Consider the following 72,089-nt stretch of genomic DNA (forward strand, 5'->3'; position numbering starts at 1 on the left):
TTTTTCTTAACACATTCGAATCAAAGCTTTCACGAACCAGTTGTAGATTTTGGAGTCGTTCAAGTTCCATCTTCTGTTTTTGTATCTCCGAAACCACCACAGTTAATGAAGTTTCACTTTCATTTCGGGTGGTGACCAACATCTTTGCAGTGATATTCCCAACGGTAGTTTGGGGCAGCTTTGGGACAAATTTGTTACGCATATTGACTGGAATAGATAAAAAAGATGGTTTAAAAGAAGATGATGTTAGGGTGCTTGCTGCTAATACAGTTTTGTAAATTAGAGAAATCAATACTTCTACCCGTGTAGGATTGTTTATAGATGGTGTAGATCCATCTTTGGCCAATGCAAGGACCTTGTTCTTGAGATCGCTTAATTTCGAGTTCGGGAACACGAATTTTCTCGTGATAGCATTAACACGCCTTTTATGCAAAACCGCAACTTCTGGTGGAAAAAAATTGGTGGTAGCTGGGTAATGAATGAAATGAGGATCAAGGAGCAGTACCTCTTTGTGATCAACGGAACCATGACGTGCCACTGAAGCCCAGTGACTAAGAAACGAGCCAAGAGTACAACCATCACCAACTCTGTGTGACAGAGACACTGCCACCGCCATTCCACCACACGCAAAGTGATTGACTTGAACCCCAACAACATACTCTCTATAAGGAGAGTGTTCCCAAAACATGCCATCAACATAAAGTTGGCCAACAATGTCATTATCTTCACTTGTATCCTGGGACATGCTCATTTGGCTACTGTATTTGGTTTCAACAAACACAACTCCCTCATCGTTACAATCGACGTAAGGGGTTGTTGGTGTGTGTATCCTGCCAGCAAACGGATAGTATCGTGTTAGGCTCTGTGACAATGATCGCTTCATCTTGTGAGCTTTCTCATGAGGAGTTAAACCGCAAATTTCGTTGTTTGGGTAGAAGAGAACTATTGGTATATAGATGGGTAATTGCAATTGATCAATCATGGAAAGATTATAAGTTTTGAGATGAGATGGGGTTCGAGATGATGGCTTGATTATTTCTCGAGAAATAATGTTGTGAGGTTGACTCCTACCGAATCCCGGGTTCTTCCCTATCATCATCGTCGTCGTCATCATCATCAATAACTTTTAACAAAGAGATTTATTGGTTTTAATCTAGTAGTTGCAAATTACGTGTAGTTAGCTAGCTACATATAGTGCCACCTTCGTACCTTGTTGAGTATTGAATACTAATAGAATCTAGTATTATATATTCATTGATCATCTCCACCACACGGGACTTTTACTTGCATCTTTAAATAAAAGTATAACAAAGGGTTATTGGTTTTCTATTCTAACCTTGAGAGAGAGAGGGGGGGGGGGTTATAAATAGTTTACTAAGAAGGATAAGAAGGCATAAAATTTGAAGGTAATAAGTTATGTGAGCCTGTCTGGGAATCTATGTAGCCTAAATACTAAATCATAGTAAACTATTTGGTATTTTGAAAACTACTAATCTCAACCAATAGATCCTAGATCAAAGGGCTTTGATCTTTTTTACTATTCCTAGAAAACTATCTTTTCTAATCTTAACTCACCCATATGTGTGTGTGCGTGCGCGCGCACATGTATGTTTGTATGTGTGCGTAGCTAGGAGGGAGAGAGAGAGATAGAGAGAGACTGAAAAGCATCCATGGGCCCATCACACCTCTCTTTATCGCCCTTCGTTTGGATTAAGCCCCAACCCTTTATCGCCCTTCCGTACCGCCCGGCTACCGCCTATTTAAAGCCCACATCATGTGGTCTCACTATTAAATATTTTTATTTGAATTGTGCAATCTTTTTATATTTATAATAAAGGTTAATTTAATGAAATAGATTTTTTTTTAAATAAAAGAAAAAAATGTTTTAGGGTAGTTAAGTTGAGTGCCTCATGTGTGATGTGTTTATGTGTATTAGAGTAGTTTAATATGAAATTGACATGACATTAAGAGATTGGTGAGTGTTAGGATAATCTAGTGGAGCATTCTTTCCCCCTAATTAAAGTTTTTAATTAACAACTCAAAAGTCATATTATGCAAAAATTGTTAATGAATTGGGTTTAAGCATTCTTTCCCCCTAATTAAAGTTTTTAATTAACAACTCAAAATTCATATTATGCAAAAATTGTTAATGAATTGGGTTTTTCTAAATATACACTAGTCTATTTTCTACCAACACCCTAATCTAGTAATATTAATTACACTTGACAACGAGACTTGAGTGAATTTAGTCTTGAACACTTAATTCTCTCTCTCTCCCTCTCTCTCTCTCTCTTCTTCTTTGTTATTATTTTTTAGAAAATTGGTTTTTATTGGTCCCAACTATTTTATTTTTGTCGGCGCTAGTCCCAACTTTTATTTTGGTTGCCAACGGTCCCAACTTTCACATATGTTTCTTTCACCAGTCCGCGACTAACGGAGTACTAACTCCGTTATGTCAATGCTAACGTGTCCATCAAACTTGTCAAAAACATATTACGTGGCAGCCAACGTGGATATTATGCCTGTTTATGTAGATTATACTTAAGCCATAATCTCTCTCCCAACTTTCATTCACTCTCAAGCCCTAATTCTCAAAATCCCCAAATTGATCACAGCTCAATAAGCATTATCCTTGATTATAAGAACTTCATCCGCCGGGTACTCCTAAACCCATTCTCCTTCAACTCAGCCTCTGTCATCGCATCCACCTCAATTGAACCAAAATCAGTGGTAATTGTGATCGGTTTGGTTCAGTTGTTGATTATGTGATCCATGGTTAAGCACGAGGCTCCGGGGTTGTTGTCGGATGCTACGGAGACTAGAAGGAGTGGTTTTGATGGGCGTTTGGTGATGGGGAAGATGCGAAGAGGGGTTTGGGATGTGGGTTTGGTGTATTGGTAGTGTGTGAGGTCAGGTGAGTGGGGGGTTGTTGATACGGTGAAGTTCAAAGAGTGAGCCATTGATGGTGGTTCATGGAAGAATAGTAGAGAGTTGAAGAAGACAACGAGCAAGTTGAGTACTACTTGTTGTTGGAGAGGTTAAGTTTGACAAGTAGGCAGCCATGTCATTTGTTTTTGACAAGTTGGATGGACACGTCAGCATTGACATAATGGAGTTAGTACTCCGTTAGTCGCGGACTGGTGGAAAAAACGTATGTGAAAGTTAGGATCGTTGCCAGCCAAAATAAAAGTTGGGACCAGCGCCGACAAAAATGAAATAGTTGTGACCAATAAAAACCATCATCATCATCATCATCATCGTACTCAGTATATCCCACCAATAGCAATGCTATGGTAGGGTCTGAGGAGGGTAAGATGTAGACAGCCTTACCTCTATCCCATAGGGATAGAGAGGCTGCTTCCGGTGAGACCCCCGGCTCGATAGTAGTTTTGCATCAAGCCTTGGACATAAGGCACATAGCACTCAATCATCGGGACACCGGCTGATCGGTGCATGTGCCCTTGTCTTTCGGCTATCAACGCCACCACATGATGCCTGATTAACCTTCCGCCACTTTTAACGTTATTTTCACGAGATTAGTAAAATAACGTCAAAATTAGTGCAATTTTACTTTTGTCCACCCGAGGGTTCACACATATATACATTATATGCGCGCACCGCAAGCAGGGCGTTGACCAATAAAAACCAATTTTCCTTATTTTTTTTTAAGTTTCTATAACTTAAAATTTAAATAAATTGATTTTATTATGTTAGCTTTTGACCACAGCTTAGCTTGGAAGCTAAGGAATTAAAGTTCATAACTTATATAATGTAAATTGAAGAGAGTCAGAAACCATAATATAAACCAAATTATTATTCTGACTTAAGATGCCATGGCGTTTCAATCAACCAAGCAGATTTGGGCAACATTGTCTGCAAGCTAGAGTTAGTTCCCTTTTATTTGTTATTTTTTTTAACAACTCTCATTAAAACGAAACAAAAATGATCCTGAGTCCCTGCTATCGAGAAGCTAGCAAGGACTGGGGGACAACCAGAACACAAGATTACAAAGCCAAACTATTCTAACGAGACGAATCTATATCCAAACATTTTGCTCTATTTTTTTATCCACAAAAAAAACTTAGAATCTTTATCTCGCGCTTCAGTGGCTCGTTCTTGAATATATGTTTGTTCCGAGCTCTCCACAAGCTCTATATCACCACCATCAATTGACTTCTCCAATTGCCTCGTGTGTTCATTCTCCGGGACCTAATTAAGAGAGTTCAAAATACCTTTTATCGAATTGACTTCGAAAGGGAGTCACACCATCTACTAGTGTTCCTCCAAATCACCATCGCAATATAGCAGTTAGAAAATAGATGATCTGTCGTCTCTCTAGTCATCAAACAACAATTACAAATGTTCGGTCCAAATATTATTAAATCTATGTCAAAATATTGTTAATAAAATATAAAATAAATAATATTTTTGAAAAATTAGCGTGTGCTAAAATCCTACGGTCCAATTCGGTTTTATACGATTTAAAATTTTTAATACCGTAAATCAAACCGTTCGTTACGGTTTAAAGTTTTGAAACCGATCGACCGAAGTTTAAAAGAAAAACCAACTGTGAAACCAAAGTAATGACCGGTTTGGGAGGTTTCACGGTTTTAAACCAAACGGTAAGCACCTTTATGCTTAACATGTTCTGCATCAGAAACTTGGAGCTAAACCACATCTATAATATTTTTGCCATTTCGAGAAAAATAATTACTTTATTTTTTGTGAATTATGATTAGTTATTATGTTGTAAATTTTGTTATTGTAGTTTATAAAGCTATATCATCGCTTCTTGTTATTATTATTTTTCTAACAACATAGCATTTGATTCTTTTGCAGTTAGTACTAACAAGAAAAAAAAGGATGACTAGACTATATCAAATAAAGATTAGGTTGATGTAATTAAAAAAGAAAAAAAAAAAAGAATAGTTAAATATATATAGGTTAATAATAATTAAAGAGTAATTCTATTATTTCTTTTCCTTTATTATTTACTAGGATGAGTGTTGTAGACTAGGGTGTCAAAAGCAACACTCATTTCCTTTACCGATTAGCCGCAACCATCTTCAACTATGGCATGCGACAATACACTCAAATGTGTGTTTAACTTGTAAGAATCACATTTGTGAAACATAGTCAAAATATTACACTAACTAATTTATAAGAATTGCTCAAATCAATTTACGCACTAATCGAACTAATACTTTACCCGTCCGGTGGACGGAAACATTAATGCGGGAATACGACAACTACATTAATTCAGTATCATGAATGAGCCAAAATGCCAGATGTTAATATATGTATTTTTGAAGAAAAATGCTGATGTGTATTAGTAAAAATCTGGTGAAGATGTGTATAGGTAACTATACAATCTGCAAATGTTCTTAACTAACATAAGTGTTAAACTTACATTACATAAACAGCCCCATAGTGTTAACTTGCATTACACTAATACATTCTTTAACTATAAGAAGGTCTAGCAGCCCCATAGTCAGTTACAACCTAGAATCCTAGATGCACAGAAACGTACATAAACAAAAATTAAACTGCAAACTTAGAGAACACAACATAGACACCACTTCAGCAACAAACTCCAACTCAAAGCCTCAGGTAACTCTGTTAACAAACCAGAAAATGAACCGGTTGACAGATGGAGCTCTGGAATCAAGCGACGAGTAACAGGACGTTCACCGTGAAACGTGAATTTGTTGATTTCGACTGTTAAACAGTTTATTAAAAAACTGTTAATTGACTTTAAAGGGCCCAGATCAAAAGTTAAAATACTTTAAACAGCCAGGCTTGATATTGAGTTTGTTACACTCTATTAATAAAAATTTAAAAAACGACTATAATTTGGAAAAATACGAAACAACATTGTGGCCAAAAGAACTAAAGAATTTTACTTAGCTTGTTTATTCGGTCTGTCAACACCATTGATTTTTTTAAGTTCTAACCCGTTACCGGGATAATTTAACCCCGTTAACAATAAAAAGAAAATTACCCGTTTCTGGGTTAAATTTTACTCGTTAATATAACCTTTTGACCCGTTCTTGGAAAACATGGTTTCGACACCTAACCCATTTATAATACAAACATTTACATATTACCAGGAAAATTTTGATCCTTTAATAACGAATATCATTATGGCTCTGAAGAAACACTAAGTGACCCCGGGCAGATTATGGATAATCTGGGGGCTAAGTAATGTTTCCCTCGAAGGTTAGGTCCAGCAGAGTAAGTTGTACTTCAGGGAACCTGCAAAACAGACACCGTAAGCTCGTCACTGAGAAGGGGGGGGGGTTCCTCCTTGTGACCACTCTCCGGCGTGAGAATCAGTCTATATTGCTCTTTAAATATAAAAGTATATGAATACTATTAGAGCAATTATCAAGTAAGTTATACGAGATAGTAGATGATGAAATGATAATACCATTTGCTGTCTTTTATAGCCGAAGGTGGGTTTCCAAGGGGTTTAGCCGGCCCAACACGCTACCAACTGTAACCTATGCACGTGCCCTGCCTGTGAGTGGTGGATAGGTAGCGGCTGACACAGAGCAGGCGTGCCGTGCACTCTTCGTCTTCTACCAACTGCAGGCTAGGCACGTGGTCTGGCAGGAGTTGGTGGGCAGGCGGCGGCTATTGGTCACAGTGCTGTGGCGTGCTGTCTGCCACGCTGCTGTCAGTGAGCTGTCGCATTCTTGGTCAGATCTTTTGTCTTTACCTCGTCAGGTATCACGCAAAAGATCCTCCATTATACGGACTGGCCCATTTTGGCGGGAGTTTTCCCCCTCCCGCCTTGGCTCATTCTTTCAGGTGACACTGTATTTGCGTTAAGCCTTATGCGTGTAGCCATGCTGTGCGGGTAGCCTTCCCTGATGGCTTGTATCCGCAACTGCGGGAACAGGCGGGTTACTTTACCATTGGGAGGCTTTCCCTGCGTATGCAGCTTGCATACTGCGCGTAGGCTTTTCTGAGCATGGTGGGTCCTGTGGGAGTAGATGGTCTTTGCGCAGACATCCCTGTTTAAGGTGAGTCATGCGGGACCAACTGAGCCCTGCTGGGACCTACCTCTTCAAGTCCCCCCAGTCCAATGTTCTTCTCACGAATGTCTAATAAAGTGAGGTGAACTTTTGGACTTAAGCAAAGGGTTTTGAAAAGGGGTTTTTGTAAGGTTTTCCATGGGGGTTCTTCCCGTGGAAGTCCTTGTCACTTGCAGAAATTCCCGAGTTTCCTGCTTGGTCTTTGGGTACGATGCGGGTAGGTCTGTAACCTCCTCGCAAGTCAGGAGCATTGAGTCTTAGTTGTGCGGATTCTCCCTGTGGTTCTGGTAGTTTTTGAACATAGTGATCAATTATGTTTAAACCACCAATTCCATCATGGAGCCTCAAACAACGTAGTTCTCGATGTTCCCGCTATGCGGGGATGTTATTTCCGTTTCCACAAGCATTGCCCAGAAGATCCTTCCTGGTTTCAATTCTCAGCGGGTGCTAGGTATGTGAAGGGTTTTGCCTTTACACTGTACCCGCATCCGTCTTACGGTTACTTTACTTCCAAGGTATTCCTGGCGTCCATTCCCTGCGGGTGCTAGGTATGTGAAGGGTTTTGCCTTTACACTGTACCCGTACCCGTCTTATGGTTTACTTGGTTGCCGAGGAATATTTTGGCTTCAATTCCCTGCGGGTGTTAGGTATGTGAAGGGTTTTGCCTTTACACTGTACCCACACCCGGCTTATGGTTACTTGTTTGCCAAGGTAAGGGGTATTTTCCCGCTTACTTTTTTGAACCTTAGTCTTCAAATTTTAAATTTTGAAATTTGAAGAGTTGGTGGATGGATAAGAACAACCCAGTACCTCAAACGTCGTGCTACGGTTACTTCTGGCTGTGTCAGAACGTGCCAGAAGTTATGGCGACATGACATTATGTGGTCATTCCAGTTGTTTTTTCAGGCGCGTGGGCACGGGATTTCGGGCGCGTAGCCGTGAAATCTCTGGCACACGTCCTTTTGACAGCTGTTGCCAGCTTGCTTTTGCCACGCGTCATAGTTTCATTGCACCTTTGATTTCTCTCTCTTCCGCATTAAATTCATCGCATTAATTGCGATTACTATATAAAGGGGGAGAGGGTTATTTGCAATTCACACTTTTCACTTTCATCTCTTCTTCTCAAGTAATTTCCTGCGAATTTTCCTCTTGTTCAGTAAAGTATTACTCTGAAATCTCTTCTTTCTTCCACCATGTCTTCTCATGATGCTGATGATCAGAAGACTGCTGGCGAATGCCAGTGTTCTCTTCCTGTCGATCTGTACCAGTATATCGTCAGGAAGTTCATGCTCGAGTCTCTCGAGCCTGAGTTTCCTGAACCCCACCATACTGTGTACGATGCCCCTAGTGGCAAGATCGGGGTTTATGCTGCATTCTTTGTCTACGGGAACCTTAGGTTTCCGTTGACAAAGTTTGTGTACCGTGTCTTGGAGAGGCACGGTGTGCACCTGACAGAGGTGCACCCCATGGCCATTGCCAAGGTCCGGCACTTTGAGTGGGTGTGCCGGATACTGGGCCTTGAGCCCCTCGTTGACCGCCTGATGACCTTCTATACTTGGAGGTGCATCCAGGGGTGGTACACTCTTACAACCCGTATCAAGGGTTTAAAGATTTGTACCACCGAGCGGAGTCTTCGCTCATGGAGAAGAGAGTTCTTCTTCATATCCGCTCGCGCCATCCCCATCGCCATGAAGTTCAAGAATGGCCAGGCGCTTCCGAACCTTCCCGCCCCCAACTACGAGGAGGCGGAATGGTTCTCGAAGATATCCCGGGTCCAGTCCCCGGTTTTCCGTTTTCCGGAGTCGGCGATGGTGATGCTGGGGATGAGCCGGGTGTGGAAGGCGGCGAATGCGGATAAGGTTCCGATCGTCCTCGAATATGGTTCGAACTCTGTCCCTTATGGTACGTCTTGTTTCTTTTTGTTGACTTCGATTTTTTCTAACTTTCTTGTTGATTTCAGAGGGGAACGATCTTCAGTCGCTCCTGAACCCGCGGGAGGAAGATGGTCCCGCGCGGATGGGTACTCGTGCTCTGGATGAGAACGAGTTGCCCATCTTAGAGCAGACCGCGGGTCGGTTCGTGGAGGTATACCCGCCGGGCCAAGAGATCCTGAGCCACCGACGGCCAGGTAAGCCTATCTTCTACCCTGAACCCCTCAATGCTGTGCCTGTTGCTGGAGTTGACATTTCTTCTTCTGAGGAATCCGCAGAAGGTCCTCCGCTGGTGCGGAAGAAAAAGGCTGCCGTCGGGAAAGGCAAGGAGAAGGTGGCCTCTACGGCCGACCCAGTAGTCCTATCTGACTCTGAGTCAGATAGTGCAGAGGTGGCGGGGAAGCCCGGTGGTGAGGAGACCACCGCTCCGGAGGCTATAGCTGTTACCTCCGGGGAGGCAGCGACGACGACGGTTACCGGCGTCAAGAGGCCGGCTCCATCGGGTTCGCCCCCGATCGTCCGTGTGTTCAAGCTCAAGAAACCCCGTAAGTACCACCATAATTCTTGTCTGGATTTGTTGTTTCAAATAAATTCTTCTAACACTTATTTGTGCAGGTGTGGATGTTGACGCATTCCAGGGTGGATTTGGAGCAAGTATTCCCCCGCCAATGACGGTAGGCTCGGTCAGCCTTCCTGAGGCGTCGACCCAGGCGTCTGAGCCTGCTTCCGCCGGTTCCAGCCTTCCTGAGGCTGTTCCAGCTGAGAAGATGTCTCCGCCGGCCGTGAGTGCAATTTTTACAGCATCTTTCACGGAGCCGGCGGTTACTGCTGCTGAGGAGGCGGCGCCAACAATGGCAACCACAGCGGCCGCCACTATGCCTGCGCCCCCGGCACCGACGGCCGGACCATCAGGTACGCGACGGGTTTCCCGCCGATCTATGCCACCTTCCCGTCTGCCTGACCTGTTGGATGGATTTCCTTTAGGTTCAGGTGATGGGTTTGGCGGCTATCGGCTTGTTATTGACCCTACAGGTACGTAGGGTTCTTTTTCCCTTGTATATTTTTATCATCTTTTCCTAACTGCCTTTGTTTCTTTTGCAGTGTCGGATTCCAATGAAGTGTATGTTCCAAGATGGAACATACGCCGAGGAACAACCCTTCGCACCCCTGTGGAGTGCGTGGACTGGGCTCGCCACGCTGCTCCTCATGGTGCGTTGGGGGAAGCCATGGCTAGCTACCAGGAGGGTAGGCTAACCAATGAGCTTCGGGTTCTCCAGGCCCGGATGCAGCCCCGCGTCGAGCTGCTTTGTCGTGAAAACGACAAGTTAAAAGCAGCTCGCGCCAAAGACGTATCTGAAGCGCGGGCTCTTCGGGAGGAGAACCGGCAGTTGGCCGCTGCCGCCGCCGAGAAGGAGAAGGCATTTAAGGCCCTCGAGGTTGAAGTCCAGGCGCGACTCGAGGCCCGCTCCAAGGCTGCCCAAGCTGTGAATGAACAGCTTCGGCTGGCCAAGGAGACTGCGCGAAACTCAACTGAGAGGGCTGCCAAGGCTGAAGCTGTTGCTGAACCGCTTCGCGAAGAGAATGAGCAGCTTAAATGCAAATTAAAGGCTCTTCAGCATGCTCATGACGCCTTGGCAATGGAAGATGCTAAGAAGCTGCAGGAGATCCTTGACCAGAGGGGGGTGCTTGACCGTACTGAAAGGAAACTCAAAAGCGTCGAAGAGGCTGCCGCCAAGGAAGTTCAACTTGCCAACCTTGATAAAAGCGGAGCCGAACGTGCTTACAAAGAAAGTCAAGCTACCCTCCAATGGCTGCTTCGAGAAGCGTTGCCTCAGGTATCTTTATCTTTTTCTTTACGCTTTCCGCTTATAATAAAAAAAATGTTCTAACTTGTAATTTTCTTTTGTAGGTTGTGCGTCGGGTCCTTTCAGAGACCTCTTACGACGATGCGATGAGCGCAGCCCTCAACGCTTCTCATGAGGATGGGGAGAAGACTGGCTTCCTGCTTGGTCTAGGGTTTGCTGAGAGAGGCTTTCCGCCCTCCAACTTCCCTTTATTCAATGTTAATACTGCAGCTGCTTATGACCAAGCAGTGAATCAGTACGCTGCCTTCCCGCATCCGGTGGTGGAGAAGGTGAATGAAGCTGCTGCTGCTGATGATGGGCTAAATATCCTTAAGACTTTCCTTGGACAGCCGCGCTCTGACGGTGCTGGTCCAAGCGGAGGTGGCCCGGAAGCCTGATCCTGATCCCTTCCCACTGCTAGGATAGACTTAGCTTTGTATAGATTTCTTTTAGGCGGGTGATTACCCGGCCACTGTTGTAATATATCATTGAAATATACGATTGGATTCTTTGCTTTATAAACTTATGACTTGCGTACTTAGTTTAAATTAGCAATTTTCCAAGTGTTTAGAATAAGTTAACCTGTGAACGTGGTTGATGACGGGTTAAAGTTTTGCTTCCTCTTTCGTGATTGTGCGGGTATAACCGTCACTTGCACTTGGTAGGATGGCTGAACTTTTACCTTCATCTGACCGCGTCTAGGTTTTTCCTATCCTTTTTTAAGTGTTCGTAAGTTAACCTTTTAACGTGGTAGATGGTAGGTTAAAGTTTTGCTTCCTTGTTTGTGATTGTGCGGGTAAGACCGTCACTTGCACTTCAAGGATGGCTAAACTTCTACCTATATCTGACCTGCGTGTAGGTTTTCCTTAGAACTTTCTAAGTGTTCATAAGTTAACCTTTTAACGTGGTAGATGGTAAGTTAAAGTTTTGCTTCCTTGTTTGTGATTGTGCGGGTAAGACCGTCACGTGCACTTCAAGGATGGCTAAACTTTACCTACATCTGACCTGCGTGTAGGTTTTCCTTAGAACTTAACATTTTAGCGTTGTGTTTATGCGGGTTTTGCCGCCTTCCACACGCAACTACTTCTTCCCGTAAGGGAAGTTCATAGGTTACAAGCTATCAATACATCATGAAAGGAGAATCATTTCCATTAGAAGTGGCTCTAGGCCTTATCTTTACAAGTTGGAATTGATCTACATATAACATTTGCGTAATTGAGCTCCATTCCATGTTCTAGGGATGGGAGTGCCATCGAGCCTTTCGAGCCGGTATGCGCCCTTTCCCAGAACTTCTTTGATAACGTATGGCCCTTCCCAAATCGGGGCTAACTTTCCTGGGCGTTGTTGGTTCGAAGCCTCGTTGTTACGCAGTATGTAGTCTCCTTTAATGAAGTTGCAGAGTTTTACCCGCGTGTTGTAGTATTTTTGCATTTGTCGTTTGTAATTTTCTTCACGCACGGCGGCTAAGTCTCTGCGCTCTTCGGTTAGCATAAGGTCTAACCGTCTTTCCGCATCGTTGTCTTCTGGTTGGATTAAGACCCTTGGTGAGGGTAAACCGATTTCGACCGGGATCATGGCTTCAGTGCCATAAGTGAGACTGAACGGGGTTTCTCCCGTACTGGTCTTCTTCAGCGTTCTGTTTGCCCAAAGGACGTGTGGAAGCTCGTCCACCCAACCGGCTCTATGTTCCAAGAGTCTTTTCTTTATGCCTTCGACGATGCTCTTGTTTGCTCTTTCCACCTCACCATTACCTTGCGGGTGTGCCACTGAGGTAAAGGTGTGGGTGATTTGAAGTTCTTTCAGCCACTGCTGTAGCTTCTTGTCAGCAAAGTTGGTGCCATTATCGCTTACCAAATTCTGTGGAAGTCCAAAACGACAAATAATAAATTCCCAAATAAATTTTTTGATATGCTTGGCGGTTGTTTGGGCTAAAGGTTTCGCTTCTATCCACTTGGTGAAGTAGTCAATGGCTACCACTAGGAACTGAACATTCCCAGCTGCTGTAGGAAATGGGCCTGTCACGTCAATGGCCCACTTCTGAAATGGCCACGAGGAAGTGACAGGAACAAGTTCATTTTTCGGGCGATGCGTGTTGGGTGCGTAAAGCTGGCAAGATCTGCATTTTCTGATGTATGCCAACGCGTCCATATGCATCCCCGGCCAAAAGTATCCCGCGTTGTTTAGCTTGGCTACCACAGCGCGGGGGCCTGCGTGTACTCCACAGATGCCTTCGTGAACCTCCCTTAGGAGGTAGTCAGCATCTTGGTTGTCCACGCATCTTAACAATGGGCCAAGAAAGTTACGTCTGTAAAGGGTGTCATTGATCAGCTGATAATTCAGTGCTTTACAGCGTAGTTTTCTTGCCTGTGACTTTGACTCTGGTAACGTTCCTGCTTCAAGGTATTTTATTATTGGGGTCATCCATGTTTCTGTACCGGTTTGGATGACACAAATTTCCTTGTGCGGGACTGATGGTGTTTCGAGGAGTTCAACGCGGATGTCCTTTCCCAAGTGGGTGAAGGCCAGTGATGCAAGCTTGCTTAACGCATCCGCGGATTTGTTTTCGCTGCGCTTGACGTGTATCACTTTACAATCATTAAAATCGCGCATGATGGCTTTGGCCTGGGCAAGGTACAGGGCCATTGTGTCGTTCACAGCCGTGTACGTCCCGTTTATTTGGTTTGCCACTAGCATGGAATCTACATGGGCTTCCAAATTTTTTACACCCATTTTACGCGCAATCCTCAATCCGGCCAGGAATGCTTCATATTCAGCTTCGTTATTTGTACTTGGAAAATCCAGCCGAATAGCATAAGTATATTCCTGGCCTGCTGGATTTGTTAATTTTAACCCTGCGCCTGAACCCTCGTTACTAGCTGCTCCATCAGTATAGAGTCGCCAGATCTCATCGATTTCATGTGCTGGGGAGGGTTGAACCTCCTCCTGGCACTCTTTCTCCCGTGAAGCGGGGACTTCTGCAATAAAATCGGCCAGGACCTGGCCTTTAATGGCTGGTCTCGGCTTGTATTGAATCGCATATTCTCCCAATTCAATTGCCCATTTGGCTAGACGTCCCGATAACTCGGGTTTGCCCAGAACATTTGAGAGTTTGAAGTTGGTGAGAATGGTGATTGGGTGACCCTGGAAATATCGTCTCAACCTGCGTGAAGCGTGTATAAGTGCCAAGACTAGTTTTTCCAGGGTAGAGTACCGGGTTTCCGCGTCTGCCAGCACGCGGCTAACATAATAGATTGGCATCTGGATCCCTTTTCGTTCTACAAGCAGGACTGCCCCGGTTGCTCTATCTGTTGCGGAGAGGTATAGGATTAACTCCTCCCCCGCTTGTGGTGCTGTGAGTGTTGGGAGTTCGATCAGGCGTGATCGAATCTCCTGAAAAGCTGCTTCCGCTTCTGGTGTCCAGCGGAAGTGCGTTTTCTTTAAACAATTTCTTAGCGTTGACACAAAAGGGAACGACCTATCCGCATGGTTTGCCAAAAAGCGGTTAAGCGCGACTAGTCGTCCGTTCAGTGTTTGAGCCTGTTTTATGGTGGTAGGTGATTCCATTTTGACAATGGCTTCGACCTTTTCAGGGTTCGCTCTGAAGCCATCTTTAGTAATAATGACTCCCAAGAACTTCCCTTCTTCCACCCCAAATGAACACTTGCTCGGGTTGAGCTTCATGTTTATCTTTCTGAGCGTGTTGAAAGTTTCTTCAATGTCTTTCAACATCGCCTCTGGCTCGGGGCTTTTGATGACCAAATCATCCATATAGACTTCCAAGTTTCTCCCAATTTGGGTGTGAAACTCTTTGTCCATTAGTCGTTGGTACGTGGACCCCGCGTTCTTAAGTCCGAATGGCATCATTTTATAACAAAATGTGCCATCGGGCGTCCGAAAGGCGGTTTTGTCCTGGTCATCTACAGCCATGTGGATTTGATGGTACCCCTTATACGCATCCAAGAAGCATTTAAGGCGAAATGGTGCCACCGAATCCACCTTGAGATCAATTTCTGGTAACGGATAACAATCTTTGGGGCATGCTTTATTCAAATCTGGTTTCGACACCTAACCCATTTATAATACAAACATTTACATATTACCAGGAAAATTTTGATCCTTTAATAACGAATATCATTATGGCTCGTAACCCATTAATAATACCAAACCTTCACATATTACCGGGATAATTAAAAAATATTAACTTTTACTCATTTATAAAACCCCAAGATTGCGACACATAACCCATTAATAATACCTTCTGACCCGTTCTTGAGAAACACGGTTTTGACACATAACCGGTTAATAATATCAAACCTTTACACGTTACTGGGATAACTACCGTTAATATAAAAAATATTCCCGTTTCCGGTTTAATTTTAACTCATATCTATAAACCTATTGACTCGTGAATACCAAATTTCTAACACGTCATCAGGATGATTTTGACCCGTTAATAATAGAAACTATATGTATTACCCATTTCCGGGTTAATTTTTACTTGTTAATGAAAACCTTTTGACATGATCTTGGAAAACACGGTTATACCCGTTAATAATACCAACCCTTTACACGTTATCGTGAAAGTTTGGCCCGTAAGTAAAGCATATTATTATGCCCTGTTACCAGGAAAAATTTGACCCGTTAACCAGCACGCTAATAAAAAATATTACCTTGGCTCCTTCAATAGCAGGCATCATACAAAAACTGAAACTGTGTGTAAATAGTCTTACAGAAACATCCAATATGTATCTCCTACCAATGTCTCCCATGCCTCCAACATTTTTGTCTGTGTAAATATATTTATATATCAAATCATATGTACAATGATACAGAATTAGTTACTAGCTCACCATCTTCCTCAAATTAAGTAAAAATAAATAAATAAAAATAGACTCATATGAATCCAGAATGTAAATGGCATACCTTCTTGGCATCTAGGTCGGGGTATCTCCTTCAGTTGCAATCCAATGATTCCATGTTCTTAAAACATTTTAACACCTTTAGATATACCAAAGCCACATAATGATAAACAAACAAAAATATGAACTATAACATGATAACAAAACAAACAGACAAACAAACAACACTTTTAAATTAAAAAAATCATAAAAATCCGTAATTTAGATACCCAAAAGCAACATTTTCATAGGAAAATGTTAATTATAATGAATCCAAGATTCCTTGAATTTGGGCAACATGAGTGGACTGATATGCGAAACATGAGCATTATCTACTAAATGAATGAGTGTCCAATCATTTCCAAAGGCTTGACCATCACCAACCAAACTAATCTCCTAACACATGCTTTGTTTTAGAAATTATAAAATGTGTTAACTATGCAAATGAAAACTGATCACGTTAAATAAAAGCTAATCACTTTTATTAACAATGAAACCATCCCTCTTTCTTTATTTTTATCTATATCTTTTTCATCGTGTTAACTCTTTAACATCAAGATGGTTTTCTAAGTAAAAAACACAAAATAAAAACTTTGTTGTGCCCCAGCACCAACACTACAACAGCCACCCTGCCCAATTACCAAGCCAGCACAACCACTCTGTTATAGCTATAACACATTTTTTATGTTAAGTTTTAAAAGAATGTTGATAGAAAAGTGAAGCATGAAAGTGATGAAACAACATGAATTGACTGATTGAATGACCTTGTTTGAATGACCAAGGAATAAAGCCCAGCTACCTAGGGTAACCCAATAGCAAAAGACGACCCAATGCACCCGTGATCGCAGACAATGCCCATAGCCCAAGCCCACCAGCGCTTGCCTGATTGATTAATATGGAAGATGAAATTGTAAGTTCCATTGTCATAAATAAAACGCTTCTATAACTGCATTTAAGTTCCCGTAAAATAAAATTCATACAATAAGCGTTTCAAAAGTTCATTGTCTAACTCGATCAGTTGTGGCTGCTGCTGATAACCAACTTGGGTTCACAAAGCTCTTGCACCAAGCCGCAAACACCAATACTCATGCCCATGGTGGGGCCCATATGATGAGAGTTTGCAACGCCTGCAGGGGGTAGCACAACTCCATAAGTAATATGAATTAAAGTAATATGAAACCGGACCAAATAACATATAGAATTAAGCAAGCAGACCCAAATACATATACAATTAAAGTAATATGAAACCGGACCATAAGGCGGGCTTCGAGCAAACGGATTTATTACCGGGTTAGCTAGAACACCATTCCTAGTCAGCAGACACCTAAACTGCAACCTGATCAATGGAGTCTCAGAGGTGTTGCTTATCGGTGCAGCTTCCTTTAACGTCTACAACCGCCCTATAATGCAAAAATAATAAATATTATTAAAAAAGAAAAAAAAGTGTAACAGACCACTCAGGCAAATGGAAACAATGATGATGAACTATAGGAGTGTAGCTGAGCTCAACTCATTTAACTAAGCATGGCCCGTTCAGTTCTTAATTTCTGAAGCGTGTTAACAACTTACATCCTGATTATATATATACATAACATAATTTAGTTTACTTAGTTTTATCATAATCATATATAACTATAACTATATTATTTAATATACTAATATTATCAAATATGAACTATAATATTTTTTAAAATAATAGGCTTGCATATAAATCTCACGCGCCGCGCATGGGCTCAGAATTGTTTAAGATATATGCAGCGGTCGTGGCGTGGGGACACATTGTTTGTTGAACATTTGAAGGGTCGTCTACTCGTCTTATACTCCTTTGTGACATCTAATTGGAAAAATGAAAAGAACCACTATAAAAATAAAAGTAGCCACTGTATTCATGAAAACATCCTGATTTTGGCAATGGGATGATATCAAAAATGAACAGTGAGAGTAATCAAAAATGCAAATGAATAAAGCTGGCTAAAAATGAATGAATTAAGATGTACTTAAACAATAAAAGTAGTACCTTGGCTCAAAGTACGAAGATTGTTGTGCTCTATGTTGAGCTTCTGGACATTGAAATGGGATTCGGCTGTTGGAGTAGACATTCTAAAAACAGGTATTGATAAAACAGGTATTACCTTGGCTCCTTCAACAACTACAGAAGGATTGTTCAATTGAATTGAAGGTTTGTGTAAAGTCGCCTGATTCAATTGAATGCAACCGACAGAAAAAATAACCGCAGGAATGAGAAATAGGCGATGTTGAAACCCTAGAAACAAATCTGTTGAATCCCTTCATCTTCCTCTGTAGATTTAAAAAAAAAATAGAAATTAAAGCAGCAAGTGAACGAACGTGGGAAGGGTTCCCGCCTAACACCCCGATGAACCGTCCTCCACCTCCCCTTTATGGAACATGCTATAAAAAAATAGTAACTGTTTTCGGACGGCTAATATTCAATTTTCTTATCCGACGGTTAATATTCAATCTTGGATTTTGATCCAATGGTCGGTTTCAAATCCAATCACTCGTAATTGAAATGATGCTCAAATTACTTATTTTGTACACGATATGGGTAATTTTTAACCATTCTTCTAGTACACATCCAATGAATACCTCCCTTAAACCATGATACCATCATCTATGAGCATCACACATGTTTTCTTTGTCTGCCCAAAATTGTGACTTGAATCAACATATGATTGCTAACTTCAATCCAAACACGAAAACATAGCATCCAAACAACTTTCTCATGAAACTCATACAACTCTTAATCACATAGCCCGAATTGTAATAATTTGGTAAAATTTAATCACATATCAATAGTTATATGATTAATCAATGAAGAAGTAGCGTATTGTTTAAATTAAAGCATTTAAGTAGCATGCCGTTTCAATTTGTCCTATGTCTAGGCAAATTTTATATCAAACAGCTAACTACAATGTTGAGAAACACCATGTCAAACTGGTATGATTGTCACTCATGAATAATAAAAACAATTCATGATTAGATGCATACATATACCCAATTGCATATTTCAAGAAATAACTAATAAATGTTAGTCAGCCATCCAATTTACATGGTGTTGCAAAAATCTCGACTAGGCGTCGATTAATCCCTGATTAATCGGATAGTCCTCGATCACTTTACTGATTAATTTTGAGCTAATCGGTCAATGGTCAAATCCGGCCAAAATCGACAGTTTCCAGTGAGATTCTGACCAAAATCAGCGGTTTCCGGCGAGATTCCGACCCAAATTAGCGGTTTTCGGCGAGATTTAATAAAAACCAGCGGTTTCCAGCTAGATTCAAGCCAACTTCCGGCCAAAATGTGTTCATGCATGTATAAAACTGAAAATTACGTATAAAAATGTGTGTTTGTATATATAAAATTGAAAATTATACATTAAAGTCCGATCCGATTAATCTCGATTAATTGCTAGTCCCTGCCCCACCGTCTGACTAGCGACTTGAGATTTTTACAACACTGAATTTGCACGACCAGCTTCTAACTAAAAACCGAACCTTTAATTTAACCATGAAAACCAAACGATTTGAATCTCAAACCACCCGACTTGCTTTAACTTGGATGGCCAGATCCGTTTCAACAAAATATATCTCAATATTATTATTATTATTATTATTATTATTATTTGACAAAACATCAAAACTAGTCCTTTATGTTTGTGCGTTTTTTCAATGGTTGTCCTTTCGCAAACTTAATAGCAGAAAACATCCTTTATGCTTAAAAACCATATCACGTTACGTACTTTGACCCTAACCCAGTTAAGTTTTTTCGTTAAAATCATTCATGTGCAAAGCACATGAGGGTAAGTTCGTCTTTCACTCCTTGAGGGAGTATTTGTGTAGATAACTCAAACTTTGAGCTAAAGTGAAAATATTTAAAGATAAATTTTCTCTCTCTCTCTCTCTCTCTCTCTCTCTCTCTCTCTCTCTAAAACCTGCACTTTATCCCTCTCTCCCTCTACACCATAACCAACTTCAGCCACCACAAATCATCTCCGGCAACCACCATACTCTCTCTCTAAATCATCTCCGGCAACCACCATACTCTCTCTCTAAATCATCTCCGGCCACCATATATCTGCAACCATCCACTTGCCACAACTATCAACACCATCGTTCACCACCACAGTTTCACCATCACCGCCTTCACCTACCAACCACTCCACCACTGTCAAAATCACCCTCCACCACCACCGCATCTGCCATAAGTAACCACTGCCACCATTGACGGATCTATAACTCGACCCAAGAACCCAAATCCACCAGACCTAATTAATCTACAACAACAATTTAACATAATCGGAGCAATCTTTACCGATAGAGAAGATAGAGAGGCGGTGGCGGTAGGTAATAAGGCTCAGATGTGGTGGTTGCGGTGGTAGGTGGTACTGGTGGCTAGGACGGCGGTAGGTAATAAGGATGCAATTTCGGGCCAAGACTAGGGTTCCGACTACAAGCATCAACTTTTTCCGGCGATAAACGGTAATTTCAAGACACAGTAATTTAGGGTAATGATAGAATGAGACCTACATAAGCATTCCAGGCAAACCAAGTACCATTTCGAGCACTCTAGCAACAAAATCAATTTTTCGGTGAATGGTATCTGGCGAGCTGATTTGATTCAGTGCCATCGTCTTTGATGTCGCTGCTTTCATCGGGCTAGACGGTGGTGAGGTGTGTGATGGCGGTGATGAAAATTGTAGACGCGGGTGACGGAGTTTGGCTGTCGGCTGTTTGGTTGGGGATGGTGTTTAGGTGATGGTAATCCGGTGGTCGTCGTGGGTTGTGGCGGTGGTGGTGTAGAGAGAGAGTGAAAGAAGATAAAAAGTGAAGAGAGAGAGAAATAAAGGATTATATTTTTAATACTGTTTTAATTTATTAGTGGAGTAAAATGACTAAAATACCCTCATATGCATTGCACATGAGGAGCTTTAACTGATAAATTTAACGTTCGTTAGTGAAAAGGACCAACCGCGCAACAAATTTTAAACATAAGGTATGTTTTCTGTTATTAAGTTTGCGAAATAACAACCATTCAAAAACCATATAAACATAAATGACTAGTTTTGATGTTTTGTCTTTTTATTATTATTATTATTATCATTAGCCAAGCTACCAACTATACAACTACTCAAAACAACAAACTAACTCAAACGTTCCACAATATTATCTTCACTACAAAACATAAAACACAAGCATCATGCTTATGATACCCTAAAAGTATCACAATATCAATGGCAGGAACATATCCACCGATCAAACACATTCAATCTCCATCATCATTAACTCTATCCTCTCATGTTTTCACCTCCAGGCTCTTACTCCTACTCACACTCCTCCCTATCTCTCTAGCAGCATTCGCATTTGTCATCCAATGGCGTGGCGAATTCGGCGATCCTGCGATCCGGTGGTCCGCTTTGAGTCGGGTTGAGTTTTCAGGCATGGATAGTGTTACCTCATCGGCTAAAGGTTACATCCGTTCGTCGTCGAGTTGTGTGGATGCTTTAGGACAAAGGCGGTCGGTTTCTTTTCCGTATTTTAGGGATTGGAGGTTTAGTTATGAATCTGATCTTGAACCCAAGGTATTGACTGTTTGCATGTGTTGATTGTGTTTTAGATTTGGAATTTGGATTGTTTGTCATGGGAATTCATGGTGTTTACGTACAATTTAGTGTGATGGTCATACGGCTCGTATGATATTGTTAGTGGTCATTTTGATGTTGTCAGTGGTCACATGGGTCGTATGATCATTAGAGTTTTAGATGTTGTATGGGTTGTTAGATGTCAACAGTATGATTTGACGGAAAAGGTCATACGGACGAGCCATATGATTCCATGGTCATATCTTTGTTGTTTGCATGGGCGTATGATCATTAGGGACATATGCTCATTAGGGCCGTATGATGTTAACGAACTGTATGATGTTAAATCATGTCTACACATCAGTCATACGTCCCTTATGGCCCTTATATGCAGGTTAAATCAGTCGGTTGTTGTCAGTCAAAGATGTCATACGGGCCGTTTGATTTTCCTGTTATACGACCTGTATGACCATTTTTCGTCTGGCATATGGCCTGTATGACCATTTTTCCGTATCATACACCCCATATGGCGCATGATTGATGTTTAGAAAGTGTGTTTTGTTCCTTTAAAGGCAGCATTTCATTTTTATTAAAAGGTAGAACATGTTGATTTATTAAACTACAGATATAATCAATTAAGATCACCATTTGAATGGCAGATATGCATAACTTCAAGCACTTCTGCGGGTTTAGAGCAAATATTACCATGGATATATTATCATAAAGTTATTGGTGTTACAAATTTCTTCTTGTTTGTGGAAGGAAATGCTGCAAGCCAACCCGTATCTAAAGTTCTTGAGTCTATTCCTGTGAGTCTTAGCTTTTTTCTATTTCCTTTTAGTCCCTTAACTTACAGATTTTCTAAACTCTAAAGAATGTAATTTTATAATTAACCTGTGGCCATTTTATTTCAGAATGTGAAGCTCATTCATAGAACAAAAGAACTTGAAGAACAACAAGCCAAGAGGTTGGCTTTGTTTCATTTATTTATGAATTTCTTTAGGGAAAACTTATAAAACAGTAATCCAGTTTCCCAAGTGTCCTATTAAAATATTCGATGCATACTTTTCAAAAAAATTTTTGTCTCTCTAAAGTCAGTCAACTTTAAATGTTCCAATCCTATAATCTTCTTTTTTTTTTCTAAATCTTAGATAATTTTTAAAAGCTATCACTTATTAGCTAGTAACCAAGATTCACATATGTTTTATTTATCTCAATTTTAAAATCCACAGTCGCATATGGAACGAGACATGGCTGTCAAACTTCTTCTACAAACCTTGCAACTATGAATTATTCGTCAAACAATCACTTAACATGGAAATGGCTATTGTTATGGCACAAGTATGATATTTTCTAATTTCTTTATGTTTAGGAAAAATTACACGAATTATTCTTGTGATATGTTCAGATTTCACTTTTGGCCCACAAGAATGAGAAAGTACATAGCCCATCCAAAGTTACGTATAAATATAACACAAATTGCCCCTAACATTGATGAAGGTTAACTCTTTTTTGTTAAATTATATAAAATGACTAAAATCCTCATTAATTAATATAAAGGTTATTTTGGTAGTTTTACATGAATTTAGTAGAAAAAGTTAATCTCCATCCATGACAGGGACCACTTGTGTTACGTTTATATATAAGTTTGGACCAGTGGTCTACTTTCTTATACTTGAGGAACAAATGTGAAATCTGAACATACCACAGGGACCATTTGTATAATTTGTTTCTTCTATTTATGTTCTTTAATCTATATCACTATGCATACAAACAACTCTTTGAAATCTTGATGTTGTCAATTGATTTCAAATATTTTTTTCAAGGAAGCTCATATAGAGTGGATTATTCATCTGGATACAGATGAGTTAGTTTATCCAGCTGGCGCTCGCGAATACTCTCTTAGAAATCTTTTATCAAACATCCCTGAACATGTTGATTTGGTTGTTTTTCCAAATTATGTAAGTTTCCGTGTGGCATTTTTTTTTTTGGGTACATTTTCTTTTTGAGTAAATTACACAAATGATCACATTGGACCATTCGTGTAATTTACTCAGTATTTTTTTTAATTCAAACTTTCATATTTCGTTTAGGAGAGTAGCATTGAACGAGACGATATACAAGAACCTTTTAGTGAGGTATTAGTCCATTATACATTTATATCTTATGATGAAAATAATTAAAGTTAAAGATACATGAAATGCCTGATCATGTATTGCTTTATGTAGGTTTCAATGTTCAAAAAGAACTTTGATCATCTTATGAGGGAAACATATTTTGGAAATTACAAAGAATCAACTCGTGGTAACCCAAATTACTTTTTAACTTATGGAAATGGAAAATCGGCTGCTCGTGTTCAACAACATTTGCGTCCAAACGGTGCACATAGATGGAATAATTATAAGAAAACTCCAAAGTATGAAATGTTCTCGTTTTTATAACAAATTGACTTTGAAGTGGTTATTTTGAGTAGGGTGTGTGAATTTCAGACACGATGGGTACCTAACACAAAATTCATTGGCTTGGACCGTCTGGTTTTGGTATAAGCGGGTTTGGGTCAGTTTCTAGTCGAACCCGAGAACCTGTTTAGCTAAATGGGTAGTCTTTGGGTCAACCCGGCGGGTTCATGGGTTGACCCGTTTAACCCTTTTAATTTTTTAAAATGTGTTTTATGTATTAAATTAAATTGTTTGGTATCATACCATCATTTAAAACTAAAAAGGAAATTGACAATAGATTTTATTATTAAAATGTAATTGTTTTATATAAATTTGTAACGTTTGTTGTAAAAATGTAAATTTAAAGTACTATAACATAAAAGAAAAATAAATCTAAATGAATTTGGGTCAAACGGGTCTTGTTCGCGTCAACCCGCCAAGAGGAAAATGATGGTTTTACCCCTTTCATGGCCCTGTTGTAAAGGAAAAGGACGGTTTTACCCCTGTGGTTGGGTAATTGTTTTAACCCGTTACTTGCCTCGCATATGTTGCCTCCTCTTAATCATCCTTAATTACTTATATTATTAGTAACTTACTTAAATATGTGTATTTAGAGAGATTAAACTTGATGATGCTGCGGTTCTGCATTACACCTACACGAAGTTTTCAGATTTGACATCAAGGCGTAATCGTTGCGGATGTAAGCCTACTAAAGAAGAGGTTAAAAGATGCTTCATGTTGGATTTTGACAGAGCTGTTAGTATTCATTTAAATTTTATTTTTAAAATATATTATATGCTATAAACTAATTCCTATGAGTGCTGCAGGCTTTTATTATTGCTTCAACTGCATCACAAGAGGAGATGCTGAAATGGTAAAAAATATTGGTTTATTTTTTCTTAATTATTTCAACTTATTAGGACTAGTTTCAGAATAGTTGTTGTTTGACTTTCTGAAGTCAAACCAAATTAGTTTCATGTGCGATGCGGTTTTTTTTTTTATTTTTGATGAGCATTCATAATTATATCAAAAGATATATTAAGTACAAGAGAAATGTAAAAAATGGTATTTTATATACAAATTACAAAATTAGCATTACGTTTGACTACTAGTCTGCTAGTTAAATGTCAAAAAACATCCTTATGGTCGAAAGTAGAAACTTAGTTAACATAATAATGTTTTTATCATCAGGTATCGCGAGCATGTTGTATGGACCGACAAAGATCTAATTAAGAAGCTCATGAAAAAGGGAATTTTAATTCGCATTTACGCTCCTATGGTAAATAAGTACAATTTCCAACATTCGCACACACATGAGGTGGTAAAATGGGCTGGTTGGGTAACATGTTAAAACAGGTAAATTTCAGTAAAGGGTTTAATTTTAAAGTAGCATGAAAGTATTTTCTCTCATTTTTCTTATAAATAATTAGTGTCAAATATGATTAAAGCATGTATTGTTTTATTAGTGAATAGTGATTGTTTATTCAAAAAATATGATTTATGAGACTTTATTTGTTAAAAAATTTGAACGAATTTCGGCCCGTTTGATCCAATTTATTTAAACTAACATTTTATCTAATTAACTTGTTAATAGGTTATTATACAAGGATTAAAGGAGGCTGGTGTTTTTAGTTCTTTAATTTCGGATGTACAAACAAGCCTATACAAGGACGCCTTATTGTCATCTAACGAGGTTACAAATAACTCATCGAATGCTGATGCAATGTCCGGTGTTACTTCTAGAAAAATTGGCAAGAAACAACCTCGGATGACAGTTAGAAATGTTTTACAAGCAACTGATACAGATCTACAGGCAATGCCACCACTCCCGGCCCCGGTCATGGAGAAAATACATAGTTACATATAACTTTATTTTTACACGAGAAATTATGGACACAAATTTTGTAGAAGTTACGGCGAAATAAAAATCTCTGATTATTAGGCAGCTGATTAAGTTTAAAAAGTTAATTAAATCATTTATATGAACATGTATGGACGATTGAAGGCTTAAATGATAAACTTAAACAGGGGATTCTAACCGCATTTTATCTAGAGGTGACATCTAGTTGGGTAAGAGGTCAAAATGGATCATCAATGTTTTTTGTGTATCATTTATATGTTAAAGACTAGTAACATCAAGTAGATGTTTTGCAAACAGTAGACACAAATTAAATGGCAAAGCCACAAATGGATGATGCCCACCTTTATATCTATCTGATTTTCATTTCAAGTTCTGTAAAAAGATATGTTTATCTTTCATAAAATACATGGATCAATTGAGTAAACAAGCAACCTTTGTTTAAAACAATGTGTTTCAAACCATGAAATCAACCAGTTGAGTTGGATGTATATGTTTTGTAGATTTGGTCATATGTATGAGAAATTACATTGAGGTTAACACATTTGGTCCTTGGTGCTAACATGTTTGGTCATCGGGTACGAATTCACAGAAATTAAACAAATTCTTAACGTCCGTTAATTAGTACCAATGGCAAAATGTGTTACCCGTCAATAAAGAGTGAAGACCAAAGTTACCTTATACATAGGACCATATCCATAAAATGCGCATACCGTATGAACTATCTGTGTAATTCTTTCTTCCTTTTTAGAAAAATAAAAACCATATTCTTTGGCAAAATAATAATTTGGAAATTAATTTCATTCTCTGCTGACCACTAAAACTAAAATGATGAAAAATTCCAAAATGTTTCCAATTACAATGTACCATCTAATCAATTAATAGCTTATTATGGCTTCATTCTTACAATTGGTAAATACTAAATGATCATAAAAAGGTAATTTGTTTTTGGAAGATTCTTTGGCCAGGAGTTAGCAATGCTAAAGGGTCATAAGTCAATTTCCTTCTTATAAAATCTTCCCATTTGCTACCAAAATGTTTTTTCCACTCTTCTTGTGTGTTGTAATGTGGCAAATACTGTTTGGTTTCGAGGTTCGCGGTTTCACATACGTCTAGTATTCTTTTGTTTTGGCTTAAAATGTATTCTAAGCTACCTGTTCCGGCTGAAGATGGCATTGCTGATGATAGAAATGCCACTAGGTAGAACACATTCTCCTTTGGTGTCACCATTGATGTTTTAGTGTTCCATCTACAAAACAAGTACACACAAAACACCAAAATGAAGGTCATGTAACAATCTAACATAAAGAGTAACCAACTTTTGTCAAATTTCTATATAAGATAACTTTTAAAATTTTAAGAAGTCAAAGTTTCAACACTTTGAAATGGGTGTATACAAAAATCAAGGGTGTGTCTAAACGTACCCCTATCTACTAAACGTACCCTCCCTATATGATAGAGATAATAACATTTTTTAAACTTCCCTCGTTTGTGAGCTCTAAAAAATTTGTTAACATAGAAATTTAATCAATTTGGGCTACCATTTTACGCAGTTAGCCTTACTCGTTTCAATGACAACGAGTAGGAAAAAAAGTGATACACATGTTTCAACGGCATCAAGTAGAAAGAAGTGATATCACACCTTGACTTATCAACCGGGTAAATGAGTATAGGTCCATTGCTGGTATCTGTTAAAATTTTCCCAAAAACTTCATCCGCAAATTTTCCGATTTTGCTTTTGGGAATAAGAAGATTCAACCATGGATGAGGGACATCCCATAACCCCTTTTCTTGAAGCTTCATCTCAGAAACATGCACTCTATCCAGAAACTCTATATAAGACACTTCTGATATAAAGAGTGTGGATTCAATATAATTCAACTTTGATAACAAGTTTTCAACTTTCTGTATACAAACAAACATATATCATAGTTAGTGTTATTGTTAGAAGTCGCTATTTCGACCCAATAATATGTCAATAAGTTTGACACGGATTATATTTTGTTTGTTACTGGCAAAAAATGGTTGGCTTATAAGCGAACAGGTTAAATAGATTTGAATGCGTTGAAAACTAATTTATAAAGCCTCATAAATGATTTTTGTTCAATATAGATCATAACTCATAAGGAGGATGGGTTAAACTTCAAATATTCTTAGATGTCACATTAATTTAGATATCATTTATAATAAAGTACCTATTTATAGAAAAGAGTAAAGTGCAGTTTTCGTCTATGTGGTTTGTCCAAATATGCTGTTTTAGTCCAATAGTTTCAAATTGCGATTTTCTTCCCTGTGGTTTCATCTTGCAATTAAAACCGACCCCACTAACACCGTTAAGTTTGGTCGTTAAATCCATCAGCGTGCTATTCATGTGAGGGACAGTTTTGTTCTTTTTCTCCCAAATACACCCAGCCCCCTCACATGAGGGGGCTTGTGAATTAAGGCTGGGGTTTATTTGGGGAGAAAATGGATAAAACTACCTCTCACATGAATGGCACGTTGATGGATTTAACGGTCAGACCTAACGGGGTTAGTGGGGTCAGGTTTAATTGCAAGTGAAATGAAACCACAGGGACGAAAATCACATATTTAAAACTATTAGACTAAAACCGCATATTTGAACAAACCAAATGGACAAAACTGCATTACTCTATAGAAAAATTTAAAATTTTGGACAAAGTGTTCATCATGACCTAACCAACACGACTAGATGTTTTGACCTGTTACCAAACCCGTCTAGCCAGCTAATTTTCATATATTGTCATCTTTCTTTAGTTTTTTTATATCATCACCTGATCAATGGTACCCATATCCCCTTGCTTAAAATACTTAGCAACTTCCAGGCAGAAAAGTGTTTTCCCTTCAGAAACAAACTGGCTAGCTTGAACAGGATCTTTACTTTTAAAAGACGATCTCCAATTATTAAGGAGACCGGTTCGGTTAATCAAAACAAACCCTTCTACGTAATCAAATGAATTGTTGGATGATATTAGTTGTTCTTGATCTTTTGTAAATGTAGTGAAATCTGTATAAAGAACTTTCATCCATTTCACCTGATCAAATCAAGATATTTGAATAAAGACTAAAAACATTTATGTTAAGAACTTAAGATGATCATGAAAGGAAATTACTAATCGTTTTACCATTGTCGGTGCTGGTTCAAGTGAAATATGAGCTCGTGTAATGATCCCAAATTGCCCAAGTCCTCCAAGAACACCATAGAAAAGATCAGAATTTTTGCTTTCTGTACATGTAACTACTTCTCCTGTCCCTGTAATTTCATTTTATTTTTTGCAACAAAAGAAAAAGGAATATCACTTTATCAAGTTTTAACCAATTAAAAGTTTACAAGTAATTATTTAAAAAAAAATCACATGCTTGCACTTTTTTTTCAAATAAGAAATCAAGTATGAGTGTTTTTTAAGAAATTCATCTTTAATTTGTAAAATTTGATCATCGGTAAGAGCAAAGCCTTTAAATCTTGGCTTCAAGTCCATCGATGACAAAAATTAAAAAGAAATTCATCGTTAAAAAACAAAGAATCTTTAATTTACTATCGTACCCCACGAGTCTTTATCAAATTCCCATTTGTTCCAAAAACCATACTTGTACTTTCATATGATCAGTTGGTCACTCAAGTAAAGTATATAATATGCCAATGTTGATAGTTTGTCATATATCTTTCCAAACTTATTATTATTATTTGGTTGTATAAAGTCTGAAGCATCTTTGTATCAAAATCTTTATAAATTTTTACTGACACATAGTTATAACTTTTTATGTAAGTACCTGTAACAACTTGTAGCTGGTAGACATTATTAATCTGAGGTCCATGTTGGAAAGCTTGTCCACTAATTCCCGCGTTAGATAAAGTACCACCAACGGTTAGATGAAGATAATCAGTCCATGATTTCGGTGCAAACCCGTGTTTTAAACTCTCATGCAAGATATTAATCCAAAGTTCACCTCCTGAAACATCAACAAAAGGCGTTTTCGTGTTCCCCTTAATATGAAAATGCATTTCTTGAGATTTCCCTAGTGATTCCATGTTTATGACCACCCCTTGATGAGTTTGGGCTTGGCCTTCAAGTGAGTGACCATGACCACGCGGTGCAATTGTTAACCGCGATGTTGGTCCCATTTGGAATATGTAGTTTACGAGATTTGAGATATCGGAAACTGATTTAGGGTATAGAATAGCTTTAGGGAGGAAACTATATTGGTTGCCAAAATCTTTGGATGCATGGTGGATGTTGTGGAAACTAAGATGACCATCAAGTTTTAGATTTTTCAATAATGAATTAATCTTTGTGTGGTGTGGAAGATATGATGTAGAAGAGATTTTGTTTTTATGAAAGTTGCATCCCAATATGAGTGCTATAAGAATCTTGATAACAAGATTTGTATGTTTAAGCATGTTAGTGTATGGTAGGTTGGCGACGACGATGATGGTGGTGGAGATAAAGAGAGGGAGGTTGTTGGGATTATGTTAAGATAGGAGATGGTGTTTAGAATCAATGAGGAAACAAGATGTATTTGTGAGCTATATAAAGAGGATTGAGATAAGAAGCATGGTGCACTTGCCAAAGTTGTATTTCCACTCATAGTAATTCACCATGCAACCTAACAAGTTTGGACCCGAACTAACGATGGGTTTAACTCAACGGGTAAAATTACAATACATGTTTTAAGACACATGTTTAAATGTCGCGTATGTTATGTTCGTTTGAACGCTATGGTCATGTCGGGTAAATTTTGTTGGAAAAGGTTGTGTTAGTTATTGAAACCAAACTTCTCACATGATAGATGTATAAAAGTGTTCTTGTATTGACAAGTAATTGCAAAAGGTTTGGCAAATCCATACTTCACATATCTTTTAGTTGGCAACTTTGTGAAAACTTTTCCTATTATCATGTGTTTTCTATGGACAATATGTATTTTGACTCGCTTCCTTTTGCTTAATAATACCCAACCGTTTAAAAATTTATGGCTATTAGGTCACATATGATTGCATCGTTAATGATCTTTATTTCATATAAATATATATAGAACACATATGATTGCACTAATTTTGACGTTATTTTACTAATTTTGTGAAAATAACGTTAAAAGTGATGGAAGGTTAATCAGGCATCATGTGGTGGCGTTGATAGCCGAAAGACAAGGGTACATGCACCAATCAGCCGGCGTCCCGATGATTGAGTGCTATGTGCCTTATGTAATATGTCCAAGGCTTGATGCAAAACTACTATCGAGCCGGGGGTCTCACCGGAAGCAGCCTCTCTATCCCCATAGGGTAGAGGTAAGGCTGTCTACACCTTACCCTCCTCAGACCCTACCATAGCTTTGCTATTGGTGGGATATACTGAGTACGATGATGATGATGATGATGATGATGATGATATAGTATTTTATAATATGTGTTTCCTTAATTTTTCTTAGAGAGAACCGCCATTTTGGTCCTTGTGGTTTGTTTGTTTTAACTATTTTGGTTCAATTTTCAAACCTTTAACAATTTTAGTCATTAAAGTTTCATTTTTAACGATTTTAGTCCAATTAATAAACCTCATCCATCTTCTTTGTTAAAACAAGGGGCATTTTTGTGCATAGACTACAATTAGATCAGGGTCAAAATTTGGTGTTTCGTGTATATTTTTGTGCAGGCACCATATTTTGCTTCACCGAATCCGACTTTAAGACTGACTCGTTTACAAATGGATATTGTTCGGGTTTCCAGTGAAGCGGGTCGGGTTTAAACAAGTTGGGTTTCTGGTTGGTTTATAAGGTGGATAACTAATGCCCACATAAGTTTGATTTGCTAAAAGTCAATGTTTTTTGGAATTGGTTGGCCCTTTTAGTCAACAGAATCAAAGGAAACAGTTGGGTTTCTGGTTGGTTTTCGGGTCTACTACGGGCCGGTAGCTGCTGAACATTTTACGGGCCATGTTTGAAATGGTTGTCGGTCTATCTTTAGTTTTATTTTCAACATATAAAGGTCTTGTACCTAGGGATGTAAACGAACCGGGCGTCCGGACGTCCGTTCGGCAAGAAATTCGTTTATATTCGTTGTAGCAAAGTTTTTTTACTCAATAATATAAACTCGGTTCTTCAGCCCCACAAGTTATCTTTGAACTCAAAAAACTCAAAGGCGGTTTTATGCCATTTGGAAGCCGCTATAAACGAGTCACAATACCAAGATTTTGAAAACTGCGTGTTTGAAAAGAACGGGAGCCCGAAGCTTTTAGACCCGGAACAAGAACGTGAAGCACGATTCTCGTCTTTTTGTGCGCTTAGAAACTTGAGTTGGAATGAGGTTTTAAGAAAGGGGACAAAGTATTACAGTGAGGAGTTTAGTAGGTTTTGTGATCAGAAAATGAGTGGAATAGTTACATCATTGAACTGGAATCGACCCTGGCCCGAACAGTTGTTGCAAACGTTTTTCGTTGCAGCTAAGTGCATATGGTTGTCGCATTTGTTGGCGTTTTCGTTTAGTCCCGCACTCATGATTTTGAGGGTGGAGGAAAACAGAAGCTTTGATGGTGGATTTATGGAGGATGTGTTTGTGGATAGAAAACGGGCTCAGAACCCGAACCGAGTGAAGGTTATGGTGATGCCCGGGTTCGACATGCATGATAGGATTTTAAGGTGCAAGGTTCTCTGCAAGTATAAAACTGCCGGTTGAAGTGACAAACAGTAATGTTAAATGTTAATTTGTCCATCTTTTGTTTAGTTTTTGTTGATGTGTTTATATTGATTGTGTTGTACCAAGAGCTGAATGTGTTGACCTTAGATGCTAATTCTAATGTCGAGTTTGATCAGGATTATATGAAACGTAAATTGTAGTAAAATCCTAGACCATGTGAACTGAGCGCTCACGGTCAAATTGGGTAGCGTTTTATCTTAAAACGGTTCAAAACTATAATTTTAACTAATAGGTGAATGTGTAACACTCAAATAATATGTGAACTCATGGATCCATTGCTTCTTGATAGAATTAGGGATGGAGGTTATAGGCATGGTTTCTTTGAGGGTTATAAATAATATGTTTATATTAAATAAAAAGTATAAAACGGGAACTTAGATGGACAAAAATGCCCCTTGTTTTAACAAAGAAAATGGATGTGGTTTATTAATTGGACTAAAATCGTTAAAAATGAACCAAAATAGTTAAAACAAACAAACCATAAGGACCAAAATGACGGTTCACTCCTTTCTTAATCCGTCAATAAAAAATGAACGTAGGTGCTAAAATATTTGAAACAGGTTTTATTCATAGAATTTGATATCTCAATGCAAATACGCATTCAATTAGAATCTAAATATACTATTAAAGCAATATGATTTTTTCACATGACATCATTTTTGGACTTCCAAATAGGATGACATGCAGACGTGCAGTTTCTAATTTTATCATCTCTTCTTCTAAGCACAACCCTCGAACCCAAGACCTCATGTTTAAAACTAAATATACTTACCAACTCCACATAAATGGTTATTGTTTTGGATTTCTTGACTTTAATTCACTTATAAATTTATATTGAATACTAGCAAATTATTAAGCATTTAAGTTAATATCGAATGTTGTATTAAAAGTGATTTTTAGAGATTTATGTATTATAAAATTTTGTTTTGTTATTATTTATATCTTATTAATCTATAAGCTATGTTATCATGTATATTATTAAATTTAATTTTTTGTTATTTTTAACCATCAAATTTAACCCTTTTTTTTAACCACTAGTATATCACACATGCTCTATTTTAGTTCATAAATAAGTTATAAACCACAATAATGTCATCATCAAAGAAACTATTCACTCTTTAAAAAGTTTATAAAAATTCACATAATTTTACTAAAAACGAAATTTTTTATATCAAAAAAATCTTTTTAAGTTATTATAAAAATGAATAGAAGAATATTCTAGAAGGAATGTTCCTTTTTTTAACGGCTAACAAACATAGAATGCTATGTACTCCATACGGGGTGATCCAATGGCAAAAGGCCAATATGCCACCGCCAGCTGACCCAACCCAGTCATACGGAGCCCTTAAGCACCTCCAAGTGATCTCTAATTTCAGGGAAAACCCACCGCCCGAAGGCCCACTTGTGGTAAACCCGGATGCCCTCAGGATCGAACTGAAAATCACAAAGATCTCAGTCTTCTTTTATTAAGCCACTCATATCCTCAAAATGTTGTAAGTGGAAATTGAACTTGTGTCTCCATTGAGAAACCCAAGCTCCCTTACCACCACACCATATTGAATGGATAGAAGAAATATTTCTTAATAAGAAGAATTTAAAATGTAAAAAAAAAAAAATGGTTGATTTCGATTTATTTTTGTAACGAAAAATACCTTACATTTCTTGCAAATTACACTCTTTTTTTATTTCGTCAAATGTCACTTTTAGCATCTACAATATATTCTCTATATTAGACCTTATGTGTCCCCAAAGGAACGTGGAGGTTGTTGTTGAGGCGATGATAATGAACAATGAAAAATAAAGTATTCGCTGACATCGAAATACATATGTTTAAGCATATTTATTGACAATACAAGATATTAAATATTTTGAAAGTAGAAAAGATATATAATTGATTAATTAAAGAGAAAATTAAAAGAAATATAATTCCTTTAAAAAAATTGATGCGTAGGTTTAAAAGCACAATAACATCACATATATATACAAACTAGGCTATTGACCCGTGTACGACACAGGTAAAAATATAGAAATCGTCTAACAAACAGATATAGTTTTAAATGGCAAGAAAATCTATACTATATTTTTTGGGACGACAACATGATATTTATTACGTACGTAACTTAAATACACAAATCAATGTAATGTAAAATCATAGAAACAAGAAAAAAAACCTATAAAACATATATATTCCACAAATAAATATTGTAATAAATATTGCAAACACATAATATAGAACTTAAGGACTTAAAATAAGAAATTATATTGTCAAAAAGATAACTGAAACTTATCATGTCGGTCGTTCTTACGAAGAATCATGTCGAAAAATACGCACACGTTATATAAAAATTATAATGTAACTGGATTTAGGCAAATTGGCTAAGTATTTATAAGTTATAATTTTATCATAATAGTTTCAAATAATTACCTTTTTAGCCTCTCAACTTTTATTACAAACTTTGGTTTATTAGACTATTGGCATAAAGCATTTTACACTTATATTTTTTTTACCCATCAACTTTAGTTCATGTATTTACTTTTTGGCATATCAACTTTGGTAATGAAACTTTTGCCACAAAACTTTTATCATAACGAATCGAACCGATATCAACCAACTACTCGTCATGTGCCCGTCGCAAAGCGTGATAGCTTTCGAACATGTAACGCATTTAACCCGCTCCGCTACAACACATGAGGTAGAAATACTTGTTCACATTTATAGTATGTTGTATCCTTTTATGTAAGCTTTAACTTGAAGCTAATAACATAACAAAATAAATTTAAAATATGCGTTATTGTATTAAAGAGTTATAAATAAATTGTTATCGTTCGAAATGCTACTCAGTGGTTTTTTTGGCGTCCACACTGCACTTTTAGAAAAGAAAACACTAATATATAACATTGAAGGGTAAATAAAGAATTTTAAAATGACTAACCGTTTGAATTACTCCTCTTAGTGTAAGAAGTTGATTGATTGAACAAAATTACACTTTTTTTTTTGTTGAAGACATCAATAATATAATATAACAAGGTTACCATATAAAAATGGGAGCACCATAAATGTTGACAAAAAAAAACGCATATAGTGTGCTGTCTAATTTTGTTGATTTAATTAAGGTTTTTAATTTAATACATAAAACGTAACATTTAGAAAAACGGGACAACAAAGAGTGTTAAGTTTAGTAACAATTGTGGATTATCTATTGGATGCTCATAATGTAATTGTATAAACATGGAAATTATAAACATTATCCAGAAAACATTAATAACATACCTTAGTGTACTAGATACGAAAAATAACGGTTAACTTCAAACGGCATAGAGGATTATAAAATCGTTAATGTAAAAGTTTCTAACCCATCAACATTGTGTGTTGAATGTATATGAACAAAATGTGTAGAGTTAAACAGCAATGTTTTAAAAACCGGTTTTTTACTTGTACCGGATTTTGCTAAAAAATGGTACAATCGGTTTAACCGGGTTGTACCGGGAGGTTCAATCGAGGTGAATATTTGCCTTGTTATTTAATATAAATGTAACTTCAACTCAAAAAATAACCAAAATTACGTGATTTTATAATAAAAAAAATCGAAAATTTAATCCAATAAAAAATATAATTCAAAAGTGCTCTATTTGAAACCAAAAAAAAGAAAAAGAATATCCAAAATCTCAATAGATATTCATAATTTTTATTAAAATAATAACATGAATTAAGAGTCATAAATAAACCATTATTAACCATCACGTACACATGCAAAATTATTAGACCAGAAAGGCCGAATGGGAATCGTCTTTACTCATATCAGTTATAATCGCTGGATTAAAAGATTTTTTTTTAAATATGGGCCATAAATTGTGAAAAGGCTCTTGGGCTAAAACCGGTTTAATGGTTTAAACCGGTATTTTAGGAATACCGGCCGGTTGGAAGTTTTAGTAAACCGTCCAAAAATACCGGGTCCCCGTACAAAATCTGGTTAACCGGTTCAACCGGCCGGTTCGAACCGGTTTTTAAAACATTGTTAAACAGTATTCACTTCTCCATACATAAATTAGGAGTTACTATTTTATTTAATACCATAGTCATTAACATTAATATATGAGTTGAATGCTTACTTTTGAATAATATAATTTACTTTTGAATTATTTAATTATCAAGAAAATTTGAAAAGCCTTATTATGTTTAGAAATTATAGTGATGGACCAATAGGTAGATGCCATTTGTTTACAAAGTCTATTACTTTAATAGTATAGGTAGATAGATACCTAAACTCTACGATGTATATTTAAAAAAATAAAAAAATAGAAAATCCAAAACTAAAATAATTACAGCATTTCCTCATTGAAAAATGCAACTATGTTATGACCGGAGACTAAAATGGTTATAGAGTCTAAGCCTCGAGTCATAATTTGTTAAAAGTTTCTCTTTTTGGACTAAAATAGTTAAAGAAGAACAAACCACAGGGACCTAACGGTAATTTGCTCTTCGTTAACGTAATTACTGTAACGCCCCTAACACGACTTTTAACGTGAAAAATATAAGAGAGATTAATGTGGAAGATATAAACAACATTGAAAATGAAAATATAAGTGTTATTAGAATAGTTATCAGTATAATAAAAATTATACACTACAGCAAATATATCATGGTATAAATCTTTACTTTAGTTCAAAACTATATCGTAATAATAATTACTCTGTTGTAACTGTAATTACTTAAACCATTTTTACACTATGGATGAGTTTTTTGGGAAACCATAAAACAATATGAATAAGAAACCATACGTTTTACATGTAAAAGATTCATAAAAATTATTTTTACTTTAAAAAAATCATTTTTACGTAGCCTTTTTCGGAGCATTTTCATATACATACATTGTAAAAGCCATTTTGTTAATAATTCAATAAAATTAAAAATTTTTAATTAAAAACAAAAATGAGTTCTCTATACGAGAGCAACTTATAAATGTGTTCATATGCAAAAGTTTTAATAATAAAAATAAAAAACGAAATCTTTACATGTAAAAACGTATTTTTATAAGTTTTTTAAATATAAAACTAATGGATTTTTATTTTCCAACGAACGTCTCTCTCTCTCTCCTATAGTGTGTGTGCTCGCACATTTTCGATATGTAATTATTGTTTTTGTTTGTTGGTTTCTAAGGTCTTATTTTTTTTAACGATTAACAAAATAGAGAATTGTTTATTTGCTTTGTACGGGATGACTCGATGGTAAAAGACCGCCGTCAACTGACCCTACCTGGTCATACGGAGCCTTTAAGCGCCTCCAAGTTATCTCCGGTTTTGGGAAAAACCCACCCGCCCAAAGGTCCACTTATGGTAAACCTGGTCACCCTTAGGATTAAACCGAAGATCATAAATATCCCGGTCTTCCTTCATTGAGCCACTTATGTCCACCTCAAAATATTGTCTGTAAGGATCGAATATGGGTACGTCTCTATTAAAAAATTCTTGTTTTCTACCACTATACCATGTTAGAAAGAACCTTCTAACGTCTCACCAATGGCGGAGCCACATTGTGGCCACCAGGTTCGGCCGAACCCGGTCTTTTTTCGGTTTTATATATAACCTAAAGTGTCGAATCAACAAGCGAACTCATTCGTATTCGGCGAGCGAACCCAGTGTCATTTTAATATATATATATACATATATATATATATATGTATGTATGTATGTATGTATGTATTCGAACCCATTAGTTATGAAAATTTTAGTGCGTGTGTGTGTGTTGTAAAATATGAAAACTTAAAAAATTGCTAACAAACATTATAAATGAGCCAATAGTAACCCATATATAGATTATCAAAAAAAGGGTCCAAATTATTCGTAAAATTGCTCAATAAACTCACCCCAATTAACATTTTTAAACAGAATACCCAAGTAAAAATTAAATAAAAGAACAAGTATAACATCATCGCCTCAGCGACCGATAAATTATGTTTCTATCGATCAGACGACCATCGCCTCATCGCCTTCGCCGGTTCACCTCAAGGCTTCAGTCATCGTCTTACCTACCGGACATCAACCAAACGACAACAACGGCGGTCAACCCGACTCTTTCTTTACTTGCTTCAAGACTTCAATCGATCCAGATCTCACGACGAATCTATCCTTGATTTTGCATAATCAGATGGATGACGACTATGTATTATGTCTGCATTTGTTCTATTGAAAATGAGTTCTTTTTCAAAGTCACGATTGAAAATGTTGCGAATCGTTTTCAAAACATGAAAATATATAGGGAACAATTATACCATTTATTTTTTTATTAAATATGATTTTATATTTTAATGAATGTTCATGATTTACATTTCTTATTATTGTGATATTGCAGTTTATTTAGCTCACCGAATGATCGACCCGACGCATTTGAGTCTGAAAACTTTGACAAAGAAAAAAAAATTAAGCACTGAAATATGACGAACCTATTAAAAAATTTTCTGTCGTCACCGTGTCTCGCTAATTTTGTAAATGAATGTTAGTGGTTCAAAAAAGAAATATATTAAAGTCTTTATGAAAGATCCTAGCAATAGCCACGAGTTTCCATGTCACGTGGGTTTCTTTGTGGAGAGTGAAAGACGGAAGGCAGCCCCTACATGATTCACTATTCTCTTATAACCTTTTCCCTGTGTGTCCAATTTTATGGTCAAATCCATCTTTTATTTTCATTTTTATTAAATTTAATTATTATCTATTTCATCTTTATGCTCTCAATGTCGAACAAGATTGACCATGAATGCAGAAAAAGATAGAATGGGACCAATCAAAAGGGAAAACAGATCTTGATTGCAGACTTTTTATCTCTGTTCACGTGTTTTTTATGTTATCCTGAAGTATATGAGCATAGCTTGATATAAGGTAACAAATTAAGGCTAGACACGTGTTTTGTTGGTCACCTGTTTTGATGATAAACAGTCTGAAACCAATAATATTGTCGTTTTTTATGATATTATTCATCCTGACGTTGATGGGTTGGCTATTTGATGTAACACACCACTAAGGGAATTAGTGGAAGAAGATGATATGATCCACAAGCTTTCGGGATCTTTTGCTATAATTTGTCAAAAGGGGTTTGGTTTTGCGAAGTGTGAATTGTTAGTTGTAACTTGTAAGGACATATTTCATATTTGAATGCAATTATAGTTGGTGAAGAAACACTAAGTGACCCAGGGCAGATTACGGATAATCTGGGGGTTAAGTAATGTTTCCCACGAGGATGAGGTCCAGCAGAGAAGGTTGTTCTTCAGGTGACCTGCAAAACAGACACCGTAAGCTCGTCACTGAGAAGGGGGGGTTCCTCCTTGTGACCACCCTCCGGCGTGAGAATCAGACTAGATTGCTCTGAATATAAGTGTATATTAAGAGATTGCTAGATAAGATAATGAGATATCAGATGATGTCCTTACCATTCCAAGGTGTTGGAGTATTTATAGCCGAAGGTAGGTTTCCTAGAAGGTACAGCCGGCTGAATAGTATTCCTGTTCTACCAACAGTGGGCTACGCACAAGCCATGCTGGTTGGTGGATAGGCTGCGGCCGACAGTGACAAGGTCGGCTGTATACTGTTCCTTTACTGCCGGCTATGCACTGTTCCACCAACTGTAGGCTGCGCACGTCCCACAGTAAGGGTTGGTGAGTAGGCAGCGGCTAATAGTGACAAACAGTACTATAGGGTGCTCCTCCTCGTACTGTTGTCGGTGAGCTGTCACCCTGTGATTGGTTCATGGGCGTCTCTGGTCAGATCGTCTGTTTTGCCCATACCTTGGTAGGTATAGTACAAAAGATCTTCCAGAAGCATACGGACTGGCTCATTTGGGCGGGAGTATTCCCGCCTTGCTCATTCCTTCAGGTGACTACTGAAGTAGCAAGAGTTAGTGCCTTGTGCGTGTAGCCTTGCTATCAGTGCGGGTAGCCTTCCCTGATGGCTTGTATCCGCAACTGCGGGAACAAGCGGGGTACTTCACCATTGGGAGGCTATCCCTGCGGGTACAGCTGGCGTACTGCGTGTAAGGTCTTCTCTGAGCATGGTGGGTCCTGCGGAAGCAGTTGGTCGTTGCGCAGACGTCCCTGTTCAAGGTGAGTCTTACGGGTCCAACTGGGCTCTGCTGGGACCTACCTCTTCAAGTCCCCCCAGTCCAATGTTCTTCTCATGAATTATTAATAAGTGAGGTGAACTTTTGGACTAGCAAGGGGTTTTGAAAAGGGTTTTTAGTTTTAAGGTTTTCCGTGGGGATTCTTCCCGCGGTTTTCCTAATGTCACGCAGAAATTCCCGACTTTTCTGCTTGATCTTTGGGTATGAAGCGGGTAGGTCTGTAACCTCCTCGCAAGTCAGGAGCGTTGAGTCCCACTTGTGTGGATTCTCCATGGGGTTTTGGTAGTTTTCAACATAGTGATCAATTATGTTAAAACCACCAATTCCATCTTGGAGTTTCAAACAATATAGTTCTCGACGTTCCCGCCATGCGGGGATGTTATTCCCGTTTCCGCAAGCATGGCCCAGAAGATCCTTCCTGGTTTGAATTCCCTGCGGAGTGCTAAGTATGTGAAGGGTTTTGCCTTGACACTGTACCCGCACTCGTCTTACGGTTACTTTACTTCCAAGGTATTCCTGGCGTCAATTCCCTGCGGGTGCTAAGTATGTGAAGGGTTTTGCCTTAACACTTTATTCGCACCTGTCTTATAGTTACTTGGTTGCCAAGGTAAGGGGTATTTTCCCGCTTTTGAATCTTTTTGAAATTTTGAAATTCGAAGAGTTGGTGAAAGGATAAGAACAGTCCAAACTATTGAAACGTCGTCCGACGGTTTCTTCTGACAGTGTCAGGACGTGCAGGAAGTTATGGCGACGTGACAGTATATGGTCATTCCAGGCGCTTTTTCAGGCGCGTGGGCGCGAATTTTCGGGCGCGTGGCCGCGAAATTACTGGCACGCGTCCTTTCAACAGCTGTTGCCAGCTTGCTTTTTTGCCACGTGTCATAGTTTCATTGCACCTTCGATTTCTCTCTCTTCCGCATTAAATTCACCGCATTAATTGCGATTAGTATATAAAGGGGGAGAGGGTCCTTTGTAATCCACACTTTCACTTTTCTCTTCATCTTCAAAACGATTTTCGGCGAATACTCACCTTTTCAGTCGAGCATTCTCTTGAAATCGTTCTCTTTTTCATACCTGCAAGATGTCTTCTGCTTACGATCTTGAGGGTACAGCCCAGGAGGCTGGGGTGCACGCCGAGCACCCGTCATCCACGTCCGACAAGGATGACAAGAGTACTGCTGGCGAGTGCCAGTGTGCTCTGCCTGTCGATCTATATCAGTACATCGTCAGGAAGTTCATGCTCGAGTCTCTCGAGCCTGAGTTTCCTGAACCTCATCAGACGGTGTATGATGCCCCCAGAGGCAAGATCGGGGTATATGCCGCATTCTTTGTCTATGGGAATCTTAGGTTCCCATTGACAAAGTTTGTGTACCGTGTCTTGGAGAGGCACGGTGTACACCTGACCGAGGTTCACCCTATGGCGATCGCGAAGATTCGCCACTTCGAGTGGGTGTGCCGGATTCTGGGCGTTGAGCCCTTTGTCGACCGCCTAATGACCTTCTATTCTTGGAGGTGCATCCAGGGGTGGTATACTCTGATAACCCGTATAAAGGGTTTGAAGATTTGCGCAACCGAGCGCAGTCTTCGTTCGTGGAAGCGGGAGTTCTTTTTTATCTCCGCTCGCGCCATCCCCCTTGCCATGAAGTTCAAGAATGGGCAAGCACTCCCCAGCCTTCACGCCTCCAACTATCAGGAGGCGGAATGGTTCTCGAAGATATCCCGAGTCCAATCTCCGGTTTACCGCTTTGCGGAGTCCGGGATGGTGATGCTCGGGATGAGCCGGGTGTGGAAGGATGCGGATGCGCAAAAGATCCCGATCGTCCTTGAATACGGTTTGAACTCTGTCCCTTACGGTACGGTCTGTCTTCTTTGTTTATATTTGTTTGTCTTCTAACTGTTTTCTTTTATTTCAGAGGGGAACGACTTGCAGTCGCTCCTGTATCCGCGGGAGGCTGATAGTCCCGCTCGGATGGGTACTCGTGCTCTAGATGAGAACGAGTTGCCCATCCTTGCACAGACGGCGGATCGGTTCGTGGAGGTCTACCCGCCAGGCCACGAGATCCTGAGCGCCAGGCGGCCAGGTAAGGCGTTATTCAACCCTCGACCCCTCAATGTTGAAACCTCTGCTGGAATTCCTCTAATCCTATGTTCTGATGAGGAATCCGCAGATGGTCCTTCGTTGGTGCGGAAGAAGAAGGCTGCCGGCGGGAAGGGGAAGGCGAAGGTGGCCTCCGCTGCCGATCCGGTGCCTCGGTCTGATTCAGAGACCGAGAGCGAGGAGGTGGCGGGGAACCCCGGTGGTGATAAGACCACTGCTCCGGAGGCTGCGACGACTGTCACCTCCGGAGAGCCCAGGAAGACAACGGTGAGCGGCGTGAAGAGGCCGGCTCCATCGGGTTCATCCCCACCTGTCCGCACTTTCAGGCTCAAGAAAACCCGTAAGTACAAACTTTATTTTTAACTTCATAGCATTCCATCATTAATACTTATCATCTTTGTGCAGGCGTGGATGCTACCGCATTCCAGGGTGAAGCGGGGAGGAGTACCTCCGCACCCATGACGGTAGGCTTGGTCAGCCTACCTGAGGCGACGACCCAGGCGGCTACGCCTGCGCCTGCTTCCGCTGGTTCAGTTGCTCACTCCGTTGAGCCAACTGTTCCAGCCGTGATGACATCACCGCCGGCTGTCAGTGCCATATTTACCGCATCTTTCACTGAGCCGGCGGTTACTTATGCTGCGGACTCCGCAGCGGCGACCGCGGCGGCCTTCACCATGCCTCCTCCGTCATCGGCAACGACGGCCGATCCTTCAGGTATGCATGGGGCTTCTCGCCAACCTCTGTCTCCTTCCCATCTACCTGACCTCTTGGACGGATTTCCCTTGGGTTCAGGTGATGGGTTTGGCGGCTATCGGCCTGTTATTGACCCTACATGTGCGTAGGGTTCTTTTGGCCTATTTTTTTTTTATATATCATCTTTTCCTAACTGCTTTTTGTTTTTTGCAGTGTCGGATTCCAATGAAGTGTATGTTCCACGATGGAACATCCGCCGAGGAACAACCCTTCGCACACCTGTGGAATGCGTGGAGTGGGCTCGTCACGCAGCTCCTAGTGGTGCGTTGGGGGAAGCCATGGCTAGCTACCAGGAGGGTAGGCTAACCAATGAGCTTCGGGTTCTCCTGGCCCGGATGCAGCCGCGCGTCGAGCTGCTTTGTCGTAAAAACGACAAGTTAAAAGCAGCTCGAATCCAAGAAGTAGCTCAGGCGCGGGCTGTCCGGGAGGAGAATAGGAGGCTCTCCGCGGCTGCTGCGGAGAAGGAGAAGGCGTTCAAGGCCCTTGAAGTTGAAGTTCAGGCCCGTCTTGAGGCCCGTTCCAAGGCTGCCCAAGCTGTTAACGAACAGCTTCGGCTGGCTAAGGAAACTGCTAGGAACGCAACTGAAAGGGCCACCAAGGCTGAAGCTGTTGCTGAGCCTCTACGCCTCGAGAATGAGGAACTTAAAGCTAAACTAGAGGCGCTCCAACAGGCTCATGATGCCTTGGCGATGGAAGACGCGAAGAAGCTTCAAGAGATCCTGGACCAGAGGGGGGTGCTTGACCAGACTGAGCGGAAGCTAAAGGGCGTTGAAGAGGCTGCGGCTAAAGAAGTGTTGCTTGCCAACCTCAACCAAAGTGAAGCCGAACGCGCCCGTACCCAAGCTCAAGCTGCCGTCCAGGAAGCTCTGGTTACCAAGGAATGGCTTCTTCGAGAAGCGTTGTCTCAGGTAAGCTTAACTTCATAATGTCTTTACGCTTTTCTTTGTAAATAGAAAAGGTTTTGATACTTGTATTTTTTCTTTTTTGTAGGTTGTGCATCGGGTCTTCACAGAGACGTCTTATGACGATGCTATGAGCACAGCCCTCAACGCTTCTCATGAGGATGGGGAAAAGGCCGGCTTCCTGCTTGGTCTAGGGTTTGTTGAGAAAGGCATCCCGCCTTCCAACTTCCCTTTGTATGATGTGGATACTGAAGCTGTTTATGACCAAGCAGTGAATCAGTATGCCGCCTTCCCGCATCCGGTGGTGGAGAAGGTAAACGAAGTCGCTGCTGCTGATGATGGGCTAGCTATTCTTAAAGCTTTCCTTGAACCGCCAAGCTCTACTGATGGTGCGGGTCCAAGTGGAAGTGGTCCTGAAGCATGATCCTGAAGATCCCTTTCCACCATTAGCATAGATTTTTGTTTTTTTGTATAGCTTCTTTTGTATGCGGGTGTGCACCCAGCAATCTTTGTAATATTTGAATTTTGATGGAATAAAGATTGTGTTAATTCCTTGCCTTGTTTATTTTACACATGTTTTGATTTATCTTAGCAATTTCTTTAGTACTTAGATAAGTTAACTTTTTAACGTGGCAGATTATAAGTTTGTTTCGCTTCCTCTTTCATGATTGTGCGGGTATGACCGTCACTTACACTTAGTAGGATGGCTTAACTTTACTTATATCTGACCTGCGTGGAAGTTTTCCTCATCTTTTCCTTTGAAATTTTCTAAGTGTTCAGAATAAGTTAACCTTTAAACGTGGTAGATAATAGGTTGAAGTTTTGCCTTCTTGTTCGTGATTGTGCGGGTAAGACCATCACTTGCACTTAGTAGGATGGCTAAACTTTGCCTACATCTGACCTGCGTGGAGGTTTTCCTTAAAACTTGAAATTTTTACCGTTTTGTGTTTATGCGGGTTTTGCCGCCTTCCACACGTAACGACTTACTTCTTCCCCTATTTATGCGGTGAATACCGGCACATCAGTGTGGGAAGTTCATAAGTATAAAGGTAAGGCTATCAACACATTGTGAAAGGAGAATCATTTCCATTAGAAGTGGCTCTAGGCCTTTTCTTTACAAGTTTGGAATTGATCTACATATAACATTTGCGTAATTGAGCTCCATTCCATGTTCATGGGATGGGAGTGCCATCGAGCCTTTCGAGCCGGTATGCGCCCTTTCCCAGAACTTCTTTGATAATGTATGGCCATTCCCAGACCGGGGCCAGTTTTCCTGGGCGTTGTTGGTTCGAAGCCTCGTTGTTACGCAGTATGTAGTCTCCTACATTGAAGTTGCAGAGTTTTACCCGCGTGTTGTAGTACTTTTGCATTTGTCGCTTGTAGTTCTCTTCACGCACTGCGGCTAAGTCTCTGCGTTCCTCGGTTAGCATAAGGTCTAACCGTCTTTCCGCATCATTGTCTTCTGGCTGAATCAAGACCCTTGGTGAGGGTAAACCAATTTCGACCGGGACCATGGCTTCAGTGCCATAAGTGAGACTGAACGGGGTTTCTCCCGTACTGGCCTTTTTCAGCGTTCTGTTTGCCCAAAGGACGTGCGGAAGCTCGTCCACCCAGCCGGATCTGTGTTCCAAGAGTCTTTTCTTTATGCCTTCGACGATGCTCTTATTTGCTCTTTCCACCTCACCATTACCTTGCGGGTGTGCCACTGAGGTAAAGATGTGGGTGATTTGAAGTTCTTTCAGCCACTGTTGTAGCTTCTTGTCAGCAAAGTTGGTGCCGTTATCGCTCACCAAATTCTGTGGAAGTCGAAAACGACAAATAATAAATTCCCAAATAATTTTTTTGATATTTTTCGCGGTTGTTTGGGCTAAGGGTTTTGCTTCTATCCATTTGGTGAAGTAGTCGATGGCTACCACTAGGAACTGAACATTTCCTGCTGCTGTAGGAAATGGGCCTGTCACATCGATGGCCCACTTCTGAAATGGCCATGAAGAGGTGACTGGAACAAGTTCATTCTTCGGGCGGTGCGTGTTGGGTGCGTAGAGCTGACAAGACCTGCATTTTCTGATGTATGCCAGCGCATCCGTATGCATCCCCGGCCAAAAGTATCCCGCGTTGTTTAGCTTAGCTACAACAGCGCGTGGACCTGCGTGTACTCCACAGATGCCTTCGTGTACTTCCCTTAGGAGGTAGTCAGCATCTTGGTTGTCCACGCATCTTAAGAGTGGGCCAAGAAAGTTACGTCTGTAAAGGATGTCATCGATGAGTTGATAATTCAGTGCTTTACAGCGTAGTTTTCTTGCCTGTGTTTTTGACTCTGGTAGTGTACCTGCCGCGAGGTATTTTATTATTGGTGTCATCCACGTTTCTGTGCCGGTTTGGATGACACAAATTTCCTTGTGCGGGACCGAAGGTGCCTCGAGGAGTTCAATGCGGATGTCCTTTCCCAAGTGGGTGAAGGCTAATGATGCAAGCTTGCTTAACGCATCCGCAGATTTGTTTTCACTACGCTTAACGTGTATGACTTTGCAATCGTTAAAATCGCGCATAAGGGTTTTTGCTTGTGCGAGGTACAGGGCCATTGTGTCGTTCACGGCCGTGTACGTCCCGTTGATTTGATTGGCTACTAACATGGAATCCACGTGGGCTTCCAAGTGTTTCACTCCCATCTTACGCGCAATTCTCAGCCTAGCCAAGAATGCTTCATACTCGGCTTCGTTATTCGTACTTGGAAAATCCAGTCGAATAGGTAAGTGTATTCTTGGCCTGCTGGGTTGGTTAGTTTCAGCCCTGCGCCTGAACCCTCGTTACTGGCTGCTCCATCAGTGTAGAGTCGCCAGACATCATTGATGTCCTGTGCTGGAGAGGGTTGAGCCTCTTCCTGGCACTCTTTTTCCCGCGATGCAGGCACTTCCGCAATAAAGTCGGCCAAAACCTGGCCTTTTATGGCTGGTCTTGGCTTATACTTTATCGCGTATTCCCTCAACTCAATTGCCCATTTGACTAGGCGTCCCGATAACTCGGGTTTGCGTAGAACGTTTGCAAGTTTGAAGTTGGAGAGAACGGTGATTGGGTGACCCTGGAAATATCGTCTTAACCTGCGTGAAGCGTGTATAAGTGCTAAGACTAATTTTTCGAGGGTAGAGTACCGGGTTTCTACGTCTGTTAGGATACAGCTGACATAATAGATTGGCATCTGGATGCCTTTTCGCTCTACTAGCAGGACTGCCCCGGTTGCTCTATCTGTTGCGGAAAGGTATAGGATTAACTCTTCTCCCGCTTTTGGTGCTGTGAGCGTTGGGAGTTCGATCAAGCATGACCGAATCTCCTGAAAAGCTGCTTCCGCTTCTGGTGTCCAGCGGAAGTGCGTTTTCTTTAAACAGTTTCTCAACGTTGACACGAAAGGAAACGACTTATCCGCGTGGTTTGCCAAAAAGCGATTAAGTGCCACTAGTCGTCCATTCAGTGTCTGAGCCTGTTTGATGGTAGTAGGTGATTCCATTTTGATAATGGCTTCGACCTTTTCAGGGTTCGCTCTGAAGCCATCTTTAGTGACGATGACCCCCAAGAACTTCCCTTCTTCCATTCCAAAGGCACACTTGCTCGGGTTGAGTTTCATGTTTATCTTCCTAAGCGTGTTGAAAGTTTCTTCGATGTCTTTCAACATCGCTTCTGCGTCAGGGCTTTTGATGACCAAGTCATCCATGTAGACTTCCAAGTTCCTCCCTATTTGGGCATGAAACTGGTTGTCCATCAGGCGTTGGTATGTGGACCCGGCATTCTTAAGTCCAAATGGCATCATTTGGTAACAAAATGTGCCATCGGGCGTCCGAAAAGCGGTTTTGTCCTGATCATCAACGGCCATGTGGATTTGATGGTACCCCTTATACGCATCCAGGAAGCATTTAAGGCGAAACGGTGCTAACGAATCCACCTTAAGATCAATTTCGGGTAACGGATAACAATCTTTGGGGCATGCTTTGTTTAAATCCTTGAAATCTATGCACATGCGCCATTGTTTGTTATTCTTCGGTACCATAACGGGATTTGCAACCCATGTTTGATATCTGCTAACGCGTACGATGCCTGCGTCAAGGAGTTCCTTGACTTGGGTTCTACACGCGTTAGTTTGTTCTGGCCCCATTACTCTGCGCTTTTGTACGACTGGCGTAACAGCCGAATCGCACTTAAGCTTATGCTCTGCCTTACTTCGGGGTACACCAGTCATGTCAGCTGGTGTCCACGCGAAGATGTCAGCGTTTTTCTGTAATAAGCGTTTGAGTAAGGTGCGTGTGGGATCAACAACTGTTGGGCCAATAGTAACGGCCTGGTCAGGGTATTTGCCGTTGAAGGCCCATCTTTCCGGTTCGGTGATGGTTGGTTTAGCCATCTTTGGTTTGGGTTTAGATGAGACAGATGCGATGCATACCTGGGGAATGCCGGTGATCATCGCTACACCCTCAGCTGTTGGCCATCCCATCATGCCGTGGACTGAGGATACCACGGCGTTGAATCTTGCCATCCCGTCTCTTCCGAAGAGAATGTCGTATGTGTGGTGTGGCTTCCTCATCACGACAAAATCCACGTCTTCCGTGCGTGAGTGATTCCCTTCCGTAAGAGTGACAGGGAAAGATAGGATACCCAGGGGGGTGTTTGTGCTGCCGTCGAACCCTTCCATCGAGGCGTAGATTGTTTCCAGGCGTTCCTTGTCTTCATCTAGCTTGTCGAAGAACTGCCTGTACATCACCGTTGACGAGGCGCCGTTGTCAGCAAGAGTGCGAGAAGTGATGTAGTGCCCCAGCTGGCTTTTGATGACGATAGAGCCTTCTTTGCTGGGTCCTCCTGGCACTCGCGGGAAGCGCACCTCAGCTTCCTTCCACGCGCATGGTTCTGTCGCTCGCCTTTTTCTTCCTCTGATCTTACCATGAACCATGTTGATGCTGATGTCAACGGGCTTTCGTCCGTTGCCTCTGTACCGGTTATCATTCCTTCCTCCCTTCTTAATTGATGCCACAAGGTGTGCAAGTCTTCCATCCTTGACGAATGTTTCAACAATATCCTTCAAGGATGTACACTCTTCCGTACTATGACCTTTTGTCCCGTGGAAGTCACAGGATTTGCTCTGATCCGCATTAGGTCGCTGCCGGATTATTGGAGCTTTTGGCCATGGTAGTTTTTCGGTGGCAAATATCTCCGTGACGCTTTTGGTGAGTGGCGTCCACCGGTGTTTTCGGCTTGAAGGGTGTGTATTATCTCTTCCGCCAACAAGAGGGTGAGAGCTGGATGAGGTGTCAAAGTTTACCCTTGACTGCCAAATACCTAGCTTCCTCTTTTTGTTCTGCCGGGCGATCCGAACGTTGTTTTCTCTAGTCCTTTGCGTGTAGAGGTGTGTACTCTGGGGAAGATCCCTTCCCAGTTGCTTCTCCGTCTCGGCAAAGCACTTGGCCGCCGTCATGATGGCATCCCATGTGGATGGCATGCCGTCCTTACCCGTCAATGTGCGGATAAGCTCTGGGTATTCGGCGCCCTGAATGAAAGCGGCGCGAACAAGATCTTCACTTATGTTGCCCAGACTTAGCTTTTTGGAGTTGAAGCGAGTGATGAAGTCTAGTAAAGATTCATCCTCCTCTCTAACGCAGTTGAGGATCGTCCACTGTTCTTCAGTATATTTCCTTTGTTGGCTGAAGTGTTGGCTGAACTTGTTCTGAAAGTCCGCCCAATCATAGATGTGGTGGGCCGGTAAACGATCGAACCATGCCCTGGCCGCTCCAACCAGAGTCATCTGGAACATATAACACCACGTGGGTTCCGTCCAGTTACTGACGGTTGCCCCCGTAATGAATCTGTTCAAGTGGTCGTCTGGGTCGGATAGACCATCATAAGTGCCGATGTTGGACATTTGTTTGACACTTCTCGGGGCGATTGCTTCCGCAATGTCCCTTGCAAACTTAGACTTTCCTGCATTTGCAGCAGTTGGTCTAAAGGTTTTGGAGAAGTCACGCGGGTTTCTCTCCGCATTCGTTGGTTTAAAGGTTTCTCCAAAATTCCTTGTCAGTTGGAAGTCCGTTTCCTTACGCTTCCCTTTTGCCTTATGGCGAGGGTTTGCGTCGGTATCGGATTCTTCCCGCTTATCGTCTGAGTACTCGCACTCACTGTTCATATTGAGATGTTGGCGAGTACTGCCGAATTCGTCAGCCTGTTGAAGTGAACGCAAGCGTTCATCCAACTCAGCTTGGAACTCTTTCTGACGTGCTTCGGCCCACGCCTTAACTTGATCTAGTTTTTGGCGAGGGACCTTCGTCCGTTTCTCCAACTGGGCATCAGTGAACCCAAGTGAAATATTGTTTACTGCACTTGTCCCGGCTTGGGTAACCGGGATAGTGTTCGTAAAATTTGTATAACCGCCGGTGTTCCCAGTTGCTGGGGTTGTGGTCACCGGGGTTTCTTGGTCACTTACTGGCCTTGGGACCGGAGTAACGTTAACCATTTCTTCAGAAATTTTGAAAAAACTAAGAATTAGTTCTAGCTTTTATGCACGAATGGCGCCAATGAAGAAACACTAAGTGACCCAGGGCAGATTACGGATAATCTGGGGGTTAAGTAATGTTTCCCACGAGGATGAGGTCCAGCAGAGAAGGTTGTTCTTCAGGTGACCTGCAAAACAGACACCGTAAGCTCGTCACTGAGAAGGGGGGGGGTTCCTCCTTGTGACCACCCTCCGGCGTGAGAATCAGACTAGATTGCTCTGAATATAAGTGTATATTAAGAGATTGCTAGATAAGATAATGAGATATCAGATGATGTCCTTACCATTCCAAGGTGTTGGAGTATTTATAGCCGAAGGTAGGTTTCCTAGAAGGTACAGCCGGCTGAATAGTATTCCTGTTCTACCAACAGTGGGCTACGCACAAGCCATGCTGGTTGGTGGATAGGCTGCTGCCGACAGTGACAAGGTCGGCTGTATACTGTTCCTTTACTGCCGGCTATGCACTGTTCCACCAACTGTAGGCTGCGCACGTCCCACAGTAAGGGTTGGTGAGTAGGCAGCGGCTAATAGTGACAAACAGTACTAGAGGGTGCTCCTCCTCGTACTGTTGTCGGTGAGCTGTCACCCTGTGATTGGTTCATGGGCGTCTCTGGTCAGATCGTCTGTTTTGCCCATACCTTGGTAGGTATAGTACAAAAGATCTTCCAGAAGCATACGGACTGGCTCATTTGGGCGGGAGTATTCCCGCCTTGCTCATTCCTTCAGGTGACTACTGAAGTAGCAAGAGTTAGTGCCTTGTGCGTGTAGCCTTGCTATCAGTGCGGGTAGCCTTCCCTGATGGCTTGTATCTGCAACTGCAGGAACAAGCGGGGTACTTCACCATTGGGAGGCTTTCCCTGCGGGTACAGCTGGCGTACTGCGCGTAAGGTCTTCTCTGAGCATGGTGGGTCCTGCGGAAGCAGTTGGTCGTTGCGCAGACGTCCCTGTTCAAGGTGAGTCTTGCGGGTCCAACTGGGCTCTGCTGGGACCTACCTCTTCAGTTGGTTAGTTTGACAAGAAATATATTAGTTTTAGGAAGTAAAGCTAGAAAATGCAAAGTTTCCCAATTTAAGCAATAATGCAATGATAAAAATGGAATATAAGAATGGCCAAAGATTGGCTTGAAACAAGTTGAAAGTATGTTTAAAAGAGAGAAGAATTAGACCTAGGACTATTAAGGGATTAATTGGATATTAGTGGTATTTCTACTTCGATAAAAACAAGTAGTTAAGGTTAAATATAGTTGGTCTGGTCTATGATCGCTTGCAAAGTTTCTGTAGATGATAAAATCTTTTGGCTCAACACTTTAGGAGGGTGTGGTTGTTGCAAAACCAGGGGAAAGGTTTGATCAAAAGCCAAATCCTAGTTAAAGCTATCATCATCACCTACAGTTCGTTAACAACTGGTGGAGGGTTTGGTTCTTCAACACGAATGTGAAATAAATTAAGTGAAGATGATTGTTATGTCAATTTGCCATGAGCAAAAAAATGAAGATGAAAATGCAAGTTACGTATTTATGGGCGTTGAAAAATAGTCGTTGGAATATATAATCAGATAATGTAACTTTTATTTTTAATTTAATTTTTACTTTTATTATTATTATTATTATTATTATTATTTTAATTTTGTTAATTTTAATTTTCTTTTATTATTTAAATATATACAAAACACAAATCCCTAAAAATGAATGGTCGTCTATTAAAACCATCTATTAAAACAATTAAGACTATCAAAAACAATATATTTTTTTTGACGTAAACATTTTATGGGGCTATTTAATTAAAAGAAAGATACCTTTCCAACGAATTATGTCCATTAAAATGTGTTCGTCAAATAATTATCATCTTTTCTAGTGGAGTGCTTCAAGTCAACACTAACTAGTGAAAGAATTGATGCATCAATGTACGTCACTTTCCTTTTTTTTTTCTTTTATTCACAATCATTTGATTATAAAACACAAATAATTAGCTAGGGATGACACTGAAATGATAACTGATAATCTCAGACTTTCTATACGAGTGTGCATATTTGTGTATGTTCAATTGTTCGTTAAAATACCCTTTGAGATTGCATATTTTCTAATAGTTTAATTTTGATATAATTTTATAACCCAAGAACCTAGAAATATAAACAAAAATAAGTTAGTGGATTAATTTATTGCTTTATTACTCAAGTACAAATTATGAGTTTAGTTTGGGTAAATATATGTATACGTTTTGGGTGACTAGGCAGGTATCACCTAATACCACACATACCCATCTCTAATGTCCCGGGTTAATTCGTCGAGTCCGCGGTGTTTGTTTGTCGTCCAACTAAAAACTCTCTGGTTACATTCTTTTTGTATGTAGTCATGTACAAGCAAAATTACGTACCACACCACCTCCTTCATATTCACTAACTTGAATAAATAAATTATTCAGATTCCTCACATGATGCGGCGGGAATTTGGTCAGTATCGGTTCAGTTTATTACGGTACAAGTACTCACTATAACAAATGAAAAGGAAAATCCAAAAATTAAAGTTATGATATGCCCAAAAGAACATTGGTACTCATATAATTTACGTTATCAAAATAATAGCAATAATAATAATAATAATCTATTTAAATATAACTTTATTTTCAAACAAATTTTTACCAAAATATCTTAAACAAAATTAAAATTCTTGCGTATGCAGATAACGAACGTAACTTTTTAGAGAGAAATCAAATTATAAGAAATTAATTATGTTGATTAAAAACTATATTATTTAAATTACATTTGATTAAATTAAAACTAAAAAAATCTAGTTTGAACTGTTGAAACTAGTTGCCAGTTTGCCATTGGTGTGTGAAGAGGTATGTACCCGCCTCAACACCAAGCAAGGCGGGTCAACCCACAAGATAAAGACATTATGAAGGCACAAAGCCAAAACCCAGGCGCATCGCGCATACAAAACATGCTCAGGCATCATATGCTCGCGCATCACATATGCGCGCGGCGCATATCGCATGCTCTTGCACATCACATATGCTCGCGTGTCACATATGCGCGTGGCGCACCAGCGCGCGGCGCATATCACACGCTCGTGCATATCACACCTGCGCATGAAATATCTGCGCGTGAGAATAAAAGGAAGACTTCGCGCATCCTCAGGATGGGCGCATATCACACGTGCACATAATCAACCTCGTCCTTATCCAAATCAGGATCAGGGCAACCTTGATTGTGCACGTCAGACACTCTTCTAGAAGGCATCTTTTTAAGGAGTAAGAATATGCTGATGTTGACAGCTGCCAAATGAAAGGTCGACAACTCAGCATGACACATGTGCTACCACATGATTTCAACCAACGAGAAAGCGCCAGGTGTCCCAGAGGACACGTGGCGCAGTGCGATTGGAGGAGGCCAACGAGGCTGAGCCCAGCCAGTGGAAACCCTAGCACTATAAATACAGCATCAACTCCACTTTGATGAGACATTCATTCACACTCAATCATTGACAGTTACAAGCAGTGATATCACATTCAATCATATTGAATTATATTCACTCACAGTCAGTTACAGAAAAACACACAGTCGCACAATCAAGAGTATTCAGCGATTCAGCAATACTCTTGAGATTTCACTGACTCACACTTTATTATCTTCTCCACAAAGATACTGATTCTCACGCCGGAGGGTTACCCCAAAGAGGACCCCTCTGTCCCTTTCTGAGGGGTAAGTAACGGCGCTGTTCATTTTGCAGGTGGAAGAACACGGATTCGAAGGAACCATCGGTGAAACAGTTTAATCATACCCGAGGAAAGTAGATCTGCTACCAGTGAGTAGATCCACGTTTCTTCATTGGCGCCATCCACTGTTACAAACGGCAATCAGATCTCATCCAGATCTACGAAGAAAAATCAATCACCATGGTTTCTGGAGTTCGTAACGTTGATCAAGCTCTGGAGGATATTGAACGTGAGGGTGTTAACGACGGACAGCAGGTTCTGAGGGTTCCGCGTGATTCTACGCGTACCACCAGCAACCGTCCCTTCGTCACAACCCCTCACGGCCAGACTGAAACTCCTCCAGACGATCATACGTTACAAAATATGGCCGGCGCGAAGCTGAAAGGACCAATGGGTCCAGAAGATGAAGCAAACGATCCGAATGAATGGCTCATAAATGAGCAGCGGCGTCTGATGGAAAAGTACACTGAAATGATCAAACAGAAGAAGCTAGCCGACCAAACACAAAGGCAAGCGATTGATAAGCAGCCTACAAAAAGGCCGCGCGCGCCGGAAGAAGGGCATTCTGTTCACACTGCACACACTGAGTTCAGTGATGAAGAAGTGCATAGCATGAGGAAGACAAGGGATACTCATGCAGGAGGCTCGCAGCTCCGCGCGCCTGTGAACATGGCGCCTGGGGCCAGAGCAGATCTGGATCTGCACATGCCATACAGCCCACCGGTCAGAGGGCAAGTTGACGTAACCACACCCTACAGACCAGCCATCCTGGTAAAACACTCAAAGTTTACTGCGCGCATCGCGCAGGCTCCCATCCAGCACAAGACCAAGATGCCAAGTGGTCTGGGCAAATATGATGGCACAACAGATCCAGATGACTTTTTGCAGGGTTTCTATAACACGGGAAACCTAGAGAGCTGGACGATGCCAACATGGTGTCATATGTTTGCTCGCTGCCTCACGGGCGCTGCGCGGGTATGGTTCGAAAGCTTGCCGACAGGGCAAATTGATGGGTTCGAGGAACTATTAGAAAAGTTCCAAGCCCACTTCGTACAGCAGCGCAGGCACACGCGCGATCCTGATGACATCATGCACTGCATACGCAGGAATGATGAAACGATTGAAGATTACATCACTCGTTTCAATCAGGAGTCCCTGGCAATCGGGGGCATAACTGAGCAGCTCCTGCGCGTGGCCTTTATACAAGGCGCGCGCAGTGATCATTTACGACGAGCTCTCGTAAGCAAAGATGGTATGCCCACCACGTGGGCCAAGTTAATGGAGGCATCGCGAGTTTTCGCGAGAAATGAGAAACAGATTGCCCAAGATAGGGCAAGAGAAAGAGCGCATCAGGCTGAATCACCGCGCAGCAAAGAGAAGAGGGCCAAACAGAACTCTGTATGGTCCAGGTTGCAGCCAACAAGTTTTTCTTCCGCGGAAAAACAAGCGCAACCAAGCTCACCCCAGCCCCAAAAGGATGCTCGTAAACACGGGGAGGGTGACAAGAGGGAGGGCGGCAGAGATCCCAGCAGACCTCTGCCAAGAATATGGACTCCTCTCACTAAAACACCTTCACAGGTGTTAAGTACTGAGAATGTCCAATTCAAGCCTCCCAAACAACTACACTACAAGGGACCGCAAAACAGTGGCAAATATTGTGAATTTCACAGGTCCCCGGGCCACAACACCGACGCATGCCATCATTTAAAGGATGCGATCGAGAAGGATGTAAAGTCGGGCAGGCTGGCTCACTTGGTAAAAAACCAAAGAATAGAAGATGAGCAACCGGAGGGAGCCTCTGCCAGCAAGAAGTACAAAAGAATCTGTGTGGCTGAGGGGGGACGACAAGGGCAGACGTCAAGAAAGAGAAGCGCGCAAATTCACGGAAATTGGCGCGAGCAGCAAGTCATCTTCCCAAGAATCAGGGGAGGCCCTTCAATAAGCAGTCCTCTAGTCATTACCACACACATTGCTCATTACGAAGTGTCAAAGGTCCTGGTGGACACTGGAAGCGAATCTGACATTATGTATGAGCAGTGTTTCAGAAAGTTAGACCCGGCAGACCAAGCGCGGCTCGAAATTGTGAACGCACCGATCTGTGGTGTCTCAAATGAAATCATACATCCCCTAGGCCAGATTCAGTTTGAACTAACTATGGGGGATGATGAGCACAAGCGAGCCGAAGTTGTCAACTTCTTGGTCTTGCCCACCACGTCATGCCACAATATGATCCTGGGTAGGGGAACGATTGCCCAATTTAATGCTGTACCGTCGCCAGCGCACGGCGCATTGGGGATCCCTACACCAACAGGCGTAGCATTTGTTTACCGCGATCATTTGTGCGCAGTGACAAGCACGCCGCGGGAAGGGAGAATGAAACTTACAATGGCTGACAATGCGCCAGAGAAGTGGATTTTAAACCCAAAATTCCCAGAGCAAACGGTCACAATTGGCGCTACCATTTCAGACGAAACGAGATTGAGAATGAAAAAGTTGCTTACAAAATACACGTCGGTTTTCGCGTGGCAACACTCCGATATGACGGGGGTCCCGCGAGACTTGGCGCAACATTCTCTTAACACGTTTAAGTCGGTGGAGCCAATTGCACAGAAAAAGAGAATCATGGGGGATGAAAAGGCGAAGGCCATGAATGAGCAAGTGGAGGACCTGTTGCGCGCAAACATCATCCGCCCAATTCGATACCAGACATGGGTAGCCAATCCTGTGATGGTAAAGAAAAGCAACGGGTCATGGAGAATGTGTATTGACTTCAAGGACCTCAACAAAGCATGTCCGAAATATTGTTACCCCCTCCCAAACATCGACGCAAAGGTGGACTCCGTGGCGCCATTCAAGCTCAAATGTTTCCTGGATGCCTATAAAGGCTATCACCAGATTCAAATGGCACCACAGGATGAAGACAAGACGGCCTTCAGAACCGACAAGGGTGTTTTTTGTTACACAAAAATGCCCTTTGGTTTAAAGAATGCGGGCGCAACCTATCAGAGACTTATGGATTCGGTTTTCAGTGAACAAATCGGAAGAAATCTAGAAGTCTACGTCGATGATTTGGTGATCAAGAGCAGGGAGGAGAGACAAATGCTCAAAGACATCGACGAAACCCTTCAGCGCCTAACGGAGGTTAACATGAAGCTCAACCCGAGCAAATGTACTTTCGGCGCAGAAGAGGGGAAATTTCTTGGTGTAATGGTCACTAAGGATGGTTTCAAGGTGAACCCTGAAAAGGTGGAAGCCATCCTTGACATGCCTTCACCATCCACCATGAAAGAGGTTCAGAAGCTGAATGGTAGATTGGTGTCAATCAACAGGTTCCTAGCGAACCACGCCAGCAAATCTACTCCATTCGTTAACACCTTGAGGAACTGTTTGAAGAAGAGCCAATTCAAGTGGACGCCGGAGGCTGAGCAAGCTTTCACTGAGATAAAAGAATGTCTCATTAAATTGCCAGCGCTCACAGCTCCACTTCCTGGCGAGACCCTTACATTGTACCTGTCAGCTGGAGACCGCGCGATCGGCGCAGTATTATTGGTGGATCGCAAGGGGATACAAACGCCGATATATTATGTGAGTCGGGTGCTCACAGACCCTGAGACGCGCTATTCCATAATGGAAAAGTTAGTTTTGTCACTAACACACGCGTCGCGCAAGCTCCATAGATACTTCAATGGTCATCCTATTGAAGTGCTGACTGGTTACAACATCCAGCAAGTTTTGCGACGCCCCGCGCTCTCCGGAAGGCTGACAAAGTGGGCGCTGGAATTAGGTGAACACACGATCACTTATAAGCCCCGTCCAGCGATAAAGGGTCAAGTTTTGGCGGATTTCATCACGGAAATCCCAGACGGAAAGATTGAAGAAGCTCAGCGCGAGGTAGATCCTCCGCGAGCAAATGATGAAGAAGATGTTTGGAGGCTATTCACTGATGGAGCCTCCAACAGCGAAGGGTCCGGCGCAGGCCTCAAACTGATGGACCCTGATAATCGTGAATATACTTATGCTATCAGGTTGGACTTCAAGAGTACCAACAATGAGGCTGAGTATGAAGCCCTGCTGGCTGGTCTGCGCATCGCGCGCAAGTTTGGGGTTAAAAGACTAGAGGCGCATGTTGATTCTTACTTGGTAGCTGCTCAGGTCAACGGCCTATATGACGCCAAGGAGAACACAATGCCTCTGTATCTAGAGCAGGCAAAAAAGCTCGTTGAGCAGTTTGACTTCTTCAGAATAATACACATCTCGCGCAGCGAAAACAAGTCCGCTGACGCGTTGAGTAAAATGGCATCAACTAATTTTGATCACTTTGGCAAAGATGTCAGGGTGGAGGTAATGAGCAGCCCGTCAGTGCAAACGCAATCGGTCCTTGTAATTCATACAACCCCTTCATCCTGGATAACTCCAATAACAGAATTCCTGATGAAGGGGAAGTTACCGGACGATCGCGCACAGGCGAGAAAGATAAGACACAAGGCACAGAACTATGAATTACTTGATGGTACATTATATCGGCGCTCTTATCTTGGACCGCTCATGAAGTGCCTGGATGCTGAAGAAGCAACCTATGTGATTAGGGAGATTCATGAAGGAATCTGTGGAATTCACGCTGGCCCGCGCATGGTGGTTGCCAAGGCGATGAGCTCAGGCTACTATTGGCCAGGCATGTACTTGGATGCGCTAAAAGAAATCCAAAAATGCAAGGCATGTCAGAGCTAAGCGCCAAACACCATGCGTCCAAAGAACAACTTGATTCCAGTCACCTCCGCATGGCCTTTCCACAAATGGGCCATTGATATTGTAGGGCCCCTGCCGCAAGCGCAAGGGCGAGTGAAATTTTTGGTAGTGGCGATAGACTATTTCACAAAATGGGTTGAGGCCAAGCCACTAGCAAAAATCACAGCTGAGGCGATGAAGCAATTTATCTGGAGCCACATCATTTGCCGTTTTGGCCTTCCCATGGAAATTGTGAGCGACAATGGCAAACAATTCACTGACAGGAAGATATCAAGCTGGCTCAGAGAATTGCACATCAACCAAATCTTCACATCCGTCTACCACCCTCAGGGGAATGGTCAAGTGGAGCGCGCGAATCAAAGTTTGCTAAATGAGCTGAAGAAAAGGTTGGAGGGAGAATCCCATTCTTGGGTCGAAGAGTTACCTAATGTCCTGTGGGCGCACAGGACATTAAGCAAAACTAGCAATGGCGAATCCCCGTTCAGCCTAACCTATGGGACAGAGGCTATGATCCCAGCAGAAATTGGATGCCCATCCCATAGGGTACTCATGATGAGCAAAACTGATAACGAGCGCGAAAGAAGATTGGACCTTAACTTGCTTGAAGGGCGCAGAGAAGCGGCTATCATTAATGAAGCCAGATACAAGAAAAAGCTGGAAAAATATTATAATCAGCGCGTTAAAGAATGCCACTTCAAGAAAAATGATTTTGTCCTTCGAAACAATGAAGCTAGTCGCGCAATACCCCCAGGAAAAATGTCCCCCAATTGGGAGGGACCTTATCAAATTTCAGAAGATTTGGGGAAAGGCGCGTACGCTTTAAAAGATTTGAATGGAAAAAAGATACCGCGCTCGTGGAACGCGGCACAACTTAGAAAATGCTTCATGTAAAAGTTCAAATTTGTAATGAAGGCTTTTAAGCCATCATGAATGATGATTCGCGCTATCTTTCAATATTTGTTCTATTACCTTTGCATACATGTTTCACACTTCCTTTATTAAATTGGAACAATATGACAACACTATATTGACTTCAAAACAAAATAAAGTGAAGTAAAACATACATGCGCGAGCCTTAGCTCAAACGCGTTAACGAGTCTTAACTCTAAAACGTCAGGGCCTTAGCCCAAACTTACGAGCCTTAGCTCAAACACGTTAATGAGTCTTAACTCTAAAAACGTCAGGGCCTTAGCCCAAAACAAAGAGCCTTAGCTCAAAACACTCACAAACATCCATCTTACATCCCGCGCAGCCTGATCATAAAAATCCTTAAACATAACTAAGGCAAAGTACATGCCATATCATGTTAAGGTCTCAGGTCGAGGCCGCGCGCGGAATCATAGTGGATATCTGAGTAACACAAGCTGACATGTAATGGCTAAACTCATACTTCCAGCCCGCGCGACAACGACGCGCGAAAAGGAAAATAACGACAAGTTAGCGCGCATGTCAGCATGAGCAAGATACTGCGAGAACCACAAACAAAATAGAACAGAGGTTAAGTGAATAATTTCCATACAACCTTGTTCTTATTTTAACGTGCAAGCATATCTTATATCTATAAAACCAAACATGAAGAGATGAATGGAAATGCGCAAGATATGAAAACGAGAGAACAAGTTTCATTCCATTGGATCGAAATTTACAAGTATGATGAGTTACAAATTACAAGTATAAAAAATAAATATACAAAATTTGATGAAGGGCTTCTCAAGTCTCCACGTCGACGTCAGCCGCTTCATCATCCTCATCATCTCCCGCAGCATCTGGCGCGGTCTGCTCCTCATCCCCGAACTGACCATAGTCAAGTTCTTCCTCCTCATTGGAGTCTTCGATCACAACGGTGTCACGAGCAGATTCTTTCGCCGCGCCAGAGCCGCTGGCAGGGGCAACATCCCCCGCGCCACCATCATCGCCACCAGCCCTCTCGCAATCATCAAGCAACTTCTTTAGCGCGCCGAGGTCGGGCTGGTCAGCAAGCGCAGCTATCTGTAAATCATTAGAAAAGTAATGAGTACAAAACACTTAGAAAAGTTAGTGTAAAAACTCATGATCAAGGTACCTGCATAAGGATGGGGATGGGAGTATTCATATACTTTTCCCCCACCGCGGCCATGTCCGCGCAGGCCGCATCGCTCTTGTAAGGGTACTCGGATGGGTTCTTCCTCAACATGCCATATTCATACCCATCCGTAAACCCTTCAGCTCGGCCCACCAAACGCGCGGCGGCATTGCAGTCCATCACAAGGGCTTGAAACTCGGCGGAATATTTCATCGCCAAAGCGCACCGAGCCATGCCCTGTGATACCAGCCATTGGCGATCCTGCGCGAGGCCAGCAACAGACGTCTCGAGGGCAGGAACCTGAGAGTTTAATAACTCAACAGTTTCCTTAGTCTTTTTTAGTTCCTCCTTATCAGACGCTGCTGCCGCCAAAATTTTTTCTTTCTCCGCCTGCGCAGCACAAAGTGCTTCCTGGCTAGACGCCGCCGTCGCTAAGGCCTCATCTCTATCGGCCTGCGCGGCCGCCAAATCCCTTTTAAGGCGCGCAACCTCGCTCTCCAGTGATGATTTCTCAGTGATACTCTGGACGATAGCTTGGTCACGCGCCTCGGCCTGCTGTTCCAAGACACGCACTCTGCGCGCGTACTTGGCAACTTCGGCCTCCGCCAACTGCTGCTTCTCCCGCGCAGCTTGGAGCTCATGCCCGCGCTTGATGTATGCGGTGTTGGCACTTGCTCTGTTTTCACTGAGCTCCGCCTGGAGTTTCTCAGCTCGCGCGCGAGCATCAGACAGGTTCCAGGCGGCCACCTTAGCCTCTCGCTGGGCTTCCACAAGAGCGTCGCGTACTTTAACATAATCACGACGAAGCTCTTGGGAAGCAGCGAAGAAAGCCGACCCAGCGAAAACATGGTCGTTCAGCAAGTCCGCGCGGGTGCGCTCCTCCTGATACCTCCTTTCAGTAGGAGGCACGGCATGAGCCCAAAAGTCCTCGCATACGCCCATGGATTGAAAGGAACTCTCTTCATTAATATTCCATCTCGGGCGGTAAACGGGGACACCTTCCTGCAAAACACAAGAAAAGTTCTAAGTCATAAAACATACTTATATGGAGATACGCGCAGCGGACCAACAAATCAATACATACCTGCGGGGATGAAGCAGGAAAGTCAGCGCCAGCACCACCAGAGGTCTGCGCTGCGAACACTTGCGGCATCGCAGGGCTGGCGCGGTCTCCCAAGGAGTCTTCAACTTGAACCCCCTCGTCCTCCTCGTCTTCTTCAACAGGCCTCTTCTCCTGCGACCTGGAAGGCTCCAAACCAGCCTCGCGGGGAGGGGTGCGTGCAGGAGGAGGCGAGGGAGCTCTCGACGCCGCCAGTTCGGCGCGCAATACGGTTTCCTGCTCCTTGGTAATCCCAATAAGGGGAGATTCAGCACTAGCAGGAGCAGGACCAGAACCAGCGGCGCCGGAAGTGCCGCCGGGAGTATCACCAGCAACTGTTGCGCCAGCTACAACTCCTATGAACAAATAAACAAGGAAAAATTGTTTATGACTGACTCCAAAGGGAAAAATTTAGAAGACATATGTGCAAAACTTACCTTGGCGCAATTCTGTTCGCGCATCGAACATCGCCATAAAATCCATTCTACCCTTTTCAGAGGGTAGAACAGGGAACTTCGATGGAGTCCCCGGCGCAGCCGTGGCACCTTGTGGCGCCTGCGGCTGATCTGTTACCGTCGCTGCCTCTGCAAACATTTAAAGGAGCAAAGGTTTAATAACAATTCAGCCAGATGAAGATAAATAAAGTATACCTGTTGCAGGCGCGGCACTGCTTCTCTCTTCAGCCGCGCGAAAGGAGGAGGCGACGCCACCATACCTCAAGTGGACAGGAGGTCTGCCCACTCTCACAGGCAGAGAAGCTAAAGAAACCTTTGTGGTAAACACCTGGGTTTCCTTAGGTCCCTTCGTTTGAGCATGGGGATGAGCGACAGGGGTGTCCTCTTTCTTCTGTTTCTTACTGGCCCCTGCGCCAGATTTCCCCTTAGCTTTGCGCTTTAGTAAAGGCGCCTCCTCTTCCTCCTCCTCCTCTTCCGCGAGCTCTAGCTCGTAGTTTTCAAGCGCATCTACAAAAACAAGCGACATAAATGTTAATAAACTTGGGTATTCTAAAGGAATGAGCAGCAGTGCGAAGACTTACCAGGCGCGTCACCGTCAAAGTCAAAATCCAGATCTACTGGGATGAACAGGTCATCGAAGCGATCCGGGAAACCAACCTCCCCAGCGCCAAGTTCGACGGAGCCGCCCTCCACATGTTCATCATAAGCGGCAAGGATGTAATCCTTGGTGACTGCGCAAAGCCAAGTTAAATGATATCAGCAAAAGAACGATGCTCGCGCAAATATACAAACAAAAAAAAAAAAAAAAAAAAAAAAAAAAAAAAAAAAAAACTTACACAACCCGTCGACTTGGATAACGGGCTCAAGCGCGCTGTCGGCCCAGAGCCTGCTCATGCCGACCCCAACCAGCGCCTCCTCGCAAATTTTCTTCGCGGGGGATGGTTCGGCGGTCAGTTTCTTAACCCATGCGCCAGTTGGGTTCTTGAGGACACCCTCATCCGCAGGCGCAGAAGTAATAGAGCGCATGGTCATACGGATGGGGATCACACCGGCCTTAATGTAAAAAAACCTCTCAGACCAGTCATGAAGGCTCTTGAATGAAACAGTGGAGCACTTCACTTTCTGACTGCGAGGAATAAAAGAGATCCAATTGTCTTGGATCTTGGCCTTATAAAAATATTGAAAGCGCCGAGGAGTGGGTTCCTCGCGCTGGGATTTGCACATGAACTCAAAGTGAGTTACGCGCACGAGTCCAAACGGATGGACTTGGGATATGTGAATCCCATAGAACTTCAACAGTGCACCCACAAACCTTGTCATCGGGAGACGAAGGTTGCAGTGGGAGAAAAAGTGGCTATATAGGGATATATAGCCGGCAGGCGGGTCCGCCGCCGTCTGCCCGGACCTAGGCAACATGCAGCCAAACAGGGTGGGAAAGCCCTGAGAGGTGATCAGGTTGTCGAGATCTGCATGCTTCAATTTGCAGGGGATTTCATTCCACCTTTTGGTGGCCTTGGTCCTCCCTACTTCCTCCGATGTGGTCTCAACAACCTTCTTCCCCTTCCCCTTTTGCTTCAATGTCGACATCACCACAGATTTCACACGGCGTCTTCGAGAGGCAACGGAGGTGATTGAAGGGCTAGACGAGTATGAACTATCAGACATACAACTGTAATAGCCGATAATCGAGGATTCGAATCGATGTAAACACTCAAATCAGAATGTGAAAGCAGAAATTTGAATTTTAGCAACAATGAAGATGAAGATAAAAATTTCCTAAGGGCCTGCTTTTATAGGCCCAGGAGAGAGAAATGTGGCAGCTGATCGGGTTTCACGCGCCCCCACTCGCAGGGGCAACCCAACGACGGCGCGACACGTGTCCCTAACAGCTGTGTGAGGGGACAAAAAGATGTAACCGACCTGCCACGGAACAGAGACGCGCCCCCACTCGCAGGTACTAACCAATGCGAGTGCGACACGTGTTCAAGACAGCTGTGTGAGGGGACGTGAAAGGCAACTGTAGCACCTCGAGCACACGAAACGTCTGACACGTTTACGGCGCACGTCATCACCAACCAACCACGTGTTTGGACCTTTCGTTTTCAACCAAATGGATAGAACTTCGCGCGACGATGGAAACAACAAAGAAAACGACAAAACCCCCTATAAAAGGACAATTCAGTGAGTCTAATATCTATCTTACCACGCTCGCGCAAGATAAGACACACATTAGACTGGGGGGGCTTGAAGAGGTATGTACCCGCCTCAACACCAAGCAAGGCGGGTCAACCCACAAGATAAAGACATTATGAAGGCACAAAGCCAAAACCCAGGCGCATCGCGCATACAAAACATGCTCAGGCATCATATGCTCGCGCATCACATATGCGCGCGGCGCATATCGCATGCTCTTGCACATCACATATGCTCGCGTGTCACATATGCGCGTGGCGCACCAGCGCGCGGCGCATATCACACGCTCGTGCATATCACACCTGCGCATGAAATATCTGCGCGTGAGAATAAAAGGAAGACTTCGCGCATCCTCAGGATGGGCGCATATCACACGTGCACATAATCAACCTCGTCCTTATCCAAATCAGGATCAGGGCAACCTTGATTGTGCACGTCAGACACTCTTCTAGAAGGCATCTTTTTAAGGAGTAAGAATATGCTGATGTTGACAGCTGCCAAATGAAAGGTCGACAACTCAGCATGACACATGTGCTACCACATGATTTCAACCAACGAGAAAGCGCCAGGTGTCCCAGAGGACACGTGGCGCAGTGCGATTGGAGGAGGCCAACGAGGCTGAGCCCAGCCAGTGGAAACCCTAGCACTATAAATACAGCATCAACTCCACTTTGATGAGACATTCATTCACACTCAATCATTGACAGTTACAAGCAGTGATATCACATTCAATCATATTGAATTATATTCACTCACAGTCAGTTACAGAAAAACACACAGTCGCACAATCAAGAGTATTCAGCGATTCAGCAATACTCTTGAGATTTCACTGACTCACACTTTATTATCTTCTCCACAAAGATACTGATTCTCACGCCGGAGGGTTACCCCAAAGAGGACCCCTCTGTCCCTTTCTGAGGGGTAAGTAACGGCGCTGTTCATTTTGCAGGTGGAAGAACACGGATTCGAAGGAACCATCGGTGAAACAGTTTAATCATACCCGAGGAAAGTAGATCTGCTACCAGTGAGTAGATCCACGTTTCTTCAGTGTGGCCCAAATTAATGCGGTTCGGCTTTTGACTTAAACTACCAACGGCATGTTGTAGGGGTCGCAACACATCTAACTCTACATCTACCACGTGGAAAATTTTTGATTCCTTGTAAATCGAAGTGCGCCTCAATTTCATCTTCTTTTTTCTTCTTTCTTTTGATAACTATTTGTATAATAACCCTAAACTTTTGTATTAGATAACAAATGAATAAACATATATATGTATAATATATAAGATAATAATAATAATAATAATAATAATAATAAATAGAAGAAAAGAAATTGTAAAGGAAGTTAACATGTACCGCCATCATCTTCATCATTCCTAAAATCCGATAAAATGGCATGCAATTTGTTTTGTTTTCAAACTTCAAAATCAACATGTAATATTATCTAATAAATAAATATAATCAGTGCATGGTTAATATTAATATAATAATAAATGTGAAACCCAAATTGAATAATACATAAACTACAACTTTGGCAGCCGACTTATCAACAAATTGTTAGATATTATCAATTGTTATTATCGCAAAGTTTACAGGAAACTCATTTATATATACACGAATACAAAAACAATTTCTTTTATCAAACCCTATATCGCATCCTCCTCTGCCCACCGTATATCCCACCACCGCAGCCGCCAGTAAATCGCTGGAGAAACCGCAGCCACAGCTACACGGGTTCTCGCTGACGCAGCTAGTAGTTATACACCATCGCTCGCCTCCGCTCTCTGTGTTTCCGCATTAAGCCGCTGCCACCGGGAGCTCGCTAAGTACCACCACCGTGAATCCTCCATCGTTGAAGGTAACGTCTAATATACGACTGGTTCTGCTAATTGTTCCCCTCTTGTTGTTTTCTCCTGTCACTTTGAATGTGAAAGATGGGTCTTAAACTTGAGGGTTTATTGGGAAAACTCATTCTTATTTTGAAAACAAAATATGGGCGTTGTGTAACCTCGAGTTCCTATGTGATCTGAGTTATTTGCTGCTTTTGGGTTTCTAAATATTGTTCCTAATTGCTAATATAAGGTATTTAAAAAGCTAACAGTTTATGATCTTAAACCAAATGAATAAGTTATATTTTTAAGAAAATACGATAATCTATAAATGCAATTTAACTAGTATTAAGTTTTCCATAAATCAAGAGTATTTCTTTGAAATCCAGCGAAGTAAATATTGTATAAAACAAGTATAACTATAAGACTACGAAGTTAAAAGAGTTATTTTTATGGTATGGTTAAATATTATAAATGAGGCAGTTATAACTAGAACAATGAAAGTCAATACCAAAATATAATTTAAGTTACAATAATAACTGTAGGTTCTCACGGCGTTTAATCAAGCTTAAGTTTTATTGCGGTTAACACCATTCCACTTATAAGGTACGGTTTCTGTTTTTGTTACTCTTAGTATTAATTATATTCCGTTACTTTGTAGTACGGATTCTGTTTCTTGTTACTTCGTAGTACGGTTTCTGGTTTCTGTCACTCATAGTATAAATTATATTCCGTTACTTCATTACGGTTTCTGTTTTCGGTTACTTATAGTATTGAATCTATTCCGTTACTTTGTAGTACGGATTCTGTTTCTTGTTACTTCGTAGTACGGTTTCTGGTTTCTTTCTCTAATAGTATTAATTATATTCCGTTACTTCGTAGTGCGGCTTTTGTTCTCGTTTACTAATAGTATTGAATCTATTCCGTTACTTTGTAGCACGGATTTTCGTTACGCGTCGGTCATATTTTGAGTTCAGTTATTTTATATAATATATTTTAGTTATATGTTACTAGTTTCAGTACTCTGTTACCCGAGCATTTTCTGACTTGTCGTTGGGGCGTCAACGACATGGCACTTATCGTGACAGTGCGTAATCAAAGTTCACGGCGTCTCTAACTAGTACTTTTGAAGTATTAGGGCCACTTAGAGGCGTATAGATCGATCTTAGCTCCGACTCCTGACTCCTGACTTCTGTTTGAGATGGAACAATGTGTGCACGCCACCCACACCGTCTCTTTGGTGCATGGACTAGCTAGCTGTGTACCCCTCTGTTTAGGCTCTGGGTGCTTCCGTATTACACGACCTATTTATTTTAACATCATCGTCGTGTATTTTAGTAATTATATTTTGTTTCGCTATATTTCTGGTCCGTTTTGATATGTGTATATGCATTTGATTAAATTTGAGTATACTCAGATCTCGTCCCGATCGTGTATCGGATTATGTTTCGCATTAAATTATAGTTCAGTTAAATGTTACACGTTATATGTTACACGTCACACATTATATGTTACAAGTTATATGTTTCTGGCTCTGGGTGTTTTTGTTATAGTTCTGATATATTTCCGCATGCGTTTGACCATGTTCTGGCCAAGTGTCGGATCATACATCCGAATTTTATTAAGTATATGTTTAGGTAAAAGGGTTGGTTTCGAGTTTGAATTGAAGTTCGTATATTTATTCTCTTACGTCTGTCCTTACCTATACTATTGTTCTTTCCGTTACTGGGCAATTTTTGGCTCAGCCGTGTTTTCTTGTTTTGTTTTTCTTATTTTGTTTTCAGGTAATCTGGGATTCTGGGAATTTAGTGATGAGAGATAAAAAAATGAAGTGCAAGCTTCTAAAAGTTAATTCATTTGGTTTAATAATATGACGTAGGTTGCATTAATTTTTGTTGTATTTTGGATTGTGGCGTTGATTTGATATCTGTAATAGTGACACGTCAGCCTGCTCCGGGTTGGGGTGTTACAGTTATGGTATCAGAGCTAAGGCTCTTTCCTGTAGAAAACTTAAACCTTAAAATCAGACTTGTGAGATAATGGGTAGACGTTGGGTTAGGATTAATATTTCATATCAATCTTCGTGCCGATCATTTTGTGATTTTCGGTCTATTTTTAGAGTCCTTTCTAGGCACCTACGTCAATCTCTGACTTTCCGGATTTCATTTAGTTGAATAAATTGTTCATGCTTACACTATACAAATATGGAAATGACTTTCGAAGACAAAGCTACACAACTAAAGGGATCACGACTTTGACTTACGTACCCTCTACGCTCGATTCAGACTTTACTACCACGCACGCCTCTAGACGTTTTCCGCGATAATTATGCATTTGAATAAACATCATTTCTTAATTATTTTGTCATCACATTACTCTTTTGTTATAAGCCAAGCCATGTTTTTAAAATGCATAATGGAAGGCTTGTTAGGACACAGTCGTAAGGTAAATTGACGATTATGGTCGCAAACGTAATCGTGAATTTACAGGTACGCATGTGGGCTACAAAAAATTCTTTTATGCAGATTTTGTTCCTCTAATACTCCATCCGATATGACCTCGTCATAAGATTTTTCACTTTATTGTGCTAGTGTTATGTGTTTATTAATTTATCTATTTATTTATTTGTATATGAGTAAAAAAAAAAATATGTAAACTTATAAAATTTGATTTTTGAATTTGATATGTTTTGAGTTTTTTTTAAAATTATGAAGGATCAAATTTGTTACCGTTTTTAAGTTCTACTTATAGTCACCTGTTTCAGTTAGTTGTTTTGTCTCGGTTACTAGTTATAGGATTCATTTAGATGTCTTTCATTTTAGTAATATGATTAAGTATTCTCAGTTAAATATTTTAGTTTACCATTTAAGTTTTGTTTGGTATCATTACCGCTTGAAGTTATGTTTCTTATCCGTTACGTCAAAGTTTGATGGCGCATGGATAACTAGAAATTTCGAGGACGAAATTTTATTTAGGGAGGTAGAATTGTAATATCCGCATATTTAAAATATTTAAAATAATAAATATTAGTAATGGATATAAGAAAATATATACAGTTGAGTTGGATAATTTATTTTTAAACTTCATAAAATCGTTTCAGTAACATAATGATTTTTGTAAAGTAACATATTTATCTTACAAGTATAAATTCAAAAGCAACAAGTATTAACAAATGTAAGGTATGTATGTGTGCTACTAAAATCCATTTTGCAGCTTAATGTTCCTCTAATATTTAGATACGACATTGTCTTAAGTTTTCGCTATTATCTGCTAGTGTTACGTGTCTTTTATTATATATTTATTTATTTTTATATCAGTGTAGAAATGCATGTTAATATTCAAAATATGTTTTTGAAAATTTACGTTTTAAGTCTTGATTTTTTTTAGTATTCCATTAGTTATCACTTTTTATTTCCACTTATAAGTCACATGTTTCAGTTATCTGTCTTTCGTTTTGGTTATTAGTTACACAATTTAGTCATAGGCTTTAGCTCATTAAAATTTACTTATTTTAGTTATTAGTTATCCACTATGTTATATGTAATTCTGTGTTCAAATGAAATTTTTGATTTCCGTTTATAAGAACTAGTATTATCCGATACAAGTTTTAGGTTACCCATAGTTTCGTTCAATATCATCATGGCAACGAGTCAGCTATTTCAGTTTGGATGGTTTTGATTTCATATGAATTCTGTTTTATATGTCCTAATATTTGTTTCCAAGACTTTGCAATTGTCATGTCTGAATTTATGAAAGTTTTAAGTTTGTTTCGTTTCCATGATATCCGAAAGTATGTGTCACCGTCTTACAATTTCGAGGACGAAATTTTTTTTTAGGGGAGTATAATTATAATAACCCTAAACTTTTGTATTAGATAACAAATGAATAAACATATATATGTATAATAATAATAATAATAATAATAATAATAATAATAAATAGAAGAAAAGAAATTGTAAAGGAAGTTAACATGTACCGCCATCATCTTCATCATTCCTAAAATCCGATAAAATGGCATGCAATTTGTTTTGTTTTCAAACTTCAAAATCAACATGTAATATTATCTAATAAATAAATATAATCAGTGCATGGTTAATATTAATATAATAATAAATGTGAAACCCAAATTGAATAATACATAAACTACAACTTTGGTAGCCGACTTATCAACAAATTGTTAGATATTATCAATTGTTATTATCGCAAAGTTTACAGGAAACTCATTTATATATACACGAATACAAAAACAATTTCTTTTATCAAACCCTATATCGCATCCTCCTCTGCCCACCGTATATCCCACCACCGCAGCCGCCTGCAAATCGCTGGAGAAACCGCAGCCACCGCTACACGGGTTCTCGCTGACGCAGCTAGTAGTCATACACCATCGCTCGCCTCCGCTCTCTGTGTTTCCGCATTAAGCCGCTGCCACCGGGAGCTCGCTAAGTACTGAAATCCAGCGAAGTAAATATTGTATAAAACAAGTATAACTATAAGACTACGAAGTTAAAAGAGTTATTTTTATGGTATGGTTAAATATTATAAATGAGGCAGTTATAACTAGAACAATGAAAGTCAATACCAAAATATAATTTAAGTTACAATAATAACTGTAGGTTCTCGCGGCGTTTAATCAAGCTTAAGTTTTATTGCGGTTAACACCATTCCACTTATAAGGTACGGTTTCTGTTTTTGTTACTCTTAGTATTAATTATATTCCGTTACTTTGTAGTACGGATTCTGTTTCTTGTTACTTCGTAGTACGGTTTCTGGTTTCTGTCACTCATAGTATAAATTATATTCCGTTACTTCATTACGGTTTCCGTTTTCGGTTACTTATAGTATTGAATCTATTCCGTTACTTTGTAGTACGGATTCTGTTTCTTGTTACTTCGTAGTACGGTTTCTGGTTTCTTTCTCTAATAGTATTAATTATATTCCGTTACTTCGTAGTGCGGCTTTTGTTCTCGTTTACTAATAGTATTGAATCTATTCCGTTACTTTGTAGCACGGATTTTCGTTACGCGTCGGTCATATTTTGAGTTCAGTTATTTTATATAATATATTTTAGTTATATGTTACTAGTTTCAGTACTCTGTTACCCGAGCATTTTCTGACTTGTCGTTGGGGCGTCAACGACATGGCACTTATCGTGACAGTGCGTAATCAAAGTTCACGGCGTCTCTAACTAGTACTTTTGAAGTATTAGGGCCACTTAGAGGCGTATAGATCGATCTTAGCTCCGACTCCTGACTCCTGACTTCTGTTTGAGATGGAACAATGTGTGCACGCCAC

At 41.0% G+C, this 72,089-nt stretch overlaps 4 protein-coding genes across 5 annotated transcripts in view; 2 read left to right on the top strand and 2 right to left on the bottom strand.

The window, feature by feature from the left end:
* The window catches only part of LOC143634145 (akuammiline synthase 1-like), a 1,356-nt gene extending 257 nt beyond the window's left edge, over nt 1–1,099 (bottom strand). The window contains exon 1 of the mRNA XM_077102302.1: nt 1–1,099. This exon is cut by the window's left edge and continues 257 nt beyond it. Coding sequence (XP_076958417.1) covers nt 1–1,099 — 1,099 coding nt within the window.
* Nucleotides 1,100–20,964: 19,865 nt separating this feature from the next.
* On the top strand, nt 20,965–25,617 carry LOC143634146 (glycosyltransferase-like At2g41451). 2 transcript variants are annotated; one of them, XM_077102303.1, is made up of 11 exons: nt 20,965–21,312; nt 21,972–22,121; nt 22,227–22,279; nt 22,545–22,653; nt 23,139–23,273; nt 23,406–23,450; nt 23,541–23,728; nt 24,365–24,506; nt 24,578–24,624; nt 24,942–25,029; nt 25,345–25,617. In XM_077102303.1, the coding sequence occupies exons 1-11, from the start codon at nt 20,965–20,967 to the stop codon at nt 25,615–25,617; spliced, it is 1,578 nt and encodes a 525-aa protein (XP_076958418.1). The 2 variants fall into 2 exon arrangements, 1 of the variants encoding a protein (XP_076958418.1); XR_013153805.1 differs by lacking the exons at nt 20,965–21,312; nt 21,972–22,121; nt 22,227–22,279; ... (3 more) ...; nt 23,541–23,728; nt 24,942–25,029 and having other exon boundaries at nt 24,289–24,506; nt 25,345–25,396.
* An 875-nt stretch (nt 25,618–26,492) lies between these two features.
* On the bottom strand, nt 26,493–30,392 carry LOC143634147 (cytokinin dehydrogenase 6-like). Its single transcript, XM_077102304.1, has 5 exons — nt 29,398–30,392; nt 28,752–28,879; nt 28,401–28,661; nt 27,251–27,513; nt 26,493–26,857 (listed from the first exon to the last, which is right to left on the bottom strand). The coding sequence occupies exons 1-5, from the start codon at nt 30,023–30,025 to the stop codon at nt 26,536–26,538; spliced, it is 1,602 nt and encodes a 533-aa protein (XP_076958419.1). The 5' UTR covers nt 30,026–30,392; the 3' UTR covers nt 26,493–26,535.
* LOC143634197 (IRK-interacting protein-like) lies at nt 30,126–32,385 on the top strand. The gene is made up of 2 exons (XM_077102351.1): nt 30,126–30,214; nt 31,681–32,385. The coding sequence occupies exons 1-2, from the start codon at nt 30,126–30,128 to the stop codon at nt 32,288–32,290; spliced, it is 699 nt and encodes a 232-aa protein (XP_076958466.1). The 3' UTR covers nt 32,291–32,385.
* Nucleotides 32,386–72,089: the final 39,704 nt, after the last annotated feature.

Source organism: Bidens hawaiensis, unplaced genomic scaffold, assembly GCF_021521415.1.
Source record: "Bidens hawaiensis isolate Kalapana, Puna unplaced genomic scaffold, B.hawaiensis_p1.1 tig00007028_1, whole genome shotgun sequence".
Lineage (NCBI taxonomy): Eukaryota > Viridiplantae > Streptophyta > Magnoliopsida > Asterales > Asteraceae > Bidens > Bidens hawaiensis.

Excerpts from the sequence above, each read along its gene's own strand:
- LOC143634147 (XM_077102304.1), bottom strand. The coding sequence starts at position 30,025 with ATGCTTAAACATACAAATCTTGTTATCAAGATTCTTATAGCACTCATA. Across the intron at positions 28,662-28,751 it reads TTGAACCAGCACCGACAATG|GTGAAATGGATGAAAGTTCT; the intron begins GTAAAACGATTA and ends TGATTTGATCAG. Across the intron at positions 26,858-27,250 it reads TACCCGGTTGATAAGTCAAG|ATGGAACACTAAAACATCAA; the intron begins GTGTGATATCAC and ends CTTGTTTTGTAG.
- LOC143634146 (XM_077102303.1), top strand. The coding sequence starts at position 20,965 with ATGGCAGGAACATATCCACCGATCAAACACATTCAATCTCCATCATCA. Across the intron at positions 22,122-22,226 it reads AAGTTCTTGAGTCTATTCCT|AATGTGAAGCTCATTCATAG; the intron begins GTGAGTCTTAGC and ends ATTTTATTTCAG. Across the intron at positions 22,654-23,138 it reads TGGCTATTGTTATGGCACAA|GAAGCTCATATAGAGTGGAT; the intron begins GTATGATATTTT and ends ATTTTTTTCAAG.
- LOC143634197 (XM_077102351.1), top strand. The coding sequence starts at position 30,126 with ATGAGGAAACAAGATGTATTTGTGAGCTATATAAAGAGGATTGAGATA. Across the intron at positions 30,215-31,680 it reads AAGTTGTATTTCCACTCATA|CAAAGTTTTTTTACTCAATA; the intron begins GTAATTCACCAT and ends TATTCGTTGTAG.